Raw genomic sequence first — 70471 nt, forward strand, 5'->3', positions numbered from 1 at the left:
TTCCTGTTGGCCACAGCATCCTGTTTCCTTAATTCAGTACCTCTTGCAAAGAACTCTATGACATGTTTCTGGGATACTTTAACACCTTCATCCTCACCAGATGAGGCACGGCCCAGAGTGTTCGTGCTAAATTATTTCCTAAATCTTACAGGCTTTTTTTGGTACTGTTTTAATCTACCAAAAAACCCCACTTCTGGTGACTTCAATTGGACTGTACTGGAACTCAGAGTCTTCAGTGAGCACATGGTCATCTTTAAACATGTGAAAAGACAGACAAAAAACAACTCACTCACTAAAATTAACAGTGAAATTCCCAGGAGAAAAAAAAATGTACATCTCTATTGCATTTTGTTGTCAGCCTGTTTGTCATGTTCCATTTAACATGAAACTAAATGGGTCCATTATAAAAAAAACCTGTTAAATAAATAGATGTGATGCTAGAAGAAATTTCAAGGGATGTTATAACTCATCATTCGTCCTGCTCTCCTCTCTAGCTTCTGGCTTCTTCTCACTCTCAGGTTCTATGTAATAACAGAAACAAAAATAAAGTGAAATTATGCTTATAAAGTGACAAGCATGCTATACAATGTGTTTTTTGGACGCTACTATAATATAAACATTAAAATACTTCAACACACTCAGAGAACAGGGGATTGTAGAGTTGTGGAGGTATGCTTGGGCACTAGTATTAGATTGTAGCTACTACAAGTGGCATGATTAGACACCAAGGCCTGATTCTTAAAACACTGATGCACATAAGTGGCTTTACTCATATGTGTAAGTGTTTGCGGAATCAGGCCCTTGAGTAGCCCAAAAATTCTATCTGATAGGTGGTGGCACTGGTGAGGACAGGAACAAAAATAGCAAGTTGCAGACATACCAAGGTGAGGTAGAGATTCACCCATGCTGTGTGGGTTAAAAAGGAGACCTTAAGGAGGGGGTAAACCAGCATGGCCACATATCTTGCCACATGGATATTATTTAGAGTCACACTGCCAGGTTAAAAGTTGCTTTTGGAAAATACATTTCCTTCCCATGTTATAGACAATCCCTTGATTATTCGAGCTGAACAATTTCTAAGAGTTTAATTTACTTTTTACGCTCTACACTATTTGCTTAAAGTATACATTTAATTCAGTTTGGATAATGAAAATGTATTAGTTTCCTTGTTTATGGTCACTTGCAGGTTCTCACACACTAGCACAGGACTGCAGTGTTTGACTTCCAAATGCTGCAGGGAACAATTGCTTTAAAAGTCCCTTAGAACTTTCCACTGGAACGTAAAAACTGTCAAGAGAACATTTCAATTGGTTAGGTTGTAGAAGTTTGGTTTTGATCCTTCCAGGGACACACTACCACTATAATAGTCCCCTAGTTAGGTACAATAGTGTCCTTCAGCCTCACTGCACAGGAACTTAATTGCCACATCAAATCAAGCCAATGTCCCATTTCCAACAGTGGCTGGAACATGCCAAAAGTTCTAAAGCAGATGTAACCATGTCTTCATAATAGCCCTAAGACAGTTTGAGGTTTTAAATCAGTTAGTGACCCCTTTAGGTGGGTCTATATTGCAAGTGAACAGGTTTACAACCAGTTCCCCTTCCTCAGTTCTAGCGGTAGTGTTAAAGGAGCCACAGCTACCATTCCATCCCAGACGTTTTTCCTGTAGCTGGCCCTTTCAGTTGTAAAGTTTGATTCACTGACACTTTCTCAGCAGCCAGAGGCTCCTTCTCACCCTGTGGTTCATTTGCAGGGAAACAGAAATGGAGAGAGATTTGCAACCAGTGGGTTACAGACATCCACAGTCACTGAGTTCCATTTCCTTACACAAATGAATCCCTACCTGTGTCCGGTCCGGACTGATCACCTAGTGTTGCTTCCTCGACTATGGGAGGTTCCCTGATTGGACTGACATCTTCAGGTTTATCTGTATTATGGGGGAGAGATGTGCAACAAGTGGTCATACAAGTATGTCAAGCCCAACACCTCCCCTAGCTCTGGTATAGAAGATCAAATGTACAGATGAAACACTGGACAGGAAAAAAAGTTTGCCAATGTGGATTGTAAGTGAACCAATTGCAGCCCAACACTAGAACATTACTAATTTCTCATAATTGATCCCGGGAAAGCCAATGGGATGGTCAGTAAGGGTAGTCAATAGGAGCACTTTGAGAAAACACAGAAGTACCCCAGCAAAGCGGAGGAAGCATCAGGCAGCAAGCCATAAGGGAAGAGTTCAGCAGGGATCAAGAGCAGCCAGAGGCAACTCTGGAGTAGTCAAAATAGTGTGTGTGGGGTGAGGGTTGTGTTCTGAGCTTGCCAACAGCCACTGGAAGAAGATCAGCCCCAGGCTGAGGCCTGAGAGTTGTGCAGGAAAGCCATCCCACGGGCTGGAGCCTAACTAAGATATCCCGCTAAAGGAACCAGGGCTAGCATAGGGGAGCTTTGTCCACAGACACAGTGGTTTGATCTTTATAAAGGGACCGGGCACTCAAGACCTCATCTATCTTGAGAGCTAGGAGAGCTGTAAATCCTAGCGTCCCTAATGATGTGACCTAGGAAATCTCTGAAATCAGCTGGCTACCACTCAGGTAGCAGAGAATCAGCAGGTATCCAGAGCAAGGTGTCACCTCTTAGAAGGCTGTGCCTCACAGTGGGGAGCAGAGACCAAATTGGTGCTGAAGGCGGTCTCTTCTCCAGTCTCTATTTAAGCCACAAAGGCAGACGCTTTCCCTCCCATGAGCTTTATAAAACTTGGACACCTTCTCAAACAAATGTCAATGAAAGAAGATACAGAAGTAGCACTTGGAACATGCTATATTTCACCAAGCTTTCTCCAGTAATTCCCTGATTAGGAGGATCAGCAGCTTTTCCGCTTTTATCAAAGATTACTCTCATTACAATCTCCTTTTGCTCAGTGCAAACAGCTTTGAGAGAACATTATACCTGGTGGTTCAATAATATCAGATGCTCACAGGAGCACTTGCCTGTCCTGAGTGTGCCTCACCTTCTCCTTTCTCCTCCTTGGGAGGGATAACCTTCTCGGTGTCGGGGGAAGCTGTGGCATTCTTGCCTGAATCAGTTTTTGTGGTGTTCTTTTCCTTCTTGGGTCTGGGTTTTGCAAACTTAGCCTTGTTCAGTAGATATTGCACCTCCCTGTCCAGGGCTGCTATCTTCAGCTCTATGTCCTTGGACAGCAGGGTGGGCTTCTCAGTGGGAGGAAGTTTATTCTGTTCTGCCAGTGTCTCATTTTTCCAAGTCTGCAAGGAAAGCCCAGGGTCAATCTCTCCCCATGAATATGCTGCTATTTCCTGGTTACATGAGTTACTGCTTTTAAACACACAATCCCAGACATAGCACCTGGGCATTCTAATTGCCCGTGGTCAACAAGGCTTCCACCCCCACATCCTCCAGCCTCTTAGTTCTACAAGACCAGAGAACAAGAGTGCCATTGGCTGCTCTTAAAACCGTACAAATACTAATTACTGGGAAGGCACTAGCCTCCCATATTGCACATGAACCAGCTGTATCTCCAATCGCTACATTTTTCCAAAGCAATATGCAATCAAGTTTGGTAGCAGGGAGTATTAAAACAGAAAGAGGTTTTCCTAATGTGAGGAGAGGATGTACATCCTCTGCTTCCTATCCCCAAGTGAAAGTAAATCCATTAGCTGTGGCATTGATCACATTATCCAACAACACATCCTGAATGGGCTCCCCAGCCCCTTCACTTACCACAGTTTCATTGATTGCTTTCTCTAGGGTACTCAGTTCCACCTCTGTGAATATCTGATCGGCCTCTGGAATCATTCGTGCTCCCCTGAAAGACAAAAAAAAATATATTTTTGCCCCAATTGTTGTTCAGGGTTAACATTTGCATCAATGGTATTGGAAATTTCTATAAGTCATTGCACAAACTGACTCATGTTTTTGGACCTTACTGCTTTTCACATATACATGCACTTCTGTCCAAGGAAAGTGAACACTAGAAGACCCAGGTATTTCAGGTGATTGGGGGTTTTGTATTCCATTCCCAATCACATTTAGTAGTGACAAAAATTTACCATGGGATTGGCCCACAAGTGGGTTTGCTAGGATGGTTGTATGGGGGTGGAGGAGGGGGGGGGGGGGGGGGGAGAAAGGCAGTCCTGACCCTCCTGAGAATGGGTGTGCTTTGCAGTATGCATGGGATGTCATACTCTTTGTTCTGAAGAGTAATTTATGGGCTTTGAGTGTTTCTATTAACACACTCCCTAAAATGCCTGTCAGGCTCTAGAAGGAGCCACATACCAGCCTCTCATACCAGCCTTGTTCCCTCTATGGGTTTAGCGGCTAGCAGGCCAGGTTCCATTTTAAGTAGTGGGTCAAACACATGCAGCACTTTCTGCACCACCCACAACTTCAAATCTTCTCCTCAAGGTCTCACTCTTACTTGAGGAAGATGCTGGAGTGATTGAGCAGATTTTCGAGGGCATTCAGGCGGTCTGGCCATTTCCTTCTTTCTTCCACACGGAAGAAAAGGCTCCTGCAGAGTTTCTTCAGCTCAGAGAGCTTCTCTTTCAGTTCCTGCAAGTGTGAGAAAACAGACAGGAACAGAACTGATCAGACATCTAAAACCGCTCCAAACCTTTAATCCCAGAAATATTGTGAATCCCAGAAGCTTGAGCTGCAGGAGTTTTGCCTGCTGTGCCCATCAGATGCACAAGTCCTGTACGCTAACAGGAGTTGCGGCACTAGACACTGTATATGGAGAATGGAAAGTTAACTGCTTTATGTGCTCCAAGAGGTTGAGCAACAGGGATGGGAAGGGCTAGTTCTTGTGCAATTCAGTGCTGGGCAAATTAACAAAAGGGTTTCCAAGTCCCAGAGCAAAAGGGCCAGAGTAGATAAAAGCTCACCTTTCCTGACTTGGGGACAACAAAGAAACCAAGGAAGCCTAGGTCTATTTGCCACCTACTGGCAATTCAGTGCAAACTGACACCCTACTTCCATGCAGCAGTACCTTGGTCGTGGCTCTATAGCCCTCCTCCTCCATCCAATTGGAGGCTTCACTCAGTTTTCTTGAGATTTCCTCTCTCTGCTCCTCCGTTGAGACAAACTGATATTCCTCCTGGTAAAGCTTGTCCTGAGAAGAGTAAAGGTCACTTCAGCTTAATTGCTGACTAATGGGAAGGCACAGACAGCAAAGGAATCTCTCTCAACCCCCTGACAGAATACAGCTGCAACCAACTGTAGGACTCCTGGGCTGCTCCATGCTAATGAGTGGAAGTTCAACCCCCAAATTTGTCCTCCTGCTCCTTCAATCAGCTGAGAGTGGGATGGGAAAGCTGACAAGTCCTCACATGTAGAATAAGCGCTTTCCTCCTGCCCTCGCTGATTGGAGTTTCTTTCCAGCTAGAGCGTGATGCTGCTGAGACATGCAGAGGAGGGGACAGCATATACAAAGCTTTTATGCAGGCAGAGATTTGATTTAGTATGCTGCCTAAGCCCTAATCTGGTCCCATTTGTCTTGAAGAAGCCTCCCAAAGCCATGTGGGACAGGGAACACTCAAAATGATGACAGATGAACTCCTCAAAGCAACCGCTCCCCACCTTGAAACTGATACAACCCTCTGCAGCCAGCTCAGCCCTGACAGTATACAACCTCTCCCACCTGTTTTCATAAGCTTTCAACCCTTTTCATCGCTCTTACCTGGGTCTCAAAGATGAATGCCTCCAGGCTATTGGCTGACTTTTCCCTCTCCTGCTTCTCTAAGTCTCTGACTGTCAGATCCTGGAGTCTAAAGTGCAAGGAGGCCAGAAATAAGCAAAAATATCAGCACCTGTAAGAGGGGGTGATGTTCTCCTTGCAGACAGGGATCTCTGTAGGCAGCAGTACCTATCACTCAGACACCATTAACTAACCCATCAGCATCCAGGCCAGGCCAGTTACAGGATACACTTAGATGTCTTAGCGTCAAATCCAAAAGGTGGGAAGTCAGGAGAGATCTCTCCTAGTTTCAGTGCTCAGGATGTTTCTCCTTGAGTACTGACTGGCTAAAACTTTCTCCCTAATCCCCTCTAAACCAAAGGCCCCCACTAAAAATCCATCCGCACTATTGTTACCTGCACATGTTCGGGCAACCCACCTTTCCTCACACACATCCCAAATTTTCATTGGCTACACACTGAAACACGTCAATGAAAACTATGGCAAGAGAGATGATAACAGTTATAGTACTGCTCCGAACACTGTTCATTCTCCTCCCACCCAAGAGCTGTGTTAGACTCATTGGGCACTGATAGCATGGCTTGGCTACTATGATCACCAAGGGGGCTGGGGGGAGAATCCCTGTCCATACTGTGGAGATGAGGGGACCATGTAAACACTGTCGTCACTAGCATGGTTACAAATACAACAGGGACAGATCTTTAATGTCTCACAGAGCCAGGGTGCCACTCCACAGGAGCTCACAAGACCAGAGTCGAAGATGGAAAAGATTAAAATTATTGGCTACAGCGATGTTAACTGGCCAGGCTGAGCTTCCCCCCACCTCACTGGGCGTAGAGAGACCATCTGGGATTCCCAGCCACTCACTGCAGATCTAACCTTCCCTCCAACACACACAGCCAGCACTGTCTCCACTTCCAGCTCTTGTCATTTTCTAGTCTCAGAACTGACCCTTTTCTTGTGCACATTTATCCCAGTTCCTCCCTTTGCCATTCAGAGTTTCTGGCCTTGCCACCTTTTGGGACATTTACCCCTAGTTTGTTTGAAAGGGCTGCTGAAAGAAGGATGGTGACAAGAGAAGGGTCAATACAGGTAGTGGGGGTGAGCAAAGTCTTGCAATGTTTACTACAGTCAGATTCATTCTGGGAATGGGAAAAGGTGGTGTCATCTCTGCACATGACCTGAACTCAATAAGACATGCACCTTAGAATCTGTTGCTCACTCTAGTCCCTGTGCCCCAGCCCAGTCTGCTCCCATAGCCTACACCCTTCACTTCAGCATGCTCCCCTCAAACTTACTTCTTCACTGAGCTCTTCAACTCCTCCTCCAGCAGGTCAAGCACATCACGGACATCCAACTCCACACTAATCTCATCCACGAGTTTCTGCTTCTTGGGGACTTTGGGTTTCTTCTCTTCCATTTTGGTGGCTGTGCTGTCACCAGGACTTTTGGACATTTCTTCCTCTTTCCCGGATTCTTCCTTTTCTTTGGGATCCTGTGTCAGAGAAGGAACTCCAGGATAAATAAAAAGACCAATTTGCAGTACCATCTCACTTGCAACAAATATTTTGAAGAGAGGCACACAAGAACCTGGTAAGGTGGATTTGAGCTCCTAGGGTTAAGCTAGTGTTCTACATCTATAAAAAATAATTTGCAGGTCTGCAGTGCCTTAATGCTTCACAGGCCGAGAGACCTTGTTTCCGCTATGAAAAAGATGTATTCTTAACTCTAGTTAGTTAAATAGTGCTAAAATCCTAGTGAAGACAAGGCTACTCCTTTTTCTTTAACTCTACCTGCTTGCTTGTGTGAGAATCTCAAACTGTCCTATCTTCTCTAGGATTTTACTTCCAGGTAGTTAATTGGAATAATAATTAAAAAAAAAATCAACATACCTTTTTTCCACTGTTAAGGCAAGGCCTTAGTGCTTCCCAGACATGGAAGCCAAGGAACAAAAATTAACCGAATGCCCAAGATTACATGGGGATTTCAGAACAGAACCCAGGAGTCTCAGCTCCCAGTCCCGTGCTGCAAACAGCAGGGCCCATTTCTATTCAGAACAGTGCATGACTGCCTCTCACGGACTTCTGCACACAACAGCTTTGCACTTACCAGCTCAGAATGGCACTGTAGGTACAACACAGCAGGATGATGAACAAATATAAAGCGGCCTTGGAAGGAGAGAGTGGATTGATATGAATCTGAAGGGCAACGGGAAGCAATGCTGAACACATCCTTCTGAGGATGAGGCAACGTCAAGGGAAAGGGTTCTCTGCAGGGAAAACTCCAACAACGCAAGTGAACTTTGGCAAGGAGTCTCCAAACACTCAGCTTCAGACCCTGAGTGAAGGTCACTCCCCACTTCTGCCCCTAAGGAGCAGGGATTGTATTTCAGTGGCCTGTCAGTTAGGGATTTATTTTCAGAGATAGTGAGCAGGAACAAAGCTGTGGTGCTCAGCCTGTGCACATGGGGTAGAATCTCTCACACCCTCCCCCATTATTTCCAGTCAGATTCCAGTCCTGAGGTACAACAGCACAGTGTCACCATTTTTGGGAGTCTCCCTTTGCAGAGTCAGCTGCTCACCTGAGATGCTGTTTTTTCTCCTTCCTCCTTTTCCTCCTGTCTCTCTGCTTCTGGAGGGACAGTTTCTGTTTTATCCTGCATTGGAGATGGCTGCTGCTTCTCTTCCCCCTGCTCCTCGCTCACTGTTCCTTCTCCCTCCTTCTGGTCCTGTTTCTCCCCCTGTTCTTCTTTTCCTGCTTCTGTCTGGCTCTCCTCTTCCTCCTGGGCAGCAGGGAGGAAAATGCCACAGTTTTTACATGGAAATACCATGCAGATGTGTTACACAGAGAGGGCAGGCTCATACTGGAAGCTTGGCGTTCAACGTGGCACAGAGGCTACAAGAGAGGGACAGGCAGCGGGCAGGCCAATGAGGACTTCAGGAAAGTTATATCACCTTGGAACCACAACCCTTTTCTATGCCTGGGAAAGCGAACTGAGACTCTTATTGGCAACAACACAGGAGCAGCCAGGCCCAAGTGGTCTGTGTAGCAGGAGAACCTGCCAGAGCCTACAACGATGAGATGCAGGAGATTGTAGCCTACACAGCACTACCCAGAGAGGATCCAGAAAGGAGACTGGAATGACAAAGAGGCTTCATCAGGGAACCAGCCTTGGCAGCATTTGCCGAAGGGATTGCCACCAGAAGGGCTGTATGTTTATTTTTAACACCGTGTTAGACTTTGAGACAGATACAAACTTCTACATTGTGTAGTTTTTAAATCTTGATGTCCTGCTGGTTACCCTGATTTGGTTCATGTTTAACTACTGCCTCCTCTATTTTGCAGCCAGGACTGAACCCAGTCTGGGTCCCACCTCCCCATCAAAGCCAACACCTCACCTGAACAGTCTCTGTCAGGTTCTCTCCTGTTTCCAGAGTAGGACCTCCTCCTCCAAACAGGCTAGAGATTGTATTCCCAAGTTCTGCAGGAGAAAAAAAAACAAACAAAAAAACCTCAGAATGTCAGTCTTTGAAGCAGTCCGGAGAACAGTGTGAGAGGAGGAGGAAGAGCAGCAACAGCAGGAGGGAGTGACATGCATCAGTCAGGGGTTTGGTAACTCATCAGTGCAAAACAAATTTTCTTGACTTTAAAACCATGAATTCTGTAGAAGTGCCCCTCCAAGGTCCAACAATAATCCAGAGGCAGCCTGGGATCCTGACAATATTTGCTGTAACAACTCTTGCACTACCATTGCTAGCTCTTTCCCTTCCTGCACATCCCTCTGTATACAAAGTACTGGGCCCTCATCTCGCAAAAGCGTAGCCTGGAATCTGCCTCTCCAAACGGTGATTGAGTTTTCCACTGTTCACTGCCCTAGGAGACCTCCACCCATATGCACTCTCACTCCTCCTTCCTACACACCAGCTATAAGTCTCTGCACTTGCCCTGAAAGCAGGACAATGGAAAGCTTCCAGTCAGTGGCATCACGGCCCAACCAATGAAGCACCAGATGCACAAGACTTCCACTGCTGCCCTCAAGACGAAGGAAAGGGATTTGTTTCCTTCTAAATACACCCCTTCCCTGAGGGAGGTGAAAATGCAGCTCCCTTGTATTACTCATGCATGTGGTGCATACCTGGATACCATGCTGATGGGCACCTTAGGAGCATGCATGACACTTTCAGGGAGACTTGTCCCCTCACCTAGCAGCACATGCTCAGGGCCATTAGTTATTTTGGATCTGCTAAGATTAATAGACAGGTACTTGCGACCCTAAAGATTCCTCAGTGCCAAAAGAATTCACTATTCTTTAACAAATCCCATCAGGCTTGTCAAACTCCCTACACCTAGCATACTGCTTTTGTAGTATTTATCTATAAAGAATGTCATGTAAGATCTTAAATGAAAGCCAGGATCTCACTGGTCATTTATATACGGTAATTGCAAAACATATGCACTGAAGCTATGTAAGGAGTTATGCATATATATGCTGGAAAATATACATTTTAAGTCTGAATCAAAGTAAGTTTGACAGACAGGTTTTTGCAAGACAAAAAGGAGTATATTCACCTGTCTGTCTCAGTTCAAATGTACATTAAACACTGTGAGCCAACACAACGGAAGATCTGTTTGCATATGAAATCAACATGAGATATGAAGTCAGCACACCAGGGAATAAGCCCCAGGGGTAATCCTGACTCAGGGGACAAACAATGTATTTTTGGTGTGATATAAGGAAAAGGATACCATTATCCTTCAGCGAGGAAGCAAAAACAGTGCTTTTTGCATTAATGATAGAGGAATCTTAGCTGGGTTGGCTGGAGACATTGAGAGATTGCTTCAGGTGAGGAACTACTTTAGACAAGTTAAGCAGCTTGTTAAAGTTAAGTTTAGGCTCTACCAAGAGTGTTATACTTTTTGTTTTACATGTAAACATTTCTGTTTCCATTATTATTCTTGCTATTTCGTCAATCTCAGCTTTCAACAACTTATGTTTGTTTTCATTATAAATATATCTCGGTGCTATGATGTTACGAAGGACCTGATCCTGAGTTGTAACACTTAAGCTGTGTTTATTCTGTTCCCTTAGAGATAGCAAACTGGATAATTTCTGTGAGCAGCCAATGGTTAATGGCTGGGCACCACAGGGAATGCTCTGAGGACTCAGTGGGTGTCTATAGCTAACCTACACAGAGGGTGAGGTCTGCGGAGGACTGGCAGGCAGTGCTTGTGTTGCCAGAGGCTGTTGGTTTCAGGAAGCTGAGTTACAACAGGCATAGATAAGACCGCTTCACACTAAGGGCAAGTAATTGTGAAGTGCCTCACAACCCTGGGTACATGTGGGGAGTGTCAGAGTACTTCACTTAATTGGTCACTTGTCCCCAGCCACAGGACCTGTCTCTTTCAGAGAAATGTGGTGCGGTTAACTAGGAGTTATGAATTCAAAGCAACAGCTGGTCTGAATACAAAATATGAACAATACAGTGTATTTACTTGTTAATGTTGACTCCTCTTCTGGTTTGTCCTCCACTACAGTTTCAAACACAGACTCCACCTGGAAGCAGAGACAATGAGATAATATATTTAAAAAAGGTCTCTTAGCAGCACCTGTAGGGATAGGGTAGGGAGGGGAACATAGATGGCACTAGCTAGCTGGCACTTACCCGGTCAAGGCTAAGCACTCCACTCTCATCCATATTGAAGTGAGCTTTGATGCCTTTGGACTCATAATCCGAGTGCTTCCTGAAACTATCCCCGACTCCTCTCAGCCTCACAGTGGTGAGATTCAAGGACCCAAAGGCTCTGGGGGGAACCAAGGCAAGACAGAGAGAATGAACAGATACCAACCGAAGAAGCCTAAGCAGTAAAGTGGGCAGCCATCCCTCTTCCCCAACTTTACTTCAGCATTGTCTCCAATCTACTCCAGTGTTCTGGGGTTCTATTGCCAGCTCTGCCCCACTGGGGCCAATCACTCCTGAGCTTCAGCCAGATTTCAGACACTGAGCAGGCTGCCGTTTCTGGTGTTATTCATACTGGTTGACACACTTAGTGTCAGTTACACGCACGAATGGGGACCCCCACCCCATCTGCCATATTGCAACCATTCCAATGCCACTCACTGGCAAAGTGTCTGAACAGGCAACAAAGCTGGGTACTTCTTCACACCAATGCCCTATGGTAATCAGTTGTTTCTGATGGGAAGGTCCCAGACTCAACAAGTGAGCCCAAGAACCAGAGCAGGGATAGCCCGAGAGGGAGTCTGCGCACGTCAAAAGAGAAGTTAGTGCTGGCAAAAGGTGTCAGAACAACTGTCTTGGAGACTAGAATCATCTGTCCACAGAACAAGCAGCCCTGAGGCAGCGGCAGTGGGAGTTTTCCCCATCCTGCCTTCTCACAATGGGCCTGACCTGGAGGTACTAGCTCTAGGATGAGACGGGAATTCAGTCTCCACACTACTACCACAGTACCAACAGCAACACAGGTCCTCTAACCCTTGGCCCTTCTGGTGAAAATGCCAACTAGGGACCAGTTAAAATGGAGAGGAGACTTCTCAATACTGCAATGTTAGACAACTACACATAACCTGGCTTTCTCAATTATATAAGGATTGCAGCAAAGATTCTGAAATTGTGCATCGTCAGCCATCCATCTGCACGCAAGCTTCTCCAGCTAAGCACCTATCATCCTGGGGGCAAGTCTGTGCAAATGCCTGTCCCCACTCACTGCAGGTCATCCTGGCTCAGGAAAGCCAAGTCTCCGTAGTTGACATAGAATTCAAAGTCATCCGTGTAGCGGTTGAAAGTGATGACCTTGCGCTGTGGATATGGTGCCATGCGCTGAAACAAAATTCGCTTGTTGTGCTTCAAGCTCTTGGATTTATCCTCCTCCTCAACTTCACGGGTGAACTCCACCTGAATCATGTGGGTAAGGGCAGAGAATCAGCCACTAACAGGAACATTTTGCCCTACATTGCATCTTTGATCACAGGATTCCAAAGCACTTGGTAGACAATCCTTACCCACCTTATGGGGAGTGTAAGCATTACCCCATGTTACCAGATAAAGAAGTGAGACTTGCCCAAAGCACCCAGGGTGAATACTTTAGTGTCTTTCCTTCCAGTGGCTCCACGTACGATTCCAGACTGAGCACCATTACCCCTTCAGCACTAAAACCTGTAGGTTTCCCTTATGCCATTCCAGCACCACAAGGTCCCACTGCTTATTTATAATCACTTCTCCCAATGCCACCCCACACTATACCCTCCTCCCCCAAAAGAGACAACAGGGGAAGCTCACCTGGATGGGGAAAATAGCTGCATCCCGAACAATGAAGGGCTTGACCTTAAAGGCTTTGCTCAGAGCAGCCGCCTGGTAGACTGCACCCATAGCAGCAGCCTCGTCTGCGTTGATGTTCTTCCCCAGTTCATCTCTGCAAAGCAAGGTGGAGGGAGTTGCAAGCTTCTCTGTCACTAGTACAAACACAAGGTTGTTGAGAAAAGGCACGTGGCAGAGGCCTCATATACTTACTTGCCCACGACTTTCAGCAAAGCCTCCTGCACTTTGGGGACTCGGGTGGCACCTCCCACTAGAATCACCTGATCGATTTCATCCTAGGAGTTCACAGACAATCAGGTTCTGCCTTGAGAATGTATTTTTGGAAAAGCCAAGTTCACTGCTTCAATATCCCTCCACCATCCACCGTTTAGTGCTCGGAAAGCAGTCGCACTACCAACCCCGCTCTCAAACACAAGACTGGGGTCCAAAAATCTTAAGTCCTTATTTCAGTAAACTCCCAAAGTAGTTGTGCCCGAGTGAGTACTTCAAGATCAGGCCCAACGGACATGAGCGATTTACAGAGCAGCTGTCCCCAGCATCTGGGACACTGCACCTTATTTAACAAAAATCAAACCCAGATCAGGCTCCATGCCAGAGGAGCCAGTCATTGAAACAGTGGTCCAGAGAAGAGGAGATAGAAACTACAGCCATGAAAGGTGCTGATCCAAAGAGGCATTGCACGGCATCCCAGAGACAGTCATCTAGCTAGGGGACTCTCAGGAATCTAAGGCACCTGCCACCTTAGAATCTCTAAGCACCGAACAAATGAAATGAAATGTCTCTCTGAAGACAGTCACATCCGGACATAACCACAGTCAGGCATGCACCCTCTGGAGAGGCATCCAGAGATGAGATTCCTGATCTCTGGTGAAAGCTAGGCCAACCTCAGATGCCTCCAAGAGATGTGGGGGAGACATATTCTTAAGTCTTCATACCAAAATTAAGGGCTTTTTAGTAGTCAGTAAAACCCTGACCCGAATCCCTGGCTTATAGGCAACCAGTACACATGGCAATCATGGAAACCTGTTTGACATGGTGTAAGTGCATGCCCTCAACCTTAGGGCGCACCCTTTGTGCCAGGACACAGCATTGCTGGGGACTTCGCCTCTTGCACCTCCTTTGGTGGCCACTTTCTCAGCTGTGGGGACCATGCCCAGCCTGTCTCTTCCCTGGACTCCTTCAGAGAGTCTTCTGTGATGCAGCCCTCTGTCCATGTCATGCAACAGTCCAGTCCCCTTCTGGGGCTCAGCTTTAAACAAAATATTCACCCGACTTCAATTCTTTTAATCTTGTAGGCCCTAGATCAGGACTCCTCTCCTTCAGAGAGACCTGTCTCCTCTCTATGTCCCCTGAACAGAGTTCCTTCCGGCTACTTGTAAAGCTTAGCTCTGCCTCCTCTGTCCAGGAGGTAATTAGTTAAACTCTTTCCCCCTCCCCAACGGTGCAGAGCATGACTAACGGGGTCTTTTCCCTTGCCTTGCTGGTGATGGAGGTAAACCCCCATTACACATGGCAATGTGGTAACTTTTGCACTGCCACCTCTGCCCTCAGGAAGACAGGAGCCTGCACTTCTCAGCAGGGTGAGTTATCTTCCCAAACCAGACCCCTCTCAAACAGCAGTGGTTGTGATGTGATAGCAGCTCAGCATCAGAGGACCCCACACTTGTCAAAGTATCCCTGGACCTACCAGGTTCATCTCTGCACTGCTCAGCGCCTGTAGCACAGGCCCTGGGACCCGCTGGAATAAGTCAGAGCACAAGTCTTCAAACTCTTGCCTGGAGACCTTGGCCTTGAAGTCCACGTCATCCAGTAGCCCCTCAATCTGGCCAGGAAGTCAGAGAGAAAAAGCCATCAGCTTCACATTACACAGCATTCTCCAAGCTAACGTTGTTCCGACTCCCACTGGGTTGGCTTGTGTGTTCCAGCCACTCCACTGCACCTTATGAATGCAGCCTATCCTCTTACATCCCAATCCCTCCCCCGGTGCTGGAGGGACACAAGACATGGTGCCTTGGATGTAACAGCTGTCTAAATCTCATGCTCCTGGTAGCCATTTAGGAACAGACCTCTCCTAATCTCCTGCAAAGGTCTAAACCTTTCTCAAACTAGTAACATTATGGACTTGAGTAGCAAAATCCAAGTTCTCACCAGTTTGTTAAGCGAAATCAGTTTAGAAAAGCCATCAGCATTGGTGTCTCCTGGGCAAGGGTGGAGGGAGAGAACATTGTAGGAGCATAAAGATTACGTAAAACAGAGGGACAGAGCTCTCCCAGACTCACTCTTAACCCAAGTCATCCCCATTCCTGAGGAAAGGGGATTTCCTGCAGCACAGGGACATACCTGGGCCATATGGTCAGCATTAGCACTCAGGATAGTTTTCAGGCGGTTGGCCTCCTTTAGCAGCTTGGCCATGGCCCGGAGATTCTGCCGAACATCTTTCAAAGGCTGCTGCTTGTTGAAGAGTTTCACCAGGTAATCCCGGAGCCGGTGCTCCATCTCCAATCCCCCTAGGGTGCGGTCAAATCTGAGCAGAGAATAGGAACCAGAAGCAGACACTCAGCCCGGATGGATTAAGTCAATAATGGAACCTGGAGTTGCAAGTACCTTCCCCACGCAGAAGAGAGTTCCTGAGCTGGCCTGGATCTTACAACTCTTACAAGAGCATGCAAGAATTCTCTCACCTGCAAACCATTTATAACAAGAACAATATGCTGCAAAGAGGGATTGCATGCATTCCTGAATGCTGCACAGTTCTCTCCTCACCAAATTCCAGTGCATGGCTTTGCTTTATAAACAACAACGTGGCTTTAAACAAACAAGTTCGGCTTTTAATGTCACTGATCAAAAAACTCAAGCCCCTGCAGCTGCATGAGGCTAGTTGTTTCTGATACACCTCTACCCCGATATAACGCGACCCGATATACCACGGGTTCGCATATAGTGCGGTAACCCCGGGGCTCCGGCAGCGGGGCTGGCGCTTTAAAGGGCCCGGGGCTCTGGCTGCTGCGGGGAGCCCAGGGCCCTTTAAATCACCGCTGGAGCCCTGCTGCCACTACCCCGGGGCTGCAGCAGTGGGGCTCGGCTGGCGATTTAAAGGGCCCGGGGCTCTGGATGACATTGCTTGTCGGCGGCATTGCGGCAGATGCTTGTCCACCGGCCAGTACCCGGGCACACTTAGACACCCCGGCGGGCGCCATGGCACCCGCGGGCACCACGTTAGGGACCCCTGGTCTAGTAGGTGGTTGTGGGGAGCCTAGCTAGCTTTATCCCCTCCCCATCAAAAACCCAGGAGGTGGGCTCTCCTGCCCCATGTGGTACTCCTAGAGTGAATGATGGGTCACATTCTGGATCAGGGGAAAGCTCAGCTTTCCCCCTGCCCCCTCCCAGCTACAGATGCCCTGGCAGCATCCAGGTGTTCTTACATTACAGCATGTGCTGCTGCTGCTTTGTTAGCAGCGTAGGCCCCGAGGACAAGAAGCAAAAGAAGGGAAAGTCTTCTTTAAAATTACTAACTCAGCTAAAACCTGAACGGAATTTCATAGAATAAGGAGAGGCATCGCTCTAGCCCCAAGCTTTTATCCATGTCAAATTTCAAAGACCTGCCACAAACAATGGAAGTGTGACGGCTTCTTAAAAAAGAGTCACAAGAATCTTTTATAATAGAAAGTGTTCGGTACTCTATACACAAGGATCGCTATGAGCTACACCTATAAAGTTTGGCAACATGTCCACATTCTAACTATCCTTTGTACAAAGTGAAGTCACCCAAGTTACTTATAGACTGAATCCACCCACCCAAGGTACCCTGCCCCTACTCCAGCTTTTGTCTGAATACTCATGTTTAAAACTAGTTCCGAAATTCATCCCATTCTGTGTTTAGAAGAGTCAGCAAAGTAAATATTTTCTTTTAAATATGGGACCCAAGAGAAATTCTTACCCGACCCCCCGAATCTGCAGCTGAGGCTGAGTCCCCGAGTCCTTGGTTTTCACTGTCTGATAAGTCACTATCGTACACACGGTGCTTCCTGCTCCCATGTCATAAAACATGATATTCTGTAAAGAAGAAGCCAGAGAAGGCTAAGTAAGGTACCGGGGTGTTTTGTCCCTGAATGGGAAGGAGAGAAGACCTTGGGGATCTCACAGCTTGGAATGGGACAGGCACTGATCATTCACTAAACCTGCTCCAGTCCACTGAGAGACAGCAAAGCACAGTTACTCAACATTACACTCACAGCAATAGCTATGTGGATTGGAAGCCTGTAATAACGGACCTATCGAGTGCGTCCTTACTTCTCCCATACTTCTATTTTATAAAGTAGAAAACAGAATGAATGCTTTGCTCGTCAAGAGTTCCTTCAATCTGAGGAACTCCCAAGTATTTTACAAATAGCCTCCCAGTCCCCAGTGAGGTAGGTCAGTATCATTGCCCCATTTTACAAGTGGGGGGAAAAACAGATCAAGAGTATGGTGAAGCTGACTAGAACCCAGGAATCCCAACTCCCAGTTCCCCACTCTCTGAACTACAAACCACCTGTTTGCTTTCCGTATCTACCAGAAAGCGCAACAGTTAGGAATGTACTTGCTGCTTTATACACATGTGCTCTGCCCAATACTTAAGACAGGTCTGTAACAGCAATTAACAGATAGCATTAACCAAGACGAGCACTCAACCAGCATGAGCACATCTTTATAGTTCATCACTTTAAGTTTCCCACTTGCTTAAGTGGAATTCAGTAGCTCCTCCATCTCTACACCAGCTGCATATACCTGTGCTGTGGCATTGATGTCCTTCCTCCTGAAGACCCCATAGTTCAGAGCCACAGCAGTGTTGTCATTGATCAGCTGCAGGACCTTCAGGTCTGCCATCTGAGCTGCATGCAGGACTGCCCTCCTCTCCGCCTGATTGAAGTATACAGGGACGGTGATCACTGCATCCTTTACAGGTTGTTCTGCAAAGCATGGAAGAGAAGAGGTTTTCCATGGGAGTGGCAAGTACAAAAACTCCTCCATAACAGGGCTATCAACATGCAAGTAACTATGGAGATTGTGACAGCAAAGTCAATGCTGCAAAGAGAGACTGTAGGCCCATTTCAGCCCAGGTGAAACTGAAAGAAGTCATCAATGGAGTTGACCAGGGATGAATTTGTTTCAGCGTTTCCACCTCAAACCCACCAGGCTTCACAGCATCTTGTGAGATGGTCACACTCCCAGTATCTGCTGCGAAAGGAACACGTTCAATCTGTTCAGACTTCAGCAATTAATCTAATCTTCCAGAATCCCGAAATCCCAGCCTGTAGATGACTGAATTCTCTCTCTGGGGTAAATCCTTGTTTGAACTCCCTTTAGTACAAATGCCTGAATTGTAAGTATGTTAATTGCAGGCCTGTAATACAGCAGTAAGAACAGATCCAGCCAATTCTTCTGCAGTTTCCATTGCTGCTGGCATTTCTGATTAACAATACAGCGATGAGAAGTCCATGGTCTAGTTTCTTTTATTAATTAATATTCCACAAGATAATTTTTTTTTTAATATACGAGTCTAGCACTGGTGAAAGGAACCAGAGCAGGTATAAGTTGGACGGCAGCAGGGCAAGTTTGCCACTCTCCTGCCAAATTCCTATCACCATGCCCCAAGCCCTAACCAGCTCTAGAGATAAAGAAGTCTTCAGTCTCTATATTTATTCTCTTTAGAGGGTGCCAATATGAGGGCTAGTTAAAAAAAACCACCAGATTTTTTTATTTTTTTTTAAATTTTTTTGTACTTGTCCACAAGGAACTGGGCTAAGACATCACCAAACAGCCATCAGCTAGAAACTCTGGATAATTAGCAGATTAAGCTTGATTTAAACTGATGACTTAAAAGGTTAAATGATTCAACATCCTGTTCCTGATTCCCCAAGACATCCCGTTTGAGACCTTCAACCCCAGTCCCCTCCAGTTTCTCTGTAAATTCCACATCCTATGAAATTAAACAAAATAAACTGAACAATGTATGGATACTGTAAAAAAGCAACAATCATCCCAACCTGCAAATTCCTCAGCCAGACCACGTGAATAGTTCAGGACCATGCCCAGTATCTCTTCTGGAGAATACTGCATTTCACTGCAACACAAGGCAAGAATATAAAACCCTCCATCAGACAGGCACTGAAAGTTTTATTCAACTGTAAAGCCAAAGCTTCTCTAGCAATTCTCACAAGGCACCGGGCAATACAGGATGAAGCACCAACATGACAGCCCCAAAATCACATAAGCCTAAGGAATTATCGGCTCCAGGGGAAAAAATGGAAAACTCCCCACCCCCCAACCCGAGAGTAAAAAAGCGATAGAACTGGCAGCAAGGCTCTTGGAGAGGAGAGTATTCCCCCCTCCCCAACAAGGACAATGTGGCCCAAAGCTCCACATTTAACACACCAAATGGTAAAAATAAGCCATCAATGGAAAGTCCAGCAGTGACCATGTGGGAAACAGACACCACCTGGGTCCATAAATATGAAGCGGGAACAATATTATTCCAGAAGGTTATAATTCAACATGTTGGGATTTGTGAGCTTTGCTCACCAAAGGAAGTAGAGGCGCACACTCTCAGGTGATGGGGTGGTGCCACAAAACCCAGAAATCAATAGATCACAGGTGAGATGGGAGGTTTGGAGAGAGAGAAAAGAAAAGAAAGAAGGAACAAACAGGGATGGGTTACAAGTCACAGGGTCAAAATAAGGGATCCAAGCAGGACACTGTGCAGAGAACCCTGGACAACATCCCTGCCCCAAGAATTGGGGGAATGTCATTCAGAGAAACTCTGCAAAGATGCATGTATCAACTTGGGACCGGAAAAAGGCCTTTCAGATGTAGAGAATCCCCCATCCATCTCCCTCCTCCTGGACTGACAGTCCTGGAATCCAAAGTGCTTTATTTAGCCAGAGAACAAGCACAGCACAGGCAGTGTCAGGGAAAGCTTCCCTCTTTTCCCCATGCTATCCTCTGCTAAAGTGCTTTACCTTGAGCTGGACTGATGCCTTTGGGGCACCAGGGAGCATAACCTCAGTCTCTGTGCTGAGACTGGAAAATGGCCAATTGCAGCAGTATTTGGGATGTGGGTCCCTGCTGACTGGGAACTGTAATGAGACCTCTCTCCTCCCAAGCTCACTTCACTGTTTTCACTACTGACCTGGGTGGAATTTGAACTGACAACCAAGAAGTGAGAGGCTCCAAATCCAATAACTGGGCCTTTAAGATGGCCATTCCTTCCCAGGGAGATTTTATACCTCCATCTGTAGCTGTCTGGAGCAGCTTTCCTAGAATGATACATATAACAAGCTTTCCTTGCTTGGTCATGCTACAGAGAAAGCTAAAACCAGCATTTCCCCTCTCTCTAGTGGTGAGAGTCAGCTGCCGACATGCTAGAGGAGACGTTTCCCTGCAAGTTTCATAAGCAACAGGACAGCAGTGAAGGTATCAGGAGGCAACTGGAGTCAGTCACTCACTGGGACAGTTTGAAGATAACCGTCTGTCTCCTCTCATCCTTTACCAGCTCGTGTTGTGGGAAGCGCCAACGGTACAGTGTCACTTGGGGGTTGTCTATGTGTTTACCCAGCAGGTCCTGAAAATACCGGAGTGCTATCTTCGGATTCTTTATGGACTGCAGAAAGGAAGAGAGCAAGCTCAGTCCTGACTCTCAGGTAACTTTCACATAACCCCTCCCAACCAGCCCCACACTGTGTGCGTATATTTGGGAAAGAATTTTTGCTATGGGAGCCAAGATTGACAGTCTGGTAAAAAGCAGAGATGAAACCACATATAACTAGGGTTTCCATAGGAGAAATAATACAAGGTGAGGGGGTAAAAATCTCTTAACTTGGGCACTCAGACACCCATCTCCAAGGGACTAGTGTAGAGAATACACATGGAATGTGGGTTTTGTATACAGGTATATGTACAACATATGCAGCTGGAATTTAGGTGATTTGGTATCTTACCATTCCCATGGCGCTATCGCCAAAGAGACGCTCATTTTCTTTCAGGGCTACAGTCACTGGCGTTTTCCTCTGTGACTCTCTAAGCAAGAAAAAAGGATAAAAAAATATGGCAGATGGACATTCATTGCAAACAACCCCCACTGATGGGGCTGAGAACGTTTAATGCAGAGAAACTCAGTAAGGATACTCAGATGCCACCAGGAACGGAGGCTATGTGCTAGAGATAGCTCATCATTGATTAGTCTGAAGTGTTTCAATAGCAGCATCTCCTTCCAGGGCTGCTGGGCTAACTGATCATTCTCCAAGAATGAGATGCAGCACAGTTCAGTGCAATGTCACCTACAATTGCTCTACCTGTCTATTTGAAAGGCATCTATGATTTATCCCTGCTTCCATACTGCTGGGAAGCTTGGAAGAAGGTAACCAAAGTGTTAGAATGCCAGAGGCAGCACTTTCCTGAATTTCTAACAAATGGCTCAGGGCTGGAGCCCACTCTAAAGTAACCTCAGTGTGCTTCTGACTTCTCAGTACCTCCATCACCTATTACCATACCCAGATTCCCCCCCCAATACACACATTACTCCTAACTCCAGAAGGATGGTAAGAGAGTTGCATGACAAGGAAGGGCTGTAATTGAATAGCAATGTCAGAACTTGGAAAAGTTACCTGACACATGCTAGCCCGAGGCAAACAAAAGATTAGCTCACCCCCAACAAGCGAGGTTCAGAGGCAATTCTCTAGCAAGCATTCTCTGCAACCTCATTGGGGAAGCCATCTTTCCCATCAGCCTTTGGCTAGCAGATTCATAGATTGCAAGGCCAGAAGGGACTATTGTGATCATCTAGTCTGATTGCCTGTATAATACAGGCCATAGAATGTCCCCTAAATAATTCCAGTTTGAACTAGAACACATCTTATTTAAAAAATAGCCAATTTGATTTAAAAATTGGTAGTGACAGAAAAATCCACCATGACCCTTGGTAAATTGTTCCAATAGGTAATTACCATCACTGTTAAAGTATGCCTTATTTCATCTGAATTTGTCCAGATTCAACTTCCAGCCATTAGATCTTGTTATACTTTTGTCTACCAAATTAAAAAATCCATCGTCAAATATTTGCTCCCCATGTAGGTACTTCTAGACTGTAATGAAATCATCCCTGAACCTTCTCTTTGTTACGCTAAATAGATTAAGCACCTTGCGTCTATCACTATGAGATATTTTCTAACCCTTTGGTCATTCTCTTGGCTCTTCTCTGAACCCTCTCCAATGCCGGATACTCTTTACGTCTCTCACCTTCTGCCTGTGGGAGTGAAGGAGCTCCCTCTTCCCACCAACAGACACCTGACCTTTGGGGAGCAGGGAGGGGATCCACTCATCTTCCTTTTTCAGACTGCTGACTGCTACAAGATGGAGGTTTCTCTGCTATTCTACCCCTCTCCCAGCCTCTGCTCCCCCTCCCCCCCCCATCATCCAAGCCAGTGAATGGCTCCAGTGCCAACAGCAGAGTGAAACAGGTGATTCTTTTTTGTTTCACTACTGCCCAGAGGTTTCTGAATAGTTACAGTGCAACCAACCAGTTTTAGCATTACTTTGGGCAGTTTGGCAAAGCTGAGAAGCAGTAAACGCACTGGGATTGCATCTGTAGATGCAGGAAGATGACACTACATCTCTTGAAGCTGGGTCACAATTGGAAGGTTTTCTTAATCATAAGGGCTAGAAACTTCTTCTAAATCAATGATTATATCCTGCAAATATTGACAGTGTAGGCTCCTCCATTCCCTTGGGGAAATTTCCTTCTAGTGAAAGGCTGTTTCAAGCCCTGAAAAAAATGACTATAGACGGCCATTACAGAAGGTGCAGAGATAGGAGTTTCCATCATAACCCGTATCTCCTCACAGGTTTGCTGATATGGGAACATGCCAGACCAGAAGAATAATTATAGTTTACTTGTTTAAAACGATTTCCATGGGCACCCCAGGTTTTACGATTGCTATCTTCATTGACTCACTGCCCAGGTCCACGGACATCACAGCCAGAGCATCTGCAATGCAAAAGGAATAGATGTGAGAAGCTATACTTTTTCTGTGAGAAAGCTCTCTCAGTTAGCAAGTTCTCCTGGCATACTCTTGGGAAGGGGTGTAGAGAGAGAAGAGTGAGATCATCCTTATTGAATCCACAGGAAGGTGAGGAAATGCCATTCTGAGGTATGAGAAATACAAGGGGTGGGGGGGGGGGGGAGGTAATATATTTTATTGGACCAACTTCTGTTGGAGAAAGACAAATTTGAGCTACATAGAGCTCTTCTTCAGAAGTTGGTCCAATAAAAAAATATGACCTCACTCACCTTGTCTCTCGGATATCCTGGGACCAACATGGCTGGAACAACACTGCAAACATTCTGAGGTATGGGCAGTTCCATGCCACCCTGGACTTCATCAGTGCTAAGCTGTTCATTTTCAATAAATTTTAGGACTAACATGTCAGAATTACCTCGAGGACTGTCAGTTTCATCTCTTGATCTTGCACCTCTATATTTTGTTTGCCATTTAATTTTATCCCCCAGTTCTGAGTAAATTGCAGTTCAATTGCTTATTTTTATATGCTTCTTTCTATTAAAGTAGAAACCTGAGACAATATTGTCAATTTCATGCTGGTGAAAGGTTATTAGAATGAGAGCTCTGGAGACAGAAATCCTCTATCCCCAAGCTCTCCCCCAGCACCAGCTACTGATGTACCTCCCCAAAACCCAGCAGAGACCTCCTCTAGTGGTGAGGAGGGAGTGATCCTTGATACAGTCTCCCTGTCCCAATCAATGCTTAGCTTCTCTGCTGAGTCTGCAAAAAAGGGACGAATCATACTAACTGCTTTTTTGCAACGGACACATTTATTTGCTGAGAACAGGACCGAAACCTATCAACTCATTTCACAAAAATCCCCAAACAGCAGCTGGATAGTTATAATTTTCAGGCTGGACTTCAAGTCACGATCTTGGAGGCATATCCCATTGGAAGTTCCCAGAACCAGCTGGTCCCTGATGGGCAGATTTTTTAAAACTTCCCTCAAACACTGATCAGGTTGTAAAAATCCAAAAAAAAGTGCACATACCGGTTTCTGATGGCAGACAGGCCAGCAGGAGGAAAGTCAGAGACCACAAGGGCACTTGTGTCATCCTGGCCATTGAAACTGTTAATATCTTGCTGAAAATAAGTAGCAAAGATTAATTCCCCAATCTGGCGGTGAAATTCTCAGCATGTGATGGTATTTTTCTCCTTTATGCCAACAACTAATAAATAAAAATCACATATTAAATATTTACAATACAGATAAACCTGAGATATAAAGTTCTGATCTGGCTCTACCCAGAACCCAAATTCAGAGAGTTTGGATCCAGGGTTGTAGTTCACACCTATCTCTGATTTACAACTATAGTTCATTCTTAGAATAAAGTTAATTTTTAAAAAAGTGTCTGGAATATTAAATTTTGGTTTTACAATAGTTTAACAAAATACTAATTTTCTTGCTCGCTAGAGTAGCCAACAATTTTGTGGGTCACAAATAGCAAACTCACTTTAAGTGCCCATGTAAGTTTCTCCAAAACATGCACATATTTTGTTATCAAAACCCATCTTAATATCTCCTTCCTTAAATTGCAGTTTAAATTGGATAGGATAGTCTGCACTTCCTGTAAAACTTTTATGCAGTTTTTGTGCACTGTTAAAAAGTTTTTGCATTTCACACTAGAGATGGTTGCATTTCAGTAACCGATTAAGTGGTCCTTTGTCTGAAGATGAATGAAATTATTTCATCCCCAAAAATTTCAAAGAGGGCAATATAAAACATCAGTTGTATCTGACACTGACACCTATGTGAAATGTTTAAAAACAATAAAAGAATTAGAAACATTTAACTGCACTTTTCTTAAGTGCCTCAATTTAGTAGAAAGGATCTACTGCTTTTAAAAAGGTTAATCTAAAAATATTGCATGAGATTTTATGAGAAACTATCACAATGGACTTAAATCCATGTTAATCACAGTCTTTTAGAATATTTGGAAATGTTGTTGAGAGAACTGCATCTAACTTGGAAATAAATATCCATTGTAACGACAACTGCTCTTTAAAATCCCACTCCACTATATCTTGTGCTCATGCATCTGACAAAAGGAACCTACATATGTACTGATATTTCCCACCGGGCCTTTCCAGTAACTCCAATGCTGATTTTCTGGGCAGGCGTGGCAATGAACCATGTCACAGCACAGAAAGCAGCCACCACCTTAAAGAAATTACACCCAACACTTATCATCCCAGCCTGAAGACAGGAGGAACAGGTCAACTCTTCTAGACAGCCCTGAAGTACGAGTACAGACAGTATCTATTTATTTATTTATTGCCTTCACTTCTTCACACACAGCACTGCTTCAAAAAAGCAGTACCAACCTTGACATTACACATTCGTGGTTTACAGAGACATTCCTATACCCATCAGCCCTGCAATTAGTATAAAAATATTACATGGGGCCAATGCCCCCCCATTAAAGCTGGCCTTCCTGGGAGTAGCTTCTGGGCTGGTAAAGGCAAATGCTCAAGTCAGTATACAGCCAACAACCCAAGCTGAAATTTGAAAATAAATTATATACACCATCTTCCATGCTGATGAATGAGAAACACACATGTAACAGAACCACACCAGGCCCACAGATCAAGAACTAAAGTAACCACAACTTCACCAGCCTCTGCACACATGAATACACAAGTTACCGTGCAACATGGAAAAACAACCCTTAACACTCCTTTACACAGTGGCTTTAAGCGACAATAGAGACTTTTTTGGGGGGGGGGCAGATATGAACCATACAGTCCGTGCCCAGTGGGGTAAAGGAATGAGGGGACGTGGGCGATGGGCCCTGTGAAAAAGACCTGCTCCCAGTGTGCAGAGGCGGTCAAAAAAGCAAACAGGATGTTAGGAATCATTAAAAAGGGGATAGAGAATAAGACTGAGAATATATTATTGCCCTTATATAAATCCATGGTACGCCCACATCTCGAATACTGTGTACAAATGTGGTCTCCTCACCTCAAAAAAGATATTCTAGCACTAGAAAAGGTTCAGAAAAGAGCAACTAAAATGATTAAGGGTTTAGAGAGGGTCCCATATGAGGAAAGATTAAAGAAGCTAGGACTCTTCAGTTTGGAAAAGAGAAGACTAAGGGGGGACATGATAGAGGTATATAAAATCATGAGTGATGTTGAGAAAGTGGATAAGGAAAAGTTATTTACTTATTCCCATAATACAAGAACTAGGGGTCACCAAATGAAATTAATAGGCAGCAGGTTTAAAACAAATAAAAGGAAGTTCTTCTTCACGCAGCGCACAGTAAACTTGTGGAACTCCTTACCTGAGGAGGTTGTGAAGGCTAGGACTAGAACAATGTTTAAAAGGGGACTGGATAAATTCATGGTGGCTAAGTCCATAAATGGCTATTAGCCAGGATGGGTAAGAATGGTGTCCCTAGCCTCTGTTCGTCAGAGGATGGAGATGGATGGCAGGAGAGAGATCACTTGATCATTGCCTGTTAGGTTCACTCCCTCTGGGGCACCTGGCATTGGCCACTGTCGGTAGACAGATACTGGGCTAGATGGACCTTTGGTCTGACCCAGTACGGCCTTTCTTATGTTCTTATTATGTTATGTTCCCTCCCTCCAAAGGCTCCTTCTCCCGAACCGCGGGTCAGACCCCTATAGGTCTCTAATGGGGAGCACGCTGCTCCCAGCACTCCCGGGGTGGAGGGAGTACCATCGAGCCGCCGGCCCCCTCCCCATAGCACTAGCAGCTCGCTCCCCACACGGGTCCGACAGACCGGCCTGGGCTCCTTAGAGCCCTGTGCAGCTTGCGGGGGAGGCCGCATCCTCAACCCGGGGGCACAGGGAGCCCCAGGCTCGTTTTCCGCCCAATCCCCCAAACCAGTCTCCGCTCCCAGCCCCGCGCTACGCCGGCAGCGGGCAGCCCCTCCCCGCGCACCACTCACCTCCGACTGCGCCGCACACACTGCGCGAGCTCCGCCACCACTTCTTCCATTAGCGGTAGCGGCCCCGGCGTCTCGCGCAACCTCCGGCCCGGACGCGGCGCGAGCTCATTGGAGCGACAAACAGAGCCGGGCCCCGCGAGCCAATCCGGGCAGCCGACGAGCCCCATTGGGCCACGTTCAGAAGAGCCGGAAGGAAGAACGTGGGATGCTCTAACTCCATTGGCGCACGTGGGCCAGGGCTGGCGCTCCGCTCCGAAGGCAACCCTGGAAAAATGCACTTGGGGTCCGGAGGCGGGTGGTGAGTGAGGAGCCAGTGCATGCCCCGAAGGTGGAGAGATATATGGAAGCTTCATGCATACCCCACGTGAAGACTCCTGTACACACGCTCCCTGCTTTAATAGGTCAATGCAAACCATAAAGACCCTTGTGTGCTTGCCTAGTGGGGCTCAGGAGGCAAAGAAAACTACTCTTGTGAAAGTCTTTTGCACAAGTGCGTGTGCTCCAGGGGAAGAGGTCTGTACACCTTCTCCATGGCCTGGCAGTGTAAAGTCCTGGGTTCTATGTAACTATCACACATAGGTATAACAACACATGAATAAAGATTCTTAGGTGGTTAATGAGCCATGGGGAGGTGTGATGTAATTCCTGGTTTCACGGGTAAAATACTAGCAACAAAAAGCCGCCTTTCTTTCCCCAGCTCAAGACCGGCAAGTCATCTGGTCCTGAAGTCTGCCATGCAGTAGAAGAGAGAGGCTTTTGCTTCTTAATAAACCTCCAATAACGAAACAGTCAATTTGAAATCAAACATTTGCAAAATGAGAAAGCAAGAAAAAAACTACAACTAACAGAAACGTTATTGTGTTCTGGTCTCATGAACTAACACAATTCTAGAGTTGGAGAACTCAAAGGCTTTTAGGCTGAAACAAAAAAAGTGTTGTGTAGTTTGTGTGTGAAATGCTTGCTTTTTGTTACTTGTTACCTTGTCTGCATTATTGTAACCTTAACGGGGTCCATCAAACTACCCTAGGGATCCATGATTTTAAGTATTTAAAATGGTTCTCTCTACCGTGTGGGCCTACTGTCCTCTGGTAGGCCCCTCCCTGAGATTGGGTTGAAGTGGTATGTGCAATAGGGTGACCAGACAGCAAATGTGAACAATCAGGACAGGAGTGGGAGGATAATAGGAGCCTATATAAGAAAAAGACCCCAAAAAAGCAAGACTGTGCCTATAAAATCGGGACATCTAGTCACCCTAATGTGCAATAACATAAAAAAGCAATACTGCTATATTGAAGCATTATCCAACCATGAGCCATGCCCTATTTGAACGTCTAATAAGCGTTATTGAATAGTGTTCCTCCTACATTATTTCGGTGTAGGAAATCACTCTGCTATCAATCAGGGAAAAGGGCCCATTAATAAGTACTTTGTGTGAGGCTGTAGAGGGGTCATAAACGTGCTGCAGACATAGCAGGTAACTTGTGCCCTATGACAGGACCAGCTTCGATCCCACAAACTCTTACGCGCACATTTGACTTCACTCCCCCGAGCAACCCTGCTCACTTCGCCGGCCTTAGTAGAGCGGAGGGAGGGGGGAACACGGGAGTTTACAGGGGCGCAGGCGCAGAGCGCAACCGCCCCTGCACGCGCGAAAACTACAGTTCCCGGCAGCGGCGAGGCGGACAACGCCTGCCCAGAGTCCCACGTGACAGGCTCCCAGGCCGCCGTCCGTCACGTGCACGTCCTCGGCGGCCCGGTCACCTGATCCCCGCCGGGTCCAGCTCTGGGTGCCAAGATGGCTGCTTACCTGCAGTGGCGCCGCTTCGTGTTCTTTGACAGGGAGACGGTGAAGGAGCCGGCCGGGCCCGACGGGGGAGGAGCCGGCGGGGGGAAGCCCTTCGCCCTTCCGCCGGGCATCACCGTCTGCGACTCGGGCAGAGGCAGCCTGGTTTTCGGGGATATCCTTGCCCGGGGCTCCCTCAGGGGGCCGCCGTCTGGCGGCCTCTCCCACCTTGGATGTTAGCGGGGGGAGCGAAGCAGGGGCCCCCACCCCCTTTGAATGCTAGCGGGTAGGAACGAGGTTGGGGCGCCTTTCCCCCTCCGTGGGCGCCAGTGCGACGGGATGAGCTTTAGGAATGGCCAAGTCCGGAGTCGGCAGCGCGGTGACAAGATTGCTCCTTATGCCTGGCTGGTGCTGTACTGTTCAGATATTCGTATGTCTGTTTCACGTCACAGACTTGACCATCGCAATTGGCACCAAATGCTCCCCCGCCAACCTCAGCCCACGAGTCCAGGGCTGGATGAGCTGTATAGTCTGAACTAGTCTCTACTTACTGCTAGAGGAGGGAGCTTCTGAGTGGGGCTGAGGCACATTGACGGTGTGGAGTGGAAGAAACTTGCTCTCCCACCACCTGTGCTCTACCTGTTTTGTGGAGAAATGAAATGGGAAGTGTGTGAGTGATATATAATGCAGTCAATTTCAGAATATTTCTCCTTTATAGAAAGAGCGTTTTGGGTAGTTAACTGGGATATGGCAAGCATTCCCTGAAACCACAAGGAGTGGTTTTGCTGACCTAATGTGTGTTTTTGGAATCCATCAGGCTTTAAGAAGTGTAGTCCATTTTCTTTGTTGCACGATGCATGTGAAGACACATATGAATGCGTTCTGCGTGGCTGAGAATCACTGTTGGTAAGAACTAGAAAGAGTACAATGGGCAAAAATATTTAATCCATGTACTAGAAACAAGGTGACCACCCTCATCTTGAAATACACTATGGGTTCAATACAGTAAGGTTCTGAAAGCCTCCCGTTAAGCGCTTTTCATTGGGAGTCAGAAGTGTTTAGTACCTCTTAGCATTGGGCCCTAAACTAATAGTAGGATGTCTGTTAGGTGTGCGCAGAGCTGTTGCTTTGTTTTTCAGTTGCCGTTTGGCATATAGAAAATGTCTGCCTCTTCCAACTCCTGGTCACCTGCACGTTAAAATGTTCTCTAAATATTTTGTTGCTCTGTTATCACCTCAGTGTCTGGAATAATAGCTAGTATAACTATATTTGGCCAGCTGTCAATAATAAGGGTAGTTTAAGAAGGGTTTGGTTATGGTATGTGTGGTTTCATTTTTTTTCTATGTGTACCTTGACTATCATCTACATATGGAAGGTCAGATCTGGTTCTTGCCACGCTCCCTTCAGTTTAGCAGTTTCCAGGCTTACAAGCTGAGGGTGACTCACCTGTACCAGTTGAAGCAGCACAGCATCTTGGCTTCTGTTGGTGAAGATGAAGAAGGCATTAACCCGCTGGTAAGTCAAATGACAAAGAGGACGTGAGCCCATCTTGTGTGCTTTTCTGAGGAAGAGGAATGTACAGTAACTCCTCGCTTAACGTTGTTGTTATGTTCCTGAAAAATGCTATTTTAAGCGAAATGATGTTATGTGAATCCAATTTCCCCATAAGAATTAATGTAAATGGGGGGGTTAGATTCCAGGGATTTCTTTTTTTTACCAGAAAAAATACTATTTAATATTTAATTCTGTACACAGCAATGATGATTGTGAAGCTTGGTTGAGGTGGTGAAGTAAGAGGGTGGGATATTTCCCAGGAAATGCCTTACTGCTAAATGATGAACTAGCACTCAGCTGAGCCCTCAAGAGGTAACACGTTGTTAATGTAGCCTCACACTCTACAAGGCAGCACAAATGAAGGGAGGGGAGATAGCATGGCAGAGAGAGAGACACATAGTGTGTGTGTGTGAGAGATGCGCATTACCCCTTTAAGTACGCTGACCCCACTCTAAGTACACTCCCTTTTTAAGTAGATCCGCAAGTTGAGACAGCAGCTGCTGCCAGCAAGCTCCCTCGGTCCTGCGTGTCTCCCCCCTACTCTGTGGAGATGGGGTAAAGGAGCGGGGGGAGGGGGACACCTTTACATTACCACTCCTCTTCTCTCTTTCCCCCTCCCCCCCCCCCCGCACAGCAAGCAGGAGGCTCCCTGGAACACCTCCAAGGCAGAAGGCAGGAGCAGCACATGGCAGTGGTGGGAGGGACAGCTGAACTACCCGGCAATTGATAGCCTGCTGGGCAGCTGCCGCACAGGGAACTTAGGGGAGCAGGGAGCTGATGGAGGGGCTGCTGGTCCACCCTGGTTCCAAGCCCCCACCAGCTAGCTCCAACGGGCTGCTCTTACTGCAAGCAGTGGACAAAGCAGGCGGCTGCCAAACAGCGTTATAAGGGAGCATTGCACAACTTTAAACGAGCAAGTTCCCTAATTGATCAGCAACGTAACAACATTAACCGGCATGACTTTAAGTGAGGAGTTACTGTATTGGGATTAGTTTGGGAATGTCTTTGGTGTAAAAACAGTGTGCTAAATTCTAGCTCTCTGGACTTAAAAGGGACCAGGTTTTGGCCCCAATATACCTTAGGACCATATCTACTCACATTCTGTCTGTGTTGTTTGCAGGTTAAAGTCTGGAACTTAGAGAAACGAGATGGTGGGAATCCTCTTTGCACAAGGATTTTCCCAGCAATACCGGGTAACAAACCGACAGTTGTGTCCTGCCTAACTGTCCATGAGAATCTTAACTTCATGGCTATCGGTAAGTGAAAAGCAAATGCCTCCTGAAGATGCCGAACAAACTCTGAAGTTAATATGATGGAATGATAATGGGTTGGTCCTACAGAAGGCAGCGTAGAGTGTTCTGACATTTTCACGTCGCGTGGTTTTCAGCCTAAAGAGAATGTACCTGACACTACTTGAGAACATCAGTAATTACTTGCTGAAGTTTGGTAAATCTTGATTTTTACTATAATTTATTTGCAAAGAGTTAATGCTTTATTGAGGTTTAAAATTTAGGTACATACTCCGTTTAGCTATATTTCAAATTTTTATTTAAATTAACGGGGCTTAAAAATTATTTAAAAAAAACCAAAAAGGACACTCTGGTAATTTAGATTTTGTTCAGGCAGAGGAGAATGGGTTTTGCAATATGGTAGTACCAGGCTATAAAATATATAGGAAAGATAAAGAAGGTCACACAGGTCGGGGAGTGGCATTCTATGTTAAAGGAACCATAGTCAAATAAGGTGCCAATCTGAAATGAAACAAACTGTACTATAGACTCTCTATGGATAGAAATTGCATGCAGGGCCGGATTTATACCTTACGCGCCCCTAGGTACAGCATCTTCAATGCTGCCACCATCCCTCTCCTTTTCCCCCCCCCTCCCCTCCCCCCGCAGCCTACAGCTGACCTTTGTGTTTTTTGTAAAAAATGAATCGAAAACAAATATAAATGATAATTTAAATATTTATTGAATACAATAACAAAAAATACATGTAATTAAAATAATCACATAGGTAGCAGGTAGATGCGACTTTACTGCACATGTTTCTTCCTTGACTTTTGCTTCGCAAACATGCTAATGATATCCTTGCAATCCATATATTTTTAAAAGTTCTCCTTCAATAGTTAGAAGGGTCCAGGCTTCTGACCCTCGGGAGCTTTAGACCTGAAGGGGATGCTGGGGTTTAGTGCTTCAGCCCTGCGGCTCTGTTCCTGGCTTCAGCCCCGGAGGGCGGGGTGCCAGGGCTTGGGACTTTAGCTACGAGGGGAGTGCTGGTTTCAGCCTCAGCGCTTCCATGATAGCTAAAGCCCTGAGCCCCAGTGCGCCCCTCCCCTGCTGAAACTGGGACCGGAGCTGTACAAGCGCTGGCTGAAGCCCCGAGTCCCAGCGCTCCCCCCAGATCTAAAGTCCTGAGCCCTCGTGCTCCCAAGGGTCAGAAGCCCTGATACCCGCACCGCCCTGACTCCCCCCTACCTGTGGCTGTAGTCCCAATCCCTCCGTCCCCTTGGTGTCTGAAGTCCGTAAGGTCTTGTTCGGAGTTGCGGACATTTCAGAGTTACGGACAACCTCCATTCCCAAGGTGTCCGTAACTCTGAGGTCCTACTGTATCATTGGGTTGTTTATAAGTTTTAAAATAAGCTTACGCTAACCACTTTTAACCGTGTATGTATTAACTTTTTAACTTTTAACCCACTTTTAACTTTTAGGTAACCCTAGAACGCTGGTGCCCCTAGGCATGTGCCTACTGTGCCTAATTGGAAATCTGGCCCTGATTGCATGCTTGACTAAAAAAAAGTATAGCAGTAGGCATAGGCGATCAACCACCTGACAAGGATGGTGACAGCGATTCTGAAATGATAAAGTTGGTTAGAGAGGCTCCAGAAGCAGAAAGCGCCGTTATAATGACTGGGTAAATGTCACATTGGGGCATGACGCTGAGATAAAATTTCGTGACCGCATGAGTGACTGCTTCTTGGAGCAGCTAGTTCTGGAACCCACAAGGGGCAGATGAGCACGATTTGTTGTGGGAAGAGTTAACACGGCTTTTTGTAAAGGAAAGTCATGCCTCACCAACTTATTCGGATTCTTTGAGGGTGTCAACAAGCACTTGGACAAAGGTGATCCAGTGGATATAGTGTACTAGGACTTTCAGGAAGCCTTTGACGAGGTCCATCACCAAAGGCTCTTATGCAAACTAAATAGTCATGAGATAAGAGAGAAGGTCTTCTCGTGGATCAGTAACTTGTTCAGAGACTTGTTCTAAAAATGTGACTTTTGACCAACTGGTTTCCTTCCATTTTACAATGTTGACTTTTATAGTGCTTATTATGTACATGTGGCGCGCTGTGATTGATTTAAAACAACTGTTACACAAAACTGGTTCCAGTGAGTTAGGCGTCTGTTGTAGCAAAGCAAAACAATAAGGAGCAATGGGAGAAAATAAACCATAAAGAAAGCGTGTGTGTAAGAAACCGAGATTAAACTTTCTCAAACAGTAAGGCTTTGCACTGGTCCAGGAGATGGCCGTGAAGAGGTCCTAGTAGGCTCCACTCAGGAAGGGAGTTCGATACATGAGTCTGTGAAGTGAGAAGACCATGGGACCACCCCAGTATGCATATCTGTCTGGGAAACAACAAGGAGGATCCAGCTGACTGCAGCTGCCTAGGACTTAATACTAGTATATGTTTGGAAAGTGCCATAGACATAAACAGTTTAGTCCTTTTCCTTCAACAGGTTTTGCAGATGGAAGTGTTGTGCTTACAAAAGGTGACATCACACGAGACCGACACAGTAAGACCCAGATCTTGCATGAAGGCAATTACCCGGTCACTGGCCTTGCCTTCCGCCAGTCTGGGAAAATCACCCACCTTTTTGTTGTCACCACGGAGAACATCCAGGTAAGATATTGGCTTGACAAAGCAGTAATGGAGGTCAGACTCTGGCCCACTGCTTGTAACAGCTCCTGGTTATTTATCACCAATCTGCGGTTCGATATAATCTCTGAAAAATCATATTTCATTCACAGTCCTATATGCTGTCAGTGAAGGATTATCCTCGCCTGGAGCTGGACACACATGGTTGCGGTTTACGCTGCTCCACGCTCAGCGACCCCTCTCAGGACCTCCAGTTCATTGTGGCAGGAAACGAATGTGTGTATCTGTACCAGCCAGATGAGCGTGGCCCCTGCTTTGCCTTTGAGGGACAGAAGTTGATCGTTCACTGGTATCGGGGATACCTCATCATTGTTTCCAAGGACCGGAAGAGCTCTCCAAAGTAAGACTCCGGGAAGCAGATGAGTCCATTTTACATGTATTCACTGTGCGGTTTTTGTTCTTTGCAGCTCTCCTGGCGCTTTGTTGTGCAAGGCTATTGTGACACGGAGCTCCATTGCTCTCAGCTGGCAGAGGGCTCACTGGTCTGTGACAGCAACTCCTAACAGGCCTACCGCTTTCATAGTATTCATTCAGAAAGAGTACCAGATGAGGTTTTTAAATGGTTATGATTATTGTCGTAAATGTTGGTATGGCCGCTATGTAAGGAGTTATGTGTATATCCACTGGAAATATGTTCTGATAGTTTGTATCAAGGTGTTAATCCCCAGCAGAGGTGAAGAACTGATTTCCTGCCAGAACAAAGATATTTATCCGTCTGTCTGTTGACATGTAAATTGAGTATTGTCTCGTTCACACTCCCCAGTCTGAGCTAAATGCAGAGGAAGAATTGAGATTTAACAGGAAGAGAAGAACAGCAGGGGGGTAAGAACCTTATCCGGGGATGCACTTCAGCAGTTTACTAGACTATATCTGGGGACAAGGAAACCACCCTGTATTCCTTTGCCGAGGAAGTAATCGGGTGGTGCGATTACATTCATGAAAATAGGATCTCAACCAGGTTTGGTTGAAAACACTGCAAAAAGGCTTTGGGTAAGATAATCTTATTTGGACAGAAGGTCAGATAGTTCAGCTTAGTCTCTAGGAATGGTGTTACGACTTTGTTTGATAGGTAACCCTTCCTTCTGTTTCCATTATCCTTGCTCACTATCTCATAAATCTTGATCTTTGATGATAAACTTATGATTGTTTTCACTGTAAGTATAATTCAGTGCTGTAGTATTGTACGAGATGCTGCTCCAGAATTGAATCATTCAAGATGGTGTGTACACTGTTGTCTTAGGGACAAAAAACCTCTTATTACTGTGAGTGTTCCATCATTAAGGAGCTGAACACTACAGGGGAATGCTCCCAAGTGGTTTGGGGACTGGAGTGCACCTGTCGTTAACCTGCAAGGCAAAGTAAAGGGGATATAGCCCAGAGGAGACGGTTTGGGAGCTAACAGGCTGGAAGTGTCAGGGAGCTGACACCCAGTTAAGCAGCAGCAAGTCTCTCTCTAGCTGGAGGCAGAGTGGGTAATAAGGTGACTCTCAGTCCTGGGCACCCCGAGAATCATCCCAGGTGTTGACTGACATTACTGTGGCATGTGATTGGTATTAGAGCCCTGGCAAAGGCTGCTATGAATTCAGCTGAATCTACAGAATCCAGTCATTGCTCCCGGCATACACCACCATCCAGATCCAGTGTCATCTGTCACCACCCTTTTATAACTCAGATATGATTTCTCCCATCTAGTATATGGACTAACATGCGATATACTCACATGGTTGTTCAAAGGTTTGTATCCCGGCTCTAAGTGTGTTAAGGAGACGCTGTTTAGAATGTGATTCAGAAATCCAGGGGCACGCGTGTTAATCTCTTCCTCTTTCTTTTGGTATCCAGATCAGAGTTTGCTGGGAGCGACCCACAGAACTCTGACAAGCAAATCTTGAATGTCTATGACCTGTGTAACAAGTTCATTGCGTACAGCTCGGTCTTCGATGATGTGGTGGATGTCTTAGCAGAGTGGGGGTCTCTCTACGTGCTGACTAGAGATGGGAAGATCCATGCGCTTCAGGAGAAGGATACTCAGACCAAACTTGAGGCAAGCCACCTTCTTAATCTGTTTTATGGCTTCAGATTTGTAAAAGCTCCACAGATTAGAGGTTGAGAAGCCAGCACTTTGGACAAGTGAGTTATATGTTGGCTGTACGTTGTTGCCTTGTTGCTCCCAGGATATTGGAGAGACAAGGTGGGTGAGGGACCAATAGAAGATGTGACTTCCCTGACCTTGTCTGTAAGTGAGTTATATAGCAGATGAGCTAACAGCTTTTCTGCACAACCCAGGCATTGCAGACAACTTAGGGCATGGCTACACTTGCAGATGTAGAGCGCTGTGAGTTAAACCAGCCCTCGGAGAGCGCAGTAGGGAAAGCGCTGCAGTGTGTCCACACTGTCAGATTCAAGCGCACTGCCATGGCCACATTAGCAGCTCTTGCAACGGCCACAGAGAGCAGTGCATTGTGGTAGCTATCCCAGCATGTAAGTGGCTGCAACGTGCTTTTCAAATGCGGGGGTGGGGTGGAGTGTGACAGGGAGTGTGTTGGGTGTATGTGTGGGGGGGGGAGAGTGGGTTTTTGGGGGGCTGAGAGCATGTCAGCATGCTGTCTTGTAAGTTCAGACAGCAGCAGGCCCCCCTCTCCCGCCTCTCTCTCTCACACAGCATTCCACAGTAATGCTTTGCTTTGTCCTGGAGCAGATAAGCATGCCGGATGTCAGAAAAGGAGCTTTGAAAGGGGATATCCACATTCGTGCAGCGATTCCAAAACAATGACAAGAGTGGCCACTTGACTTAAGGGGATTATGGGACATATCTGGAGGCCGATCAGAGCGTAGTAATGCAACACCTCGTTCACACTGACGCTGGGGCGTTTCAGCTGAGACGCACCAAGCGTTGTGCTTCTCGTGGAGGTGGATTACCAGGAGCGTTCCAGCTGCAGAGTCCAGGCGCTCTAAGTGCGTTGCCAGTGTGGACGGGTCATGAGTTAGGGCGTCCGGGGATGCTTTAATGCACTCTAACTCGCAAGTGTAGCCATGCCCTTAGTATCTTATGCAAACCTGTATAGGGCTTTGGACAGCATTGAGTGGAAGGAACAACTAGCCTTGCGGGCACTTATGATGTTTACCTGGTGAGATGTGTAGCAGGTGAAATATGCCACTCTCTAGAGCAGAGGGGTCAAAAACCTCCTTCCTTGTGTTGGATTTATTTTCAGATGTGGCAGATTCTAAGATTTTATGTAAAAAAAAAAAAAGTTTCTAGTCCTTGTGGCTGTGAAGGAAACTTCTCAAATATGAACCAAAAAGAATGCATCGGTTTATAATCTTCTTGAATCTGCAGACAGTCTGAGACACAATAGCTTTGAGAGGTGTGAACTCTCCCATTAATCTCAACGGAGTATTAATTTTTAAGCCTTATTATGACACTTGAATGTAAGCATTAATTAGGTAATTGATGACTAGTTAGTGAATGGTATGGGGAAGGAGGTGAGAATGAAACCCAAGGAGGTGGGAATTGCTGCTAAAAAAGAAATGCAGAGGGAAGAGAGGAGGAAATACCTGAAGACCGGGTTGAGGGATGGAAACAGAGAAAGGAGGATAAGGCGGGAAGGGAAACAAAGGGCGGAAATAACGGTGTAGCTGAAGGGGAGCAGATTACCCTGTTGCGTGAGGCTGAATGTGACAATAAGGGACTGAACAAATAATTACTGACAGTTGTGTTGTTATGTAAAAGCCAGATTCTACTACTGATCTCTGTGGTAACCTGCCATTGATCTCAGTGGAAGGCCTGTGCATCGAGGGGAGCGTGTTGTCCTGAACATGTTATTCGACCTGTGGACTGTAATTAAAAATTAAATTTGGCCCTTGCCTCAGAATAAATTTGACATCTCCTTCCAGAGATTTAACCTTTCTGCTTTGTGAGGCTTGCAGGGCTGAGGAGAGGCCCATATGTGGTATAGGGACAGAGATGGTTATTGTGGTTAAACGTAAGAGTGGCCATACTGGGTGAGACCAATGGTTTATCCGGTAAATTATCCTGTCTTCTGACGGTGGTAGATGCTTCAGAGGGAATGACAGAACAGGGCAATTACTGAGCGATTCATCCCGTCATCCAGTCCCAACTTCTGGCAGTCAGAGGTTTAGGGACACCTAGACTATGGGGTTGCAGGTGTCCCTGACCAATAGTCATCGATGGACCGATCCTATCCATGAATTGATCTAATTCCTGTTTGAACCCAACTATAGCTTTGTCCCTCAAAACATCCCCTTGCAATGAGTTCCACAGGTTGACCATGCGTTGTGTGATAAAATACTTCCTTATGTTTGTCTTAAACCTGCTGCCTATTAAAGGACGCATACTTGTGACCTGATGTGGGGGAGTCTCAAGGAGTCAGGACAGGACTTGGGAGGTGGATACATGTTAGTCAATATGATGCTTCTTTGCAGTACACGCAATCTGATCTGTCCATTACACATAATATGATCTTACTGATTGAGTCCCCTATATTCTTAGATCTCTGCACTGCAGTTTCCTCTCTCTCATACCTCATAAAGAGTTCATTCTCCTCATCCACCCCACCTTCAAGGCTCTGCCCCGTCTTCTACCTCTTCTGCCTTCATCTCTGTTCTATGGCAGTGAGAAGCCCAAGTCACTCTGGTCTGAGGGGGAAATTACACGTTTGTGGGGTGTCTTGGTTTCCTTTGGGATTCAAGGCAGGGAAATTGCCTGACCTCTGCGTAAGAAGGAGAGAGAAGCTCTTGCCCTCATATTGCCATCTTCTCTTCACATTCCACAGATGCTGTTCAAAAAGAACCTGTTTGAAATGGCTATTAACCTGGCCAAGAGTCACCACTTGGACAGCGATGGCTTATCAGAGATTTTCAGGCAATATGGAGATCATCTATACAACAAAGGGAACCATGATGGAGCCATTCAGCAGTATATACGGTAGGAAGGGGTCATGAAAAGCCAGGGGAATATAATGAAAGTATACAGGGGCTGCTGAGGCCTTGCATTTAGCTAGTTCCTGGATAACAGACACAAGTCAAACCTAATGTAATGAGTTGTAGTGGTAATAAAGGGTCTGTCAGTCAGCCTTACAGGGTTCTAAATTAACAGCATCACCTTGGGAAAGGAACGTGAGCATCACTATGTACAGCTCAATGAAGAACTCTGCTTTTTTACCACAGCTGTATATTGAGTGACAAGGTGTTAGGATGCATAAGGAACAGGATTGAGACTAAACAAAAAATATTATAATGTCATTATATAAACAATGGTTTGCCTTCATTTTTGAATTCTGTGGGCAGTACTGGTTATCCCACTTCAAAAAGGATATTACAGAATTGGGGGAGTTTACAAAAGGGTAACAGTAGTCGGGTATGGAAAACTTCTCCTGTTAAGAATGAAAAGATTGTGATTGTTACCTTAGAAAGGAGAGAAACAGGAGATGATGTTATATAAATATATAAAATAGTGAATGCTCCAGAGAAGTAGATCAGGAACTTCTGTTCTCTCTGTCTAGTAATATGAGAAACAAAAGGATGTTTGGTGAGATTGAAAGGTGACAGGTTCAAAACTTGATAAAAGGAAATACTTTTTCAGATAGTGCACATTTAGACTATGGAATGTATTGTCATAGGATGTCATTGAGGTCAAGAATTTAGCAAGATTCAAAGAGGGATTGGACATTTATTATGGATATCCAGAATATCCAGAGATATAATATGTTTGCAGTGTTGTGGTAGCCGCGTTGGTCCCAGGATATTAGAGAGACAAGGTGAGTGAGAACATAAGAATGGCCCTACTGGGTCAGACCAAAGGTCCATCTAGCCCAGTATCCTGTCTTCTGACAATGGCCAGTGCCAGGTGCCCCTGAGGGAATGAACAGAACAGGTAATCATCAAGTGAGCCATCCCCTGTCGCTCATTCCCAGCTTCTGGCAAACAGAGCCTAGGGACACCATTCCTGCCCATCCTGGCTAATACCCACTGATGGACCTATCCTCCATGAATTATCTGTGAGGTAATATCTTTTATTAGACCCACTTCTGTTGGTGAAAGAGACCAGCTTTTGAGCTACACAGAGCTCTTTTTCAGGTCTATGTAGCTCGAAAGTTTGTCCTTTTTCACCTTGCACTGGTGTTAAGTGCAAGGGATACAGACTCTTTCATCCAACTCTCCCCCCCCCCCCCCATAGGACATTTTGGGGAGGAGGATTGAGAACTAGGCGATGATGGCAGGCAGTTCTGCACAGACTGCAGAGGGAGTCTAGCATCCAGCAGCCTTTCTAGAAGCTCAACCAGATGCCTCAACATGTCTGATTGCTCCTTCATAATCTGCAGCATCTCATCCTGCATGGCACGCTCTTGTTCCCTGCATGCTCTCCTGTCCTCCCTGTCCATGGCCAGGTTCTCGGAGAGTGAAATCCTCCATTCTCTGTCTCAGCTGTCTGTGAGGCGTGCGTTAACTCCTTCAACATGTCCTCCCGAGTCTTCCTTTTCCACCTTCTAATCTGAGAAAGTCTCTGTCCCGGTGTGGAAAATACGCCAACGAACAAGATTTCAACTGCAAGGAATTCAAAGCACAAGGGTACCATTGACAGGGCATACATTGTTTCTGGTGCAAGGTTGATTATTTGTATTAAAAAACCACACCCCTTAATACACTTCACTGCACACCACAACGTAATCACAACCGCTAGCTCTTGCAAGAGTCGGTTTGCTGCTCCAGCCAAGGTGAGTAAGGCCACGAGGCATGGGCGACAGGTTTTGTGCTGCTGCTTTTGTGAAGACATCATTAGGAGCACAGTTGGACACTTGAGAAATGCCCCCTTTCCCCTAGAAACCTGGATGGTGCTTGAGGACAGGCACCATCGTAAAGCTCCCCAAATAGTTGGTTTTTTTACAAAGGCGGCACTAGGTTTCAGGGGAGGGAGACACACAGGAAGCTGCCCCCCACCCATCCACTGTAATCCCTTCCAACCACAGCCACGGCACCTTAGGGAAAGCGTGGTTGCGTGACCCAGATTTCACCAAAGGGAGGCGGATTACTTGTTGTATTGTTTGTGGTTCAAGGGCTTGCATTGAAAACTTCCCCCATTTCCCCTAGGAGACCCAATGCATCTCTTGAGGGGAACAGAGGTAGCAAGGGAGCAGATGCTGCAAGCGTCTGGGTACAGACCTGGTCCTTATGCTGCAATGCCGTGTGCTGCAATGATGTCAGCAGAGTTAATACTGGAGTGGCGCGGGAAAGTGCCCTACTGTGGTGGGAAAAAATAAGGCAGCCCTTCCCAGAAACCTGCAAAGGATTGCAGAGTACCTCCATGAAAGCTTCATAGAGATCTTCATGGAGGATTTCCAGGCCATCCCTGGCACATAAATAATCTCTGCGTAGCTGGAGTGGCCACCGATACCCACTACACCTCCATTTTTGTTTGGTTTAAACAAAAAATTAATAGCACGTAAACCCTACAGTTTGATTGGAAATGTGTAGTCACCAGAGGTGCCTTCCCGGTATCATGCTCAGCAGTCACCTGTTCCTGCGAAGGGATGGGCTCACTGGTTAAAGACAGTTCTTGGCTGTTGGGGAGAATGGATCCTCTGCTTGCCTGCCTCCCATTCTCCTCCTCCTCTTCATCGTCAACAATGTCCTCCTTGTTGTTGCCCGAGGTGGCCCAGGACTCCTGGGAGGTGGTATCCAAACTCCATTTTGGGGTAGTGGTGGGGTCGCCATCGAGAATCATACGCAGCGCCTCATAAAAGCGGCATGTTTGTGGGGCGGAACCAGAATGACTGTTCACCTCCCTTGACTTCTGGTACGCTTGCAGAAGCTCCTTTATTTTCACGCAGCACTTCTATGTGTCTCTGGTGTACCCCATCTCCCGCATGCCCCGCGTGATCTTGGCATAGATGTCAGCGTTTCTTCTGCTGAATCAGAGCTGTGCCTGCACAGACTCTTCTCCCCACACAGCAATAAGATCCACCCCCCCCTGTGTACTCCATGCTGGAGCTCGTTTGTGGCATTGAGTCTCCATGATCAGCTATGCTGCCGAGCTCTCCAGGCTGATCAAACAGGAAATGAAACTTCAAAAGTTCCTGGGGCTTTAACAGGGGAGGGGCTGTTTCCTGTGTATCTGGTTGCCATGCAGTGGAGTTGAAAGTGCTCTCCAGAGCAGTCACAGCAGAACACTGTGGGACACCTCCTGGAGGCCAATTCATTTGAATTACACAACCCAGTGTCTACACTAGCCTCTGTTGACCCGTGGATGTTGAATCAAGTGCTTCGCCTCTCGCAGAGGTGGAGTAAAGAAGTCGACTTTACAAGCAACGTAGGTCAGCGGAAGGAACTCAGTATTGTAAAGACATATATTAATAGATTGACATAACATGGTTTCCGTTGACCTAAGTTTGTAGTTTAGACCAGGCCTTAGTGATACAATAGTTAATGCAGATAAAAATTGCTTCAAGTAGCCAATCTAATTTTTTGGGATTAGGATGAGGTCTTCATGGGGGGACAGATTATCCCAAATCTGCCTACTGTGAGGTTTCTTGCACCTTCCTCTGAAGTATTTGGTACCAAACATTGCCATAGGCAGGAAAATGGACTAGATGAATCACAGATCTGATCCATCTGGTAATTCGTATGTAACACCTGGGGAATGTTTAAAAAAATAAAACTACATTCAGTGAAATATTTAAAAACAAACAAACATCTCATACATTTCTTTATACCAGGGTATATACAACTTTAACAAAACCTGCATTTTTGGGCCTAAAATAACTTGACAAGTGGCCTTTTAAAGTTTCATAAAGTGGGGTATTAGTAAGAGACAGCTCTAAGCAAGAACTACTGTCTGTCTTATTTAGAACCAATATTTCTGTTTCTGGGATTCTTGGGGTTTATGTAGTGTTGACATAAATTTTACTATAGAGTTGTGATCACAACAGTGTAATAGCAGGATAATAGTGGCTAAGATGTTGAAGTGGGGAGAAGAGCTCTGACTATAGGGCTCAGGAAACCTTGTTTTTAAACCCTTTTTGAGGTGGTCTTAACTCAGTTGTGTATCAAAACCCTCACACCTTCCCCTTAAAATAAGATGTTAAGTCGTCATGTGTTTCCACCCCAACCTTAATCCAAGGCCTCTGGGGCAGAGTATTAAGTTTGCTGCACTACATGTGAGGATGGATGGTATCATGGTCTGACCAGTCATCATTTCTGAAACATAGCTGGGACCCTAGTGGGTGGGTTCCTGTTGGTGTCCAGAGCTTTATTGCTGTGCTGTCAATTCTTTTATCTCTGGCTTGAAAGTAGAGACCTCATGTCACTTTTCTCTCCAGAACCATTGGGAAGCTAGAGCCATCTTATGTGATCCGGAAGTTCTTAGATGCTCAGCGTATACACAACCTGACTGCGTACTTGCAGACACTCCACCTACAGTCCCTTGCCAATGCAGACCACACCACCCTGCTGCTAAACTGCTACACCAAACTCAAAGACAGCTCCAAACTGGAGGAGTTCATCAAGGTAATGGGGGAAGGTAAAAGTAGTTATGCAAAACCATCAGGTTAGTACAGTGATTAGAAAAAGGGTAATAGCAACATGGTAGACTGATTCCAGTAGTAGCTTTGCCCTCATAAGGACTGCTAGATTTGTCCTTAACATCCTCATGCACTTGTGCACGTATCTCTAAACTTCCAGCACCACAGCAGCATTCTTTTGATTTGCCATCTTAAGCTTTGAGCATGGAAGATTTTGTTTTCCTAGTGTGATTAAATCTTAGAAATCTAACTAGAACAATGGCCATAGGCACATGCAATGCTTGTCTTGCATGAGAGGAATTTAACAGTTGCTGTTTGGGTCCTCATGCATGGAAGCTGGTCTGTCTCTGCCAACAGCCTAGAGGACTCTTGCTGATAGGCCAGATGTCTGCAAATCCATATCAGGCCTATCTCTCTCCCTCTCCCCCAATAATGCCCCATCATTTCCTCCTTGCAGACCAGTGAGAGTGAGGTCCACTTTGATGTGGAGACAGCAATCAAGGTACTCCGTCAAGCAGGTTACTTTTCCCATGCTGTGTACCTGGCAGAGAAGCATGCACACCATGAATGGTTCCTCAAAATCCAGCTGGAGGACATCAAGGTGAGAAGATACCTTTAACCATTTCTGTTTGATCCCTATATGGTATGAAAGCCTCTCTTTGTCAGGAATGCTCCTCCATGCAGCATGGGAGTCTAAGCTGCTCAGGGGACAATTGTGCTAGCAGTACGAACAGCTGCTAGCATTGTGCACTAGTCAGACTTGCCTCCTGAGGCATATAAGTAATTACACAGGGCTTAAATGTGCTCTTACTTCAGGTGCTGCTACTGGGATAGTTGTTTTGTCCTGGATCAGTGCCAGTTGTCCATCTGGCTGCCACCATCTCACCCCACAGATGGCCACATTTCATTGGTGGGCAAAGTTATCATTTGGGATACCTTTTTTGTTTGCTTGTTTTTTTAAATAAAATACTGCATTGTTTCCCTGCATGTTGGCTATTGTGCAGAGAGGGCTTTGGCTTTTGTATCTGAATTACAGAGGGTGGTACCATGTGACTCTCACCAACTCTCCCTTGCAGAATTACCAGGAGGCCTTGCAGTACATTGGCAAGCTGCCCTTTGACCAGGCAGAAAGTAACATGAAGCGGTATGGCAAAATCCTGATGCACCATGTCCCCAATGAGACCACGGAACTGCTGAAGATCCTATGCACGGACTACCAGCCAACAGGAGACCGTGAAGGCTCTGGGATGCTGGAGGGGAAAAAGGTAAGATCTGGGTAACTGAACCAGTGTGCCTTTTGAGAGGTTGAGTGAGGAGATGTAGCTAATTTGATGATTTCATAGCTGACAAATATGACTAGAAAGTGTTGGAGCAAAGGGACGTTTCCCGTGGAGACGTGGGGTCACAGATGCCGTAAGAAACCTAGTGCTTTGTTCCATTGCTATTGAAGACTTAACAGACCAGGGGGTCACCTTATGGTATTGGGTAGGTTTGAAGACTCATGCATTGCACTGGAAAAATACTGATACTTTTGGATCATGGGAGAGGTGGCATCTTTACTACCGCTACCTGTATAATTGCTTCTTAAGTGAACAAGAAGCTGGAGACCTCGGGTCTGGTCCCAGACTGATCTCTGATCTCTCCTCTCCTCTCCTCTCCTCTGGGTAAACAGAGGCAATGGGGAAGTGACCTGCCCAAGGTTGCACAATCCATGGCAGAGCTGTGACTAGAACAGAGGAGCAGTAGCTCCCAAGGCTCTGCTTTAAGCACTAGGCAACTCTCTTCACTAGTTCCTCCCCCCCTCTTCCCAAACCTCTGCACTGGAACATATGAGCAGAGCCCAGCCGCCCATCACCACCCTAAGGGGAGTTGATGATGTGTTGGCAGAGGCTTTGGAGCAGGGAAATTGGATTGCTTGGACCTCTAGGTCCCACCAGCACCCTCTAGTTCCCCACCACTGCATCCTAGTCAATGGGACACAAGGGTCCATGTGGCTTCTGTTCCCTAGAAAAGTTGGGAGGGCCTTGTCAAGCCTGACCTTAAAAACCTCTAAGGAAGGAGATTCCACCACCTCCGTAGGTAACCCATTCCAGTGCTTCACCACCCTCCTAGTGAAAAAGTTTTTCCTAATATCCAACTAAACCTCCCCCACTGCAACTTGAGACCATTACTCCTTGTTCTGTCATCTGGTACCACTGAGAACAGTCTAGATCCATCCTCTTTGGAACCCCCTTCAGGTAGTTGAAAGCAGCTATCAAATCCCCCCTCATTCTTCTCTTCTGTAGACTAAACGATCCCAGTTTTCTCGGCCTTTCCTCATAAGTCATGTTCTCCAGCCCCCTAATCATTTTCGTTGCCCTCTGCTGGACTCTTTCCAATTTTTCCACATCCTTCCTGTAGTGTGGGGCCCAAAACTGGACACAGTACTCCAGATGAGACCTCACCAATGCCGAATAGAGGGGAATGATCACGTCCCTCGATCTGCTGGCCATGCCCCTACTTATACAGCCCAAAATGCCATTAGCCTTCTTGGCAACAAGGGCGCACTGTCGACTCGTATCCAGCTTCTCGTCCACTGTAACCCCTAGGTCCTTTTCTGCAGAACTGCTGCCTGGCCATTCGGTCCCTAGTCTGTAGCAGTGCATGGGATGCTTCCATCCTAAGTGCAGGACTCTGCACTTGTCCTTGTTGAACCTCATCTGATTTCTTTTGGCCCAATCCTCTAATTTGTCTAGGTCCCTCTGTATCCTATCTCTACCCTCCAGCGTATCTACCACTCCTCCCAGTTTAGTGTCATCCGCAAACTTGCTGAGGGTGCAGTCCACGCCATCCTCCAGATCATTAATGAAGATATTGAACAAAACCGGCCCCAGGACCGACCCTTGGGGCACTCCGCTTGATACCGGCTGCCAACTAGATATGGAGCCATTGATCACTACCTGTTGAGCCCGACAATCTAGCCAGCTTTCTGTCCACCTTATAGTCCATTCATCCAGCCCATAATTCTTTAACTTGCCGGCAAGAATACTGTGGGAGACTGTATCAAAAGCTTTGCTAAAGTCAAGGAATAACACTTCCACTGCTTTCCCCTCATCGACCGAGCCAGTTATCTCGTCATAGAAGGCAATTAGGTTAGTCAGGCATGACTTTCCCTTGGTGAATCCATGCTGACTGTTCCTGATCACTTTCCTCTCCTCTAAGTGCTTCAGAATTGATTCCTTGAGGACCTGCTCCATGATTTTTCCAGGGACTGAGGTGAGGCTGACTGGCCTGTAGTTCCCTGGATCCTCCTCCTTCCCTTTTTTAAAGATGGGCACTACATTAGCCTTTTTCCAGTCATCCGGGACCTCCCCCGATCGCCATGAGTTTTCAAAGATAATGGCCAATAGCTCTGCAATCACATCTGCCAACTTCTTTAGCACTCTCGGATGCAGCGCATCCGGCCCCATGAACTTGTGCTCGTCCAGCTTTTCTAAATAGTCCTGAACCACTTCTTTCTCCACAGAGGGCTGGTCACCTCTTCCCCATGCTGTGCTGCCCAGTGCAGTAGTCTGGGAGCTGACCTTGTTCGTGAAGACAGAGGCAAAAGAAGCATTGAGTACATTAGCTTTTTCCACATCCTCTGTCACTAGGTTGCCTCCCTCATTCAGTAAGGGGCCCACACTTTCCTTGACTTTCTTCTTGTTGCTAACATACCTGAAGAAACCCTTCTTGTTACTCTTAACATCTCTTGCTAGCTGCAACTCCAAGTGTGATTTGGCCTTCATGATTTCACTCCTGCATGCCTGGGCAATATTTTTATACTCCTCCCTGGTCATTTAGCCAATCTTCCACTTCTTGTAAGCTTCTTTTTTGTGTTTAAGATCAGCAAGGATTTCACTGTTAAGCCAAGCTGGTCGCCTGCCATATTTACTATTCTTTCTACACATCGGGATGGTTTGTTCCTGCAACCTCAATAAGTATTCTTTAAAATACAGCCACCTCTCCTGGGCTCTTTTTCCCCTCTCATGTTATTCTCCCAGGGGATTCTGCCCATCAGTTCCCTGAGGGAGTCAAAGTCTGCTTTTCTGAAGTCCAGGGTCCGTATTCTGCTGCTCTCCTTTCTTCCTTGTGTCAGGATCCTGAACTCGACCATCTCATGGTCACCGCCTCCCAGGTTCCCGTCCACTTTTGCTTCCCCTACTAATTCTCCCCTGTTTGTGAGCAGCAGATCAAGAAAAGCTCTGCCCCTAGTTGGTTCCTCCAGCACTTGCGCCAGGAAATTGTCCCCTACACTTTCCAAAAACTTCCTGGTTGTCCGTGCACTGCTGTATTGCTCTCCCAGCATAGCATATAGCAGCCATTATCCATAGGCTGGCTGAAGTGTCCACAGGTGAGGACAAGCCTTTTCCATGGCTATTGTCTTTGTTGATGGGCCATTAGCACTGTCTAGCTTCTTCATTGTTGTACCCGAAAGGCTAGCAATGGGTGTTTCCAGCCTCACGTCATACTTTAGTAACTCTCACATAGCAAGATTTCATAACTTCACATATGATGATAGCACATACAATCCAACAAGACATTAATGTTTAGCAGATCAAGACTTTTAAAATACCTCACAAGGCATACTTTGTACAAATCATATAATAATTACATCACCATGAGGAAATATGGGGTGCTGAGTGCCACAGAGAGACATGCACTTGGGATTGGACAGTGTGTCTGACTTTCTTTCTGGCTTGTGTTAAAGGCTAATTCTGAGGAGTTCATTCCAGTCTTTGCAAACAACTCCCGGGAGCTGAAGGCTTTTCTGGAGCACATGACAGAGGTGCAGTCTGACTCTCCCCAGGGCGTCTATGACACGCTGCTGGAACTTCGACTCCAGAACTGGGCACATGAACAGGATCTGCAGGTTTGAGCTCCTTTCACCCTGTAGCTAGAGAAGGGGCTTTGGCGGGCCCGCCATTTCTATTTGCATCATTTTTCAACCTCTAAGCCAGGGGTAGGCAACCTACAGCACGTGAGCTGATTTTCAGTGGCACCCACACTACCTGGGTCCTGGCCACCGGTCCGGGGGGGGGCTCTGCATTTTAATTTAATTTTAAATGAAGCTTCTTAAACATTTTAAAAACCTTATTTACTTTACATACAACGATAGTTTAGTTATATATTATAGATTTATAGAAAGAGACCTTCTAAAAACGTTAAAATGTATGACTGGCAGGCGAAACCTTAAATCAGAGTGAATAAATGAAGACTCGGCACACCACTTCTGAAAGGTTGCCAAGCTCTGCTCATATATGGTGTTAATACAGGGTGACCCAAGCATGCTGTGCTGGACAGATGAATGGACAAACCAGCACAGTCCATCTATTACATTTCTATTAGGTTACGCTGGACGCAGTCCCTAAGGGTCTCATTGATTGTGGGTGCTGGAGAATTATGACCCCTTGGGAGAGTGCCTTGTCTCACTCGCCTGCACCCTTTCTGTTCTGAAAACTGGCTCCCAGCAATCACCTTGATCACTGAGTATTTCTTTGCTAATCAAGGCCAAGGAGAATTCCTCTTATTTTTTTAATAGGGAAAGGGGAAGAACAGAGCAAACTCCTCCTCCACTCCCCCCCGCTCCCCAGCCCCCTGGAGAGCTGCAGGGTAGATGTCTGGTCCTTGGGGTGTCCCAAATTGAGGTGTCAGTAGAGGAGGTTTTGGAACAAATTGATAACCAGTAATAAGTCTCCAAGACCTGATGGTATTCACCCAAGAGTCCTGAAGGAACCCAAATGTGAAATTGTAGGACTACTAACTGTAGTCTGTAACCTATCATTTAAATCAGCTTCTGTACCAAATGACTGGAGGATAGCTAATGTGACGCCAATTTTTAAAATGGGCTCCAGAGGTGACCCTGGCAACTACAGGCCAGTAAGCCTTACTTCAGTACTGGGCAAATTGGTTGAAACTATCGTAAAGAACAAAATTGTCAGACACATAAATGAACATAATTTGTTGGGAAATAGTCAACATGGCTTTTGTAAAGGGAAATCATGCCTCACCAATCTACTAGAATTCTTTGAGGGGGTCAACAAGCATGCGGACAAAGGAGATCCAGTGGACATAGTGTATTTAGGTTTTCAGAAAGCCTTTGACAAGGTCCCTCACCAAAGGCTCTTAAGCAAAATAAGCAGTCATGGGATAAGAGGGAAGGTTCTTTCATGGACTGGTAACTGGTTAAAAAATAGGAAACAAAGGGTAGGAATAAATGGTCCATTCTCAGAATGGAGAGAGGTAAATAGTGGTGTCCCCCAGGGATCTGTACTGGGCCCAGTCCTATTTAACATATTCATAAACGATCTGGAAAAAGGGGTAAACAGTGAGGTGGCAAAATTTGCAGATGATTCTTTGTTTCGGTCTTCACCGAGAAGTCTGAAGGAATGCCTAACATAGTGAATGCTAATGGGGTAGGTTTAGCAGATAAAATAAAAAAAGAACAAGTTAAAAATCACTTAGAAAAGTTAGATGCCTGCAAGTCACCAGGGCCTGATGAAATGCATCCTAGAATACTCAAGGAGCTACTAGAGGAGGTATCTGAGCCTCTAGCTATTATCTTTGGAAAATCATGGGAGACGGGAGAGATTCCAGAAGACTGGAAAAGGGCAAATATAGTGCCCATCTATAAAAAGGGAAATAAAAACAACCCAGGAAACTACAGACCAGTTAGTTTAACTTCTGTGCCAGGGAAGATAATGGAGCAAGTAATTAAGGAAATCATCTGCAAACACTTGGAAGGTGGTAAGGTGATAGGGAACAGCCAGCATGGATTTGTAAAGAACAAATCATGTCAAACCAATCTGATAGCTTTCTTCGATAGGATAACGAGTCTTGTGGATAAGGGAGAAGCTGTGGATGTGGTATACCTAGACTTTAGTAAGGCATTTGATACGGTCTCGCATGATATTCTTATCGATAAACTAGGCAAATACAATTTAGATAGGGCTACTATAAGGTGGGTGCATAACTGGCTGGATAACCGTACTCAGAGAGTTGTTATTAATGGTTCCCAATCCTGCTGGAAAGGCATAACGAGTGGGGTTCCGCAGGGGTCTGTTTTGGGACCGGCTCTGTTCAATATCTTCATTAACGACTTAGATATTGGCATAGAAAGTACACTTATTAAGTTTGCGGATGATACCAAACTGGGAGGGATTGCAACTGCTTTGGAGGACAGGGTCATAATTCAAAATGATCTGGACAAATTGGAGAAATGGTCTGAGTTAAACAGGATGAAGTTTAACAAAGACAAATGCAAAGTGCTCCACTTAGGAAGAAAAAATCAGTTTCACACATACAGAATGGGAAGAGACTGTCTAGGAAGGAGTACGGCAGAAAGGGATCTAGGGGTTATAGTGGACCACAAGCTAAATATGAGTCAACAGTGTGATGCTGTTGCAAAAAAAGCAAACATGATTCTGGGATGTATTAACAGGTGTGTTGTGAGCAAGACACGAGAAGTCATTCTTCCGCTCTACTCTGCTCTGGTTAGGCCTCAGCTGGAGTATTGTGTCCAGTTCTGGGCACCGCATTTCAAGAAAGATGTGGAGAAATTGGAAAGGGTCCAGAGAAGAGCAACAAGAATGATTAAAGGTCTTGAGAACATGACCTATGAAGGAAGGCTGAAAGAATTGGGTTTGTTTAGTTTGGAAAAGAGAAGACTGAGAGGGGACATGATAGCAGTTTTCAGGTATCTAAAAGGGTGTCATAAGGAGGAGGGAGAAAACTTGTTCACCTTAGCCTCTAAGGATAGAACAAGAAGCAATGGGCTTAAACTGCAGCAAGGGAGGTCTAGGTTGGACATTAGGAAAAAGTTCCTAACTGTCAGGGTGGTTAAACACTGGAATAAATTGCCTAGGGAGGTTGTGGAATCTCCATCTCTGGAGATATTTAAGAGTAGGTTAGATAAATGTCTATCAGGGATGGTCTAGACAGTATTTGGTCCTGCCATGCGGGCAGGGGACTGGACTCGATGACCTCTCGAGGTCCCTTCCAGTCCTAGAATCTATGAATCTATGAAAAAACTACTCAAGATATTTAAGTCCCAGTCAGACCGCGAAGAGCTACAAAGGGATCTCACAAAACTGGGTGATTGGGGAACAAAATGGCAGATGAAATTTAATGTTGATAAATGCAAAGTAATGCACATTGGAAAACATAATCCTAAATATACATATACAATGATGGGGTCTAAATTAGCTGTTACCACTCAAGAAAGAGATCTTGGAGTCATTGTGGATAGTTCTCTGAAATCATCCACTCAGTGTGCAGAGGCAGTCAAAACAGTTAACAGAATGTTGGGAATCATCAAGAAAGGGATAGATAATAAGACAGAAAATATCATATTGCCTCTATATAAATCCATGGTACGCCCACACCTTGAATACTGCATGCAGATGTGGTTGCCCCATCTCAAAAAAGATGTATTGGAATTGGAAAAGGTTCAGAAAAGAGCAACAAAAATGATTAGGGGTATAGAACGGCTTCCGTATGAGGAGAGATTAATAAGACTGGGACTTTTCAGCTTGGAAAAGAGGCGACTAAGGGGGGATATGATAGAGGTCTATAAAATCATGACTGGTGTAGAGAAAGTAAATAAGGAAGTGTTATTTATTCCTTCTCATAATACAAGAACAAGGGGCCACCAAATGAAATTAATAGGTAGCAGGTTTAAAACAAACACAAGAAAGTATTTTTTCACGCAACGCCCTGTCAACCTCTGGAACTCCTTGCCAGAGGGTGTTGTGAAGGCCAATACTATAACAAGGTTCAAAAGGGAGCTAGATAGTTTCATGGAAGATAGGTCCATCAGTGGCTATTAGCCAGGATGGGCAGGAATGGTGTCCCTAGCCTCTGTTTGCCAGAAGCTGGGATTGGGAGACAGGGCATGGATCACTTGATGATAACCTGTTCTGTTCATTCCCTTTGGGGCACCTGCCATTAGCCACTGTCAGAGGACAGGATACTGGGCTTGACGGACCTTTGGTCTGACACAGTATGGCCATTCTTATTATTTGCCAAGCTCCTGGAGCTTAACGCTCTGTTTGGTTTTGTCTCCTTTGCAGATCAAAGAGAAGCTGCACAGTGAAGCCATCACCCTGCTGAAGAGTGGAAGGTTCAGAACAGTTTTCCATAAGGCTTTGGTCCTGTGTCAGATGCACAATTTCAAGGATGGTGTCCTCTACCTTTATGAACAGGGCAAACTGTGAGTGCGGCTTCCCTTCCAGGGACTGAGCCTTATTGGTTTAGGCACTGGACCACAACCCTTTATGTACTACAAGAGGAAGGTAAGGGTGAGGGTCCTCTGAAAGTCTCAAAGCAGGGATCTAGGTCAGTTGCCAAGCTGAAAAATTAACCTGTCTCTCTGCTGCTATTTTTGCAGAGGGGTGGTTATAGATTCATAGATTCTAGGACTGGAAGGGACCTCGAGAGGTCGAGTCCAGTCCCCTGCCCGCATGGCAGGACCAAATACTGTCTAGACCATCCCTGATAGACATTTATCTAACCTACTCTTAAATATCTCCAGAGATGGAGATTCCACAACCTCCCTAGGCAATTTATTCCAGTGTTTAACCACCCTGACAGTTAGGAACTTTTTCCTAATGTCCAACCTAGACCTCCCTTGCTGCAGTTTAAGCCCATTGCTGCTTCTTCTATCCTTAGAGGCTAAGGTGAACAAGTTTTCTCCCTCCTCCTTATGACACCCTTTTAGATACCTGAAAAATGTAATGTAATGTAGGAGGGTCTGGCTGAACTGGGTCTTTGCAGTAGTGTTGGGGAATTATGTGGCCGGGTGACAGGCTGGGGTCCCTGCAGCAGTGAGTAGGGGAGAGGTGGGCTGACCAACTGACCTGCTCTCTCCCCGGCTTCCCTTTTATCAGTTTCCAACAGATCATGCATTATCACATGCAGAATGAGCAGTACAGGAAGGTGATTGAGGTGTGTGAGTTGTATGGAGACCAAGAGACCTGTCTCTGGGAACAGGCCCTCAGCTATTTTGCCCGGAAAGAAGAGGACTGCAAGGAATACATCACAGCGGTACTGAAGCATATTGAAAACAAGAACCTCATGCCTCCACTGCTCGGTAATGACAAGACGTACAGCAAGGAAATAGGGCTAGAATGAGCTCTCTCTGGACAGAGAGTTTGGAGGAATGCAATAGTCAATGCAGCTTGAGATGTAGCTAGTCCACTAGCAGCCTCCACTGTAGGGAAGGCACATACCAGTGATCCCTGATTGAGGGGAGGGCTTACTAATTCTAATCAAGCCTCACAACCTGCCTGTGACTAAGCAGTATCCCCATTCAGTCTCTGTGCCTTGGTTTCCCCTTTGGTGAAGTGACTTGCCCAAGACAGACCATGAACTGGTGACAAAACTGGAATAGAATCCAGGTTTCTTGACTCCCAGTGCCCGGCTCTAAACACCTTCCTGTCATCTATTTCTGGAATCCCCTAAGCACATTGGTCACTAGAACCCCCAGTTTCCCTGTCTAATACCGTCTCAAGTTTAGAGTTTTAGTCAAGAGTTTTGTAATTCAGTAAAACCCTGAGCCCTTCGGTCTTGGGATGGCATTTCAGAAAAGACCAGTCCAGATAAGACCAGCGTAGCTGTTCCAGCTCTTGGTTTGTTTCTGTATTAATGTGCTGGTTATTCTCAGTTGTGCAGACTCTGGCTCATAACTCCACGGCCACGCTGTCTGTGATTAAGGATTATCTTGTCAACAAGCTGCAGAAGCAGAGCCGCCAGATTGAGCAGGATGAGCAGAGGATTCAGAAATATCGTGAAGAGACCACAAGGATCCGCCAGGAGATTGAAGAGCTCAAAAACAGGTGCAGGAGACTCTCACTCTCTCCCTGGCTATATAAAAATCGAGTTTGAGCATCCTATAGTGTGCATCCCCAAGGTCTCCTCCTGTTCTGTTGCTGGTGGTTGAGTGAGCTTGATATGGTTTTGGAGACCTAGAGGGAAAATCCTGCCTTCAGCAGCTGCTCAGGTGCACTGACTCTGGGGTGTCTTACCTTGGGTAGTCCTATTTCTTCATTTTCTTAAGAAAAATCGTATTCTGTCTCTCTCTCTCTCTCTCTCTCTCTCTCTCTCTCTCTCTCTCTCTCTCTCTCTCCCCACCCCCAAATTGTCTCAGTCCCAAGATCTTCCAGAAGACAAAATGCAGCATCTGTACAAGTGCCCTGGAGCTGCCTTCAGTCCACTTCCTGTGTGGTCATTCCTTTCACCAGCACTGCTTTGAGAGCTACTCAGAGAGTGATTCAGAATGCCCCACCTGCATGCCAGAGAACCGAAAGGTCACAGATATGATCCGAGCCCAAGAACAGAAGAGAGATCTGCATGATCAGTTTCAGCATCAGGTAGGGGTATCACCATCACTGCCCTTTCCCCTTATACCTGCTGGGTTTAAATCTCTGCTGTGGGGCGGCAGGTTTGTAGAAATTTTGGTGGTGCCTAGAATGCCCAGAGCCCACCCCCTCAAACTCTGCCCCCCACCTGCCTAAGGCTCTGGGAGGGAGTTTGGGTTGGGGGAGGAGGTCTGGGGTGCAGGCCCTGGGCTGGGACAGGGGATTAGTCCTGCTTTGAGCAGGAGGTTGGACTAGCTGACCTCCTGAGGTCCCTTCCAACCCTGAGATTCTATCATCTATGATTAGGGTGCAGGCCCTGGGAGGGAGTTTGAGTGCAGAAGGAGTGAGAGGTTTGGGTGGGGGAGGGGGTCTGGAATGCGGGGTGCAGGCTCTGGGAGGGAGTTTGGGGACGGGAAGGGGTGCAGGCTCTGGAACAGAGTTTGGGTGTAGGCTCTGGGAGGGAGTACAGAGGGCTGGGGTGCAGGCTCTGGGAGAGTTTGGGGGCAGGAGGGTGTGTGTGGGAAGGGGGTGAGGGATGCAGGCTCTGGGCTGGAGTTTGGGTGCAGGCTCTGAGCTGGGGATGGGGGTGCAGGCTCTGGGAGGGGGTGCAGCACTTACCTGGGACTTCTAGGCAGGGCGGGGGGCATCCGCACGCTGCTACCCCCAGGCACTGTCCCCGCAGCTTCCTATTGGCTGCAGGGGTGCTTGGGGCGGGAGCAGCGTGCGTAGACACAGACCCACCCCGCCAAGGGGCTGCAGGGAGGGGCCGGCAGCCACGTGGAGCGAGCAGGCAGGAAACCACTCATCTCTGCTGCGCTGCCAGTGGTGGGTGGGGGCCCTGGGACGTTTTAAATCGCCCGGGGGATGCGTGGGGGGAAGCGCCCAGGGGTGGAAGGCTGGGCCAAGGGAGAGACCTGGCCTCAAACAGTGCTGGAGCTGGGCCCCGGGCCAGGAATATTCCTGGTGCCCAAGCACCACGGGCCCATAGAACTTGCCGCCCATGCTACTGTGAACAGTATGCGTTAATATACACAGGAGTTCAGGCTCCTGTGGTGTTTGTGAGACTTGTTGAGAACAGGAAAGGATGAAGCTACTTTGCAAACAGGTCCTTATTGAACCTGAACTGTGGAGCATTGGTAGCTGAATGACTTGTCTCTGAGGTGCCTTTCATACCAAAGGATTCTTTTGTGCTTTACAAATGGAGGTATCTAGAAGTAATTTCCCTTCAGCTGTCACTGAAAGGCATCCACCTGTAGGGTGGAACATGACAGCTGCGCAATAGCATACAATAACACTGCACAACAGTTTGACCTGAAACTACAGTGAAATTGAGGGAGGTAGAAAATAGTTGGTCAAGTTGGCCGAGGCAGGTTTAAGACTGTAAAGGTAGAGTCTCTCCTATCTGACCTTTTCTAAGCAAGGATTTAAAATGTTAGAATTTGTAGCTAATGTATTCCAACAAACACATATGAAAAATCTAATGTAGACAAGGCAGTGTGTACTTTAACATATGCTAAGTTGGTGGTGTTCAAAAGCATAGGGTCATAGGATTCAATTTGATTTGACGGCACATGATTTAAATGGAGATGAACTGAATATTTAGGTGAACATGTGGATAATCAGGAAGGCTGAATATCCTAGCTGCAGAAAACCTTTCTTGAGGTGTGTGTTAGTATAAGAGCTTCCACCAAGGGTGACAATGCTCCTTTGCTTATGTAACACAAATGCTGCAAAATGAAGTGACCAAATATGGTTGAGATTGCAGCAGATGGTGCATGAGTGCTTTTGGAGCAGGACCCAACACTTTTTTAACGAAGCTTCTTTTTCTCTTTGACAGCTCAAGTGCTCTAATGATGGCTTCTCTGTTGTTGCTGATTACTTTGGTCGTGGGGTTTTCAACAAGCTCACTCTCATCACGGATCCGCCCCCAGGTAAATCAGCCACAACTATTGACGCTGGCCTGCAGAGGGAACTCCTCATACACACAAAACGCAGCACCTAGAGCCATGCCTTCCCTGGGACGCCTCCCTTGTGGATCTTGTACTATACTTATCTTGAAGACTCTGTAAATTAGTTGCTTCTTGATTTCTTTCAACCCCTCCAATGAACTCGGATGGAACTTGACTGGAGAGGACGTGAGCTCAAGTGGCTATAAAACTACCGTGTTGTTGGGATATATATGATGCAAAGAACGGTGCACTTTCTGGGAGGGTTTGAGTACAGGTCACGGTGCACAGCACCCCTCTGACAGCTTCACAGTGCCTTAAGCCCTGGGCGCACCAACCTGTCTGCAATGCTACAGGGCAATCTCTGGTGTCACATTTGCACAGCACAAAGCCTTTTGCAGCAGGTTTCTGCTGGGCAGTAACTGATTGTCCTGTGGGCTGGGTCAGCCAGTGCTGCAGCTAATTACCACTATACTAGCTTGACAGAACAGAAGGCTATGAAAAATAATTGGGTTTCTTGTCCAATGGTCGAGTGTTGTGTGGTGTGCTTGTCTTGGGTTTTTTGTTGATTTGTTTTTTAATGTAGTTGCTTGTAGGCCAGAGATCAAGTTTGGTTATCACTGATGGAAAATAAGAGGTTGGGGCCAGATGGCTTTTTAGGGGTGTAATTGCTTCATTTGGTTGCTTTGAGATGATTTTATGTAATGAAGAATGGCCTAATAGGCATGTAGATAGAAATTCAACTCAAATGTGAGTTCAGAATTTCTCCTGGCAGCTGCTCGACCCACGTTTCACCTGTATTAAAAGTGACCTCACACAAATTCAGTTGTGCTGTAACTGTCTTTCCATTTAAAGGTTAGAATTGCTTACTGTAAGACATTTCTTATGTACATACTTCGAATTTATGCATGTTTTGTAGCTCAGAGAAATGTGAACATAGGCTTTTTCTTAATGTGAACTGACTGTGATGATTTAGGGATATAATCTGCCCTGGAGGGGCTCCTGGAGCTACAAGTTATGTATCTGAAAAGAGAAGAAAATACACTTCTTCATAACAAGTAAAATGTAGGGTTTTCTCTTATAGAAATGCAAAAAATGTTTAACACAGTGCATATTAATCTTATCTATATATAAAATAACTTCCAGTCCCTCACTCTGCCCCAAAGGTAAATCCTAGGCCCACTAACTGCATATAAGCAATTGTCAGAAAATCCCCTCTTTTTCTGTAGTACTGTGTTGCTGAGCTATGGATTGTGTATTGATTATATTGATCACTTAAGAATTCCCTGTTATCACTCTGAGGTTTGACAGGTTTTTCCCAAGATCAGGCCCAGTATTAAAATTACTGCTGAGTTGGGAACCTCAATGGTGGGTGCTGAGCACCCATCGGCAGCCCCCCATCAGCTCACCCCCAGTGCCTCCTGCCCGCTGGCAGGCCCTGTGGATCAGCAACCCCCCATCCCTCCCTGTGCATAAATTTAGGGCCTTACTTACCTTTGTTTAAACCCCTGCTTTTTACATAACACAACAGATAACACGGAACTGCCTTCTGTTCAACTAGAATATGGGCCTTTGGGCTGTTCTTTATGCAAATACACTGGTTTTCTGAGAGCCCTGGTGTCTAGGAAACTCAGATGGGCTTTTCGTGTTTTTGTGCAACTGAGCACACTGGCCCAAATTCATCTCTGATTAATTGCAGTGAGACCACTGTGGCTTCAGCAGGGATGACTTTGACTTTCTGTGCTTAATGTTTTTCCCTATACACCTCTACCCCGATATAACGCTGTCCTCGGGAGCCAAAAAATCTTACCGCGTTATAGGTGAAACCACATTATATCGAACTTGCTTTGATCCGCCGGAGTGCGCAGCCTCTTCCTCCCCCCCCCCCCCCCCCCCCCGGAGTGCTGTTTTACTGCGTTATATTCGAATTCGTGTTATATCGGGTCGCGTTATGTCGGGGTAGAGGTGTATGTGGAAATCACTGTTCTAGCAACATAACACTATTTTCTGCTGCTGTTTTGTGTGTGTTTACATACAGCTACTAGTTACTTTGCTTTCCTATGCTCCCTGGGGGTTGCTAGTGCTGCAGGGCTATTCTGAGGGCTCCTGCCTCCGAACTCACCTCCAGCTGTGCGAGGTCCATCACCAGTTGTTCCATTAGCAGCAGCAGCCCCAGCATCTTGCACAGCCTGTGGCCTGGATGCAGGGCAATCTCATGGGAGGGAGGAGCCAATAGTGCTGGGTTCTGCGAGCCAATCCGGGCCACAGACCCCACGAGCCCCATTGGGCCACGTTCAGAGGAGCCAGGAGGAGTCACCTGGGACCCATCAGCCCCATTGGCGCACATGGGACAAGGCTGGCGCTCCCCTCCGAAGGCAACCCTAGAAGAATGCACCTGGTGTCCGGAGGCGGGTGGTGAGGGAGGAGCCAGTGCATGCCCCGAAGGTGGAGAGATGTATGGAAGCTTCATGCATATCCCATGTGAAGACTCCTGTACACATGCTCCCCGCTTTAATATATTAATGCAGACCGTAAAGTCCCTTGTGTGCATGCCCAGTGGGGCTAATGAGGCAAAAGCTGGCACAGAAAACTACGCATCCTCCCCGTGAAAACACTATGGCTGCATATGAATTCGTTTGCACGTGCATGCTCCAGGGGAAGAGGTCTGTACACCTTCTCCATGGCCTGGCAGTGTAAAGCCCTGGGTTCTATGTAACTATCACACATAGGCATAACACATAAATAAAGATTCTTACGTGTCTAATGAGCCATGGCAAAGTGTGATGTAATTCCTGGTTTCACGGGTAAAACACTAGCAACAAAAAGCTGCCTTTCTTTCACCAGCTCAAGACCAGGAAGTCATCGGGCCCTCAAATTTGCCATGCAGTAGAAGAGAGAGGCTTTTGCTTCTTAGTAAACCTCCAATAAAGAAACAGTTAATTTGAAATCCAACATTTGCAAAATGAGAAAACAAGAAAAAACTACAACTATCACCAATGTTATTGTTTTATGTGATCTAGTCTCATAAATTAACATGATTCTGGAATGGGAGAACTCAAGTGGTTTAAGGTTGAAACAAAAAAAGTGTGCATTTTTAGTGTGAAATGCTTGCTTTTTGTTACTGTTATCAGGTCTGCATTATTGTAATCTTAACAGAGTCCATCAAACTAGCTACATCAGGGATCCATGATTTTAGGCTTTTTAAATGGCTCTCTCTAATATTTGGGCCTACTTTCCTCTGGTGGGCCCTTCCCTGAGATTAGTTTGAAGTGGTATGTGCAATAACATTTTAAAAAAAGCAATGCTGCTATATTGAAGCATTATCCAGCCGTGAGCCATGCCCTGTATGAACATCTACTAAACGTTATCGAATAGTGTTCCTCCTAGGGTGACAAGGTATCCTTGCAGCGCCGCTGACTGGGAGCCACCTGACGTAAGCCCCAGCTCCACCCCTGAGTCTCTCCCCCCCCCCCCCCAAAAAAAATCCCTTATCTCCACCCCAGAGCCTGCATCCCACTACCATGAACTCCTCTGCCACACATCCCAGCCTGGAGCCCCCCTTCACCCCAAACCCCTTGTGCCTGGCCTTGCCCCAGCCACCCCTGCACCCCAACCTCTTGCCCCAGCCCAGAGCCCCTCCCACACCCTGAACCCCTCACTTCTGGCCCCAACCCAGAGCTCATACCCCCAGTTAGAGCCCTGAGCTCTCACCCCTCCCGCCCACCAGCCCAGGGAAAGGGGGGGAGAGCAAGCCACAGAGGGAGGGGCATGGAGTGAGAAGGGGGCACGGCCTCTTACGCGTATGCTTGATTTTCCTCCCACCCCTGCACGCGCGAAAACTACAGTTCCCGGCAGCGGCGAGGCGGACAGCGCCTGCCCAGAGTCCCACGTGACAGGCTCCCAGGCCGCCGCCGTCCCTCACGTGCGCGTCCTCGGCGGCCCGGTCACCTGATCCCCGCCGGGTCCAGCTCTGGGTGCCAAGATGGCTGCTTACCTGCAGTGGCGCCGCTTCGTGTTCTTTGACAGGGAGACGGTGAAGGAGCCGGCCGGGCCCGACGGGGGAGGAGCCGGCGGGGGGAAGCCCTTCGCCCTTCCGCCGGGCATCACCGTCTGCGACTCGGGCAGAGGCAGCCTGGTTTTCGGGGATATCCTTGCCCGGGGCTCCCTCAGGGGGCCGCCGTCTGGCGGCCTCTCCCACCTTGGATGTTAGCGGGGGGAGCGAAGCAGGGGCCCCCACCCCCTTTGAATGCTAGCGGGTAGGAACGAGGTTGGGGCGCCTTTCCCCCTCCGTGGGCGCCAGTGCGACGGGATGAGCTTTAGGAATGGCCAAGTCCGGAGTCGGCAGCGCGGTGACAAGATTGCTCCTTATGCCTGGCTGGTGCTGTACTGTTCAGATATTCGTATGTCTGTTTCACGTCACAGACTTGGCCATCGCAATTGGCACCAAATGCTCCCCCGCCAACCTCAGCCCACGAGTCCAGGGCTGGATGAGCTGTATAGTCTGAACTAGTCTCTACTTACTGCTAGAGGAGGGAGCTTCTGAGTGGGGCTGAGGCACATTGACGGTGTGGAGTGGAAGAAACTTGCTCTCCCACCACCTGTGCTCTACCTGTTTTGTGGAGAAATGAAATGGGAAGTGTGTGAGTGATATATAATGCAGTCAATTTCAGAATATTTCTCCTTTATAGAAAGAGCGTTTTGGGTAGTTAACTGGGATATGGCAAGCATTCCCTGAAACCACAAGGAGTGGTTTTGCTGACCTAACGTGTGTTTTTGGAATCCATCAGGCTTTAAGAAGTGTAGTCCATTTTCTTTGTTGCACGATGCATGTGAAGACACTTGTGAATGCATTCTGCGTGGCTGAGAATCACTATTGGTAAGAACTAGAAAGAGTACAATGGGCAAAAATATTTAATCCATGTACTAGAAACAAGGTGGCCACCCTCATCTTGAAATACACTATGGGTTCAATACAGTAAGGTTCTGAAAGCCTCCCGTTAAGCGCTTTTCACTGGGAGTCAAAAGTGTTTAGTACCTCGCAGCATTGGGCCCTAAACTAATAGTAAGATGTCTGTTAGGTGTGCGCAGAGCTGTTGCTTTGTTTTTCAGTTGCCGTTTGGCATATAGAAAATGTCTGCCTCTTCCAACTCCTGGTCACCTGCACGTTAAAATGTTCTCTAAATATTTTGTTGCTCTGTTATCACCTCAGTGTCTGGAATAATAGCTAGTATAACTATATTTGGCCAGCTGTCAATAATAAGGGTAGTTTAAGAAGGGTTTGGTTATGGTATGTGTGGTTTCATTTTTTTTCTATGTGTACCTTGACTATCATCTACATATGGAAGGTCAGATCTGGTTCTTGCCACGCTCCCTTCAGTTTAGCAGTTTCCAGGCTTACAAGCTGAGGGTGACTCACCTGTACCAGCTGAAGCAGCACAGCATCTTGGCTTCTGTTGGTGAAGATGAAGAAGGCATTAACCCGCTGGTAAATCAAAATGACAAAGAGGACATGAGCCCATCTTGTTTGCTTTTCTGAGGGAGAACAATGTATTGGGATTAGTTTGGGAAAGTCTCAGGTGTAAAAATAATGTACTAATTTCTAGCCCTATGGACTTAAAAGGGACCAGGTTTTGGCCCCCCTTAAAACCATATCTAGTCACATTCTGTCTGTGTTGTTTGCAGGTTAAAGTCTGGAACTTAGAGAAACGAGATGGTGGGAATCCTCTTTGCACAAGGATTTTCCCAGCAATACCGGGTAACAAACCTACAGTTGTCACCTGCCTAACTGTCCATGAGAATCTTAACTTCATGGCTATCGGTAAGTGAAAAGCAAATTCCTCCTGAATATGCTGAACAAACTCTGAAGTTAATATGATGGAATGAAAATGGGTTGGTCCTACAGAAGGCAGCGTAGAGTGTTCTTGATTTTTACTATAATTTACTTGCAAAGATTAATGCTTTATTGAGGTTTAAAGTTTAGGTACATACTCTCTTTAGCTATATTGCAAATTTTTATTTAAATTAACGGGGCTTAAAAATGATTTAACCAAAAAAAAAAAGGACACTCGGGTAATTTAGATTTTGTTCAGGCGGAGGAGAATGGGTTTTGTAATATGGTAGTACCAGGCTATAAAATATATAGGAAAGATACAGAAGGTCCAGTGGCATTGTATGTTAAAGAAACCATAGTCAAATAAGGTGCCAATCTGAAATGAAACAAACTACCATAGACTCTCTATGAATAGAAATTGCATGCAGAGCTGGATTTATACCTTACGCGCCCCAGGCACAGCTTCTTCAGCACCTGTCTTTCCCCCCCCCCCCCCCCACCTACAGCTGACAATCACATAGGTAGCAAGTAAAAGTTCTCCTTCGGTAGTTAAGGGGGTCCAGGCTTCTGACCCTCGGGAGCACCAGGGTCAGGGCTTTAGACCCGGAGGGAGTGCTGAGGCTCGGAGCTTCAGCCCTGCGGCTCTGTTACCGGTTTCAGCCCCGGAAGGCAGAGTGCTGGGGCTTGGGGCTTTAGCTACGAGGGGAGTGCTGGTTTCAGCCCCAGTGCTCGCACCATAGTTAAAGCCCCAAGCCCCGGCGCGCCCCTCCCCTGCTGAAACTGGTAGCGGAGCTGTACAAGCACTGGCGCCCCCGCCCCCCGGGCAGAAGCCGGGAATGGAGCTGTGGGGCTGAAGCCCCAAGCCCCAGCACTCCCCCCAGATCTAAAGTCCTGAGCCCTGGTAATCCCGAGGATCAGAAGCCCTGATACCCCCAGAGCCCTGACTCCCCCCTACCTGTGGCTGCAGTCCCAATCCCTCCATCCCCTCGGTGTCTGAAGTCCGTAAGGTCTTGTTCGGAGTTGCGGACATTTCAGAGATACGGACAACCTCCATTCCTGAGGTGTCTGTAACTCTGAGGTTCTACTGTATTATTGGGGTGTTTATAATTTTTAAAATAAGCTTACGCTAACCACTTTTAACCATGTATGTATTAACTTTTTAACTTTTAACGCACTTTTAACTTTTAGGTGACCCTAGAACGCCGGTGCCCCTAGGCATGTGCCTACTGTTCCTAATTGGAAATCTGGCCCTGATTGCATGCTTGACTAAAAAAAAGTATAGCAGTAGGCATAGGCTATCAACCACCTGACAAGGATGGTGACAGCGATTCTGAAATGATAAAGTTGGTTAGAGAGGCTCCAGAAGCAGAAAGCGCCATTATAATGACGGGGTAAATGTCACATTGGGGCATGACGCTGAGATAAAATTTCGTGACCACATGAGTGACTGCTTCTTGGAGCAGCTAGTTCTGGAACCCACAAGGGGCAGATGAGCACAATTTGTTGGGAGAAGAGTTAACACGGCTTTTTGTAAAGGAAAGTCATGCCTCACCAACTTATTCGGATTCTTTGAGGTTGTCAACAAGCACTTAAACAAAGGTGATCCAGTGGATATAGTGGATATAGTGTACTAAGACTTTCAGGAAGCCTTTGACGAGGTCCATCACCAAAGGCTCTTATGCAAACTAAATAGTCATGAGATAAGAGAGAAGGTCTTCTCGTGGATCAGTAACTTGTTCAGAGACTTGTTCTAAAAATGTGACTTTTGACCAACTGGTTTCCTTCCATTTTACAATGTTGACTTTTATAGTGCTTATTATGTACATGTGGCACGCTGTGATTGATTTAAAACAACTGTTACACAAAACTGGTTCCAGTGAGTTAGGCGTCTGTTGTAGCAAAGCAAAACAATAAGGAGCAATGGGAGAAAATAAACCATAAAGAAAGCGTGTGTGTAAGAAACCGAGAATAAACTTTCTCAAACAGTAAGGCTTTGCACTGGTCCAGGAGATGGCCGTGAAGAGGTCCGAGTAGGCTCCACTCAGGAAGGGAGTTCGATACATGAGTCTGTGAAGTGAGAAGACCATGGGACCACCCCAGTATGCATATCTGTCTGGGAAACAACAAGGAGGATCCAACTGACTGCAGCTGCCTAGGACTTAATACTAGTATATGTTTGGAAAGTGCCATAGACATAAACAGTTTAGTCCTTTTCCTTCAACAGGTTTTGCAGATGGAAGTGTTGTGCTTACAAAAGGTGACATCACACGAGACCGACACAGTAAGACCCAGATCTTGCATGAAGGCAATTACCCGGTCACTGGCCTTGCCTTCCGCCAGTCTGGGAAAATCACCCACCTTTTTGTTGTCACCACGGAGAACATCCAGGTAAGATATTGGCTTGACAAAGCAGTAATGGAGGTCAGACTCTGGCCCACTGCTTGTAACAGCTCCTGGTTATTTATCACCAATCTGCGGTTCGATATAATCTCTGAAAAATCATATTTCATTCACAGTCCTATATGCTGTCAGTGAAGGATTATCCTCGCCTGGAGCTGGACACACATGGTTGCGGTTTACGCTGCTCCACGCTCAGCGACCCCTCTCAGGACCTCCAGTTCATTGTGGCAGGAAACGAATGTGTGTATCTGTACCAGCCAGATGAGCGTGGCCCCTGCTTTGCCTTTGAGGGACAGAAGTTGATCGTTCACTGGTATCGGGGATACCTCATCATTGTTTCCAAGGACCGGAAGAGCTCTCCAAAGTAAGACTCCGGGAAGCAGATGAGTCCATTTTACATGTATTCACTGTGCAGTTTTTGTTCTTTGCAGCTCTCCTGGCGCTTTGTTGTGCAAGGCTATTGTGACACGGAGCCCCATTGCTCTCAGCTGGCAGAGGGCTCACTGGTCTGTGACAGCAACTCCTAACAGGCCTACCGCTTTCATAGTATTCATTCAGAAAGAGTACCAGATGAGGTTTTTAAATGGTTATGATTATTGTCGTAAATGTTGGTATGGCCGCTATGTAAGGAGTTATGTGTATATCCACTGGAAATATGTTCTGATAGTTTGTATCAAGGTGTTAATCCCCAGCAGAGGTGAAGAACTGATTTCCTGCCAGAACAAAGATATTTATCCGTCTGTCTGTTGACATGTAAATTGAGTATTGTCTCGTTCACACTCCCCAGTCTGAGCTAAATGCAGAGGAAGAATTGAGATTTAACAGGAAGAGAAGAACAGCAGGGGGGTAAGAACCTTATCCGGGGATGCACTTCAGGAGTTTACTAGACTATATCTGGGGACAAGGAAACCACCCTGTATTCCTTTGCCGAGGAAGTAATCGGGTGGTGCGATTACATTCATGAAAATAGGATCTCAACCAGGTTTGGTTGAAAACACTGCAAAAAGGCTTTGGGTAAGATAATCTTATTTGGACAGAAGGTCAGATAGTTCAGCTTAGTCTCTAGGAATGGTGTTACGACTTTGTTTGATAGGTAACCCTTCCTTCTGTTTCCATTATCCTTGCTCACTATCTCATAAATCTTGATCTTTGATGATAAACTTATGATTGTTTTCACTGTAAGTATAACTCAGTGCTGTAGTATTGTACGAGATGCTGCTCCAGAATTGAATCATTCAAGATGGTGTGTACACTGTTGTCTTAGGGACAAAAAACCTCTTATTACTGTGAGTGTTCCATCTTTAAGGAGCTGAACACTACAGGGGAATGCTCCAAAGTGGTTTGGGGACTGGAGTGCACCTGTCGTTAACCTGCAAGGCAAAGTAAAGGGGATATAGCCCAGAGGAGACGGTTTGGGAGCTAACAGGCTGGAAGTGTCAGGGAGCTGACACCCAGTTAAGCAGCAGCAAGTCTCTCTCTAGCTGGAGGCAGAGTGGGTAATAAGGTGACTCTCAGTCCTGGGCACCCCGAGAATCATCCCAGGTGTTGACTGACATTACTGTGGCATGTGATTGGTATTAGAGCCCTGGCAAAGGCTGCTATGAATTCAGCTGAATCTACAGAATCCAGTCATTGCTCCCGGCATGCACCACCATCCAGATCCAGTGGGATCTGTCACCACCCTTTTATAACTCAGATATGATTTCTCCCATCTAGTATATGGACTAACAACATACAACATACTCACATGGTTGTTCAAAGGTTTGTATCCCGGCTCTAAGTGTGTTAAGAAGACGCTTTTCAGAATGTGACTCAGAAATCCAGGGGCATGTGTGTTAATCTCTTTCTCTTTCTTCTGGTATCCAGATCAGAGTTTGCTGGGAGCGACCCACAGAACTCTGACAAGCAAATCTTGAATGTCTATGATCTGTGTAACAAGTTCATCGCGTACAGCTCGGTCTTCGATGATGTGGTGGATGTCTTAGCAGAGTGGGGGTCTCTCTACGTGCTGACTAGAGATGGGAAGATCCATGCGCTTCAGGAGAAGGATACTCAGACCAAACTTGAGGCAAGCCACCTTCTTAATCTGTGTTTTATGGCTTCAGATTTGTAAAAGCTCCACAGATTAGAGGTTGAGAAGCCAGCACTTTGGACAAGTGAGTTATATGTTGGCAGTATCGTCGTTGCCTTGTTGCTCCCAGGATATTGGAGAGACAAGGTGAGTGAGGGACCAATAGAAGATGTGGCTTCCCTGACCTTGTCTGTAAGTGAGTTATATAGCAGATGAGCTAACAGCTTCTCTGAACAACCCAGGCATTGCAGACAACTTAGTATCTTATGCAAACCTGTATAGGGCTTTGGACAGCATTTGAGTGGAAGGAACAACTAGCCTTGCAGGCACTTATGACATTTACCTGATGAGGAGCGTAGCAGGTGAAATATGGCACTGTCTAGAGCAGAGGGGTCAAAAACCTTCTTCCTTATGTTGGATTTATTCTCAGATGTGGCAGAATCTAAGATTTTATGTAAAAAAAAAAAAAAAAAAAGTTTCTAGTCCTTGTGGCTGTGAAGTAAACTTCTCAAATATGAACCAAAAAGAATGCATTCAGTTTATAATCTTCTTGAATCTGCAGACAGTCTGAGACACAATAGCTTTGAGAGGTGTGAACTCTCCCATTAATCTCATTCGAGTATTAATTTTTAAGCCTTGTTATGACACTTGAATGTAAGCATTAATTATGTAATTGATGACCAGTTAGTGAGTGGTATGGGGAAGGAGGTGAGAATGAAACCCAAGGAGGTGGGAATTGCTGCTAAAAAAAGAAATGCAGAGGGAAGAGAGGAGGAAATACCTGAAGACCAGGTTGAGGGACGGAAACAGAGAAAGGAGGATAAGGCGGGAAGGGAAACAAAGGGCGGAAATAATGGTGTAGCTGAAGGGGAGCAGATTTCCCTGTTGCGTGAAGCTGAATGTGACAATAAGGGACTGAACAAATAATTACTGACAGTTGTGTTGTTATGTAAAAGCCAGATTCTACTACTGATCTCTGTGGTAACCTGCCATTGATCTCAGTGGAAGGTCTGTGCATCGAGGGGAGCGTGTTGTCCTGAACATGTTATTTGACCTGTGGACTGTAATTAAAAATTAAATTTGGCCCTTGCCACAGAATGATTTGACATCTCCTTCCAGAGATTTAACCTTTCCGCTTTGTGAGGCTTGCGGGGCTGAGGAGAGGCCCATATGTGGTGTAGGGACAGAGATGGTTATTGTGGTTAAACGTAAGAGTGGCCATACTGGTTCATCAGGTGCATTATCCTGTCTTCTGACATTGGCCAGTGGTAGATGCTTCAGAGGGAATGAACAGAATAGGGCAATTACTGAGTGATTCATCCTCTGTCAAACAGTCCCAGCTTCTGGCAGTCAGAGGTTTAGGGACACCCAGTGTTGCGTTCCTGACCATCTTGGCTAATAGCCATTGATGGACCTATCGTCCATGAACTTATCTAATTCCTATTTAAAACCATTTGTTGTTTTGGCCTTGGCTACATCCCCTGACAACGAGTTCCACTGGTAAACTATGCATTTTTTGAAGAAGTACTTATGTTTCTTTTAAATCTGCTACCTGTTAATTTCATCGGGTGACGCCTGGTTCTTGTGTTATGTGAAGTGGTAAATAACACTTCCTTATTTACTCTCTCTACACCATTCATGATTTTATAGACCTCATCCTATCTCCACTTCGTCACTTACTTTCTAAATTGTATGACAGTCCCAGTCTTTTTAATCTCTATTCATATTAAAGCTGTTGCATTCCCCTAATCGTTGTTGCCCTTCTCTGTACTTTTTCAAGTTCTAATATGTCTTTTTTTGAGATGTGGCAACCAGAACTGCATGCAGTTTTCAAGATGTCGGCGTACCATGGATTTATAGTAACATTATGATATTTTCTCCTATCTATCCCTTTCCAAATGGTTCCTAACAGGCTGTTAGCTATTTTGACGACCGCTGCATATGGATGTTTTCAGAAAACTTTCCACGAAGATCCCAAGATCTATCTTGAGTGGTAACAGCTAATTTAGACCCATCATTTTGTATATGTAGTTGAGATATGTTTTCCAATGTGCATTATTTTGCATTTATCAGCATTGAATTTCATTTTGTTGCCCGGTAACCCAGTTTTGAGAGATCCCTTTGTAAATGTTCAATGTCAGCTTTGGACTTAACTATCTTGAGTAACTTTATATCATCAGCAAACTTTGACACCTCACTGTTCATGGCCTTATGAATATGTGGAACCGCATAGGTCCCAATACAGATCCTTGGTGTAACCCATTATTTACCTTTTTCTGCTGTGAAAACGAACCATTTATTCCTAACCTTTGTTTCCTGGTCTTTCATCAGTTACTGATCCATGAGAGGACCTTCCCTCTTATCCCATGACTGCTTACATTGCTTAAAAGCTTTGGTGAGGAACATTGTCAAAGGCTTTCTCAAAGTCCAAGTACACTGTATCCACTCAATCACCCTTGTCCAAATATTTGTCGACCCCTACAAAGAATTCTAATAGATTGGTCAGATGTGATTTCTCTTTACAAAAGCATGTTAACTCTTCCAACAAATTGTGTTCATCTGTGTGTCAGATAATCATTTTGTTTACTATAGTTTCACCCAATTTACCTGGTATTGAAGGTAGGCTTACCGGCCTGTAATTGCCAGGATCACCTCTAGGGATGTAAATACCATTTAAAAAATTTACCATCTAAACTATTAAAATTATATCGTTTCATCGGTTAACCGATGAAAGGGAGAGGGCTGGGGTTGCTGGGGCTGGGGCTCCTCCAGGGCTGCCACTTACCGGTTAACCATTTAACCTTTTACATCCCTAATCACCTCTAGAGCCTTTTTTTTAAAAATTGGCATTATATTAGCAATCTTCCAGTCATCTGGTATAGAGGCTGATTTAAGCAATAGGTTACATACTACACTTAGTGGTTCTGAAATTTCATATTTGAATTTCTTTCGAACTCTTGGGTGAATGCCATTTGGCCCTGGCAATTTAT

The 70471-nt window shown here is 46.1% G+C and overlaps 3 protein-coding genes across 3 annotated transcripts; 2 read left to right on the forward strand and 1 right to left on the reverse strand.

Moving 5' to 3' along the window:
- Positions 1 to 407: 407 nt before the first annotated feature.
- HYOU1 (hypoxia up-regulated 1) lies at positions 408 to 27219 on the reverse strand. Its single transcript, XM_065416958.1, has 25 exons — positions 27053 to 27219; positions 24130 to 24221; positions 22972 to 23065; positions 21021 to 21099; positions 20529 to 20683; positions 19071 to 19147; positions 17812 to 17993; positions 16982 to 17097; positions 15385 to 15568; positions 14732 to 14866; positions 13237 to 13319; positions 13006 to 13138; positions 12434 to 12621; positions 11374 to 11512; positions 11204 to 11264; positions 9109 to 9191; positions 8292 to 8492; positions 7009 to 7205; positions 5693 to 5780; positions 5003 to 5125; positions 4433 to 4566; positions 3736 to 3820; positions 3008 to 3260; positions 1844 to 1927; positions 408 to 521 (listed from the first exon to the last, which is right to left on the reverse strand). Exons 1-25 carry the CDS (start codon positions 27217 to 27219, stop codon positions 460 to 462), a joined length of 3195 nt encoding a protein of 1064 aa, XP_065273030.1. The 3' UTR covers positions 408 to 459.
- A 1628-nt stretch (positions 27220 to 28847) lies between these two features.
- On the forward strand, positions 28848 to 58177 carry LOC135889150 (vacuolar protein sorting-associated protein 11 homolog). The gene is made up of 16 exons (XM_065416959.1): positions 28848 to 29010; positions 30202 to 30350; positions 31510 to 31645; positions 34127 to 34290; positions 34419 to 34666; positions 36166 to 36367; positions 39117 to 39268; positions 43659 to 43845; positions 44317 to 44460; positions 44936 to 45124; positions 48589 to 48750; positions 52949 to 53088; positions 53765 to 53967; positions 54541 to 54712; positions 55024 to 55246; positions 57072 to 58177. Exons 1-16 carry the CDS (start codon positions 28848 to 28850, stop codon positions 57234 to 57236), a joined length of 2799 nt encoding a protein of 932 aa, XP_065273031.1. The 3' UTR covers positions 57237 to 58177.
- A 4154-nt stretch (positions 58178 to 62331) lies between these two features.
- On the forward strand, positions 62332 to 67935 carry LOC135889310 (vacuolar protein sorting-associated protein 11 homolog). Its single transcript, XM_065417166.1, has 4 exons — positions 62332 to 62998; positions 65235 to 65398; positions 65527 to 65774; positions 67277 to 67935. The coding sequence occupies exons 1-4, from the start codon at positions 62788 to 62790 to the stop codon at positions 67521 to 67523; spliced, it is 870 nt and encodes a 289-aa protein (XP_065273238.1). The 5' UTR covers positions 62332 to 62787; the 3' UTR covers positions 67524 to 67935.
- The last annotated feature ends 2536 nt before the right edge of the window (positions 67936 to 70471 follow it).

This window comes from Emys orbicularis, chromosome 15 (genome assembly GCF_028017835.1).
Source record: "Emys orbicularis isolate rEmyOrb1 chromosome 15, rEmyOrb1.hap1, whole genome shotgun sequence".
NCBI classification, from domain to species: domain Eukaryota; kingdom Metazoa; phylum Chordata; order Testudines; family Emydidae; genus Emys; species Emys orbicularis.

Bases quoted from the DNA above. Each gene is read 5' to 3' on its own strand.
- HYOU1 (XM_065416958.1), bottom strand. From the start codon at position 27,219: ATGGGGCTCGTCGGCTGCCCGGATTGGCTCGCGGGGCCCGGCTCTGTT. The intron at 13,320-14,731 runs GTAGGTCCAGGG...GTGAACTCCTAG, and splicing joins GCAGTGCAGAGATGAACCTG to GATGAAATCGATCAGGTGAT. The intron at 1,928-3,007 runs GTGAGGCACACT...CCCATAATACAG, and splicing joins CAAGGAGGAGAAAGGAGAAG to ATAAACCTGAAGATGTCAGT.
- LOC135889150 (XM_065416959.1), top strand. From the start codon at position 28,848: ATGGCTGCTTACCTGCAGTGGCGCCGCTTCGTGTTCTTTGACAGGGAG. The intron at 29,011-30,201 runs ATATCCTTGCCC...ACTATCATCTAC, and splicing joins AGGCAGCCTGGTTTTCGGGG to ATATGGAAGGTCAGATCTGG. The intron at 30,351-31,509 runs GTAAGTCAAATG...TGTTGTTTGCAG, and splicing joins AAGAAGGCATTAACCCGCTG to GTTAAAGTCTGGAACTTAGA.
- LOC135889310 (XM_065417166.1), top strand. From the start codon at position 62,788: ATGGACTTAAAAGGGACCAGGTTTTGGCCCCCCTTAAAACCATATCTA. The intron at 62,999-65,234 runs GTAAGTGAAAAG...TTCCTTCAACAG, and splicing joins TCTTAACTTCATGGCTATCG to GTTTTGCAGATGGAAGTGTT. The intron at 65,775-67,276 runs GTAAGACTCCGG...TCTGGTATCCAG, and splicing joins GACCGGAAGAGCTCTCCAAA to ATCAGAGTTTGCTGGGAGCG.